A 63,339-nucleotide genomic window follows, 5' to 3' on the forward strand; every position below is an offset into this window, starting at 1 on the left:
ACGCCCAGAGTATCCTCACCGAAAGCCGTCTGAATCTTCCGAATGGTTTCCACCTGGCTGTCTCTCACAGTTTCTGGAAAAATTTGATTCAGCGCTGCTCCAATCACTCAGCCATTTCCCTTACAATGAAAATCCGACGAGGGGGGTGGACCAGTGCTCACTCAAAGCCTGCCCACAGGCGAATGACGCAACCGACAGGCGTGAAAAAACTCACGTATGCGCACAAAGGTTCAAGTTTGGCTGATGCAAGCACACGATTCAAATCCATATAGTTTTTGAAAAAAATAAAAAGGTCGGATACTTTTCTAACAGACCTCGTATATTATATTAAATCTAAAATTTCAAAAGTTATTGCGATTCTGTATAAAGCACATTATCATATACCTATAAATGATACGCCAATATGATTGGATAAAACACTAAAGAATAAATAGCAATACACCCTTTTCGCGGACGGGTAATATTTTTCATACGACCTGAGTAATCAGCCATGTACAATTCTTTCCGCCTCGCTTAGAAAACAGCGCTTGGAACTTGAGGTGGATGGATGATGAAAGAAGCAAAACACCTTCGCAATTTATGTCGATATTTTGATGAATTTCTTCATTTACAGCAAGAATTTACAGAAAGAATTGTACGTGACACCTGTCGGCATCACCGCAATTGCTCTCACTGCCTCCGATGCGCTTACCGAGTCTGCGGTCTCGGTAAGTGCCGCAGCAGGCCACTCACACCGCCCTCCTGTCTGCTGTGCCGAGCTGCATGCAGCAACAGGTCCAGAGACTATGCTTGCTGCATGGTGTCGGTAACCACAGCCGCAGAGCTCTGTGGCCATGACTTGGATTCTTTGCGGGTCCTGCATCCATACCCCCGGAGGCAGTGAGCGAAGGGAGAGCACGTGCATTGTGTTCTGCGTGCATTTATCATTTATAGGTATATGATAAAATTGTTATCAAGTTGTTTTACCAATGAATATGGCTTTATACACCCTGATATAATGCTACCTCTCCCAGCATTTGTTGGTCACGCTGTATCATTCATTACTCGACCCATACATGACTTATTGCATTGAGGTTTGGGGAAACACACACAGTATAAAACAAAAATAAATCCAATATTTCTGTTACAAAAGAAAGCTGTAAGAGTTCTAAGTTTAAAACCATATCATACCATACCAACAAACCCAGTGTTTGCTTGTTTTCACATTTTTAAATTTTGAGATTTGGTTGATTATTTTATGATACAGACCATGTATGAAGTTAATAATAAACTCTTGCCATAACATGTTCAGGCGTTGTTTAAAATGAGGAAGTCCTGTTATCATCTGCGAGGAACACTGATATTCGATAGAAGAAAGATTCGAACTACTGTTAAAAGTCATTGCGTTTCTGTAAAAGGTGTTAAAATCTGGAATAATTGCTCCGATAGTATTTAATTATCTGGCTTTAAAAGACTTCATAAAAACAACAAAATTTATTACTATAGTATGCAAAATTAGGTGAACTGACTTCGTGGCTGTTCTTTTATCTACTGATTGTTCCGTCGTGTTCAGTTATGTTATTTTACTTATTGGTACTTCTTGTTATGAGTGTACATAAATGTGTATATAGTACCTGGTGTGGGGGGGTTATAAGCTTTTGCTACAGCTCACACCCTTTCGGCCTCACCTAACTGGGTAATTGTTTATGAGTTATTGTTGTATTTTCTTTTTTCTTTTGATTTGTTTTGTTAATGAGAAATTATTTTGTTAAGTATGTTTGTTCATTCATTCATTCATTCATTCATTCAATCATTTAAAATGTGCAGCGATACACAAACATAAGCTTCAGCCCAACACACAAACAATGGAGAGGAAAGACGCTTCAGAGAAACTGACATCCAATCAGAACAGCAGAACTTTCTGTACTGGATATGTTGTTTGGAAATTTAAAAATTTGCTGCTGGCCACCAAACACGAACCAGCGATGAGCACCTTCCTGCCTGCGCAGCCAGGGGGATGTAAACTATGTGGAAACAGTCAGATCAGGGAGCGTATGCTTGTGCAACGTGTCCATCAAGCCACAGAACCGCCTTGAACTGATCCATCTCCACCCCTGGAAGGTCACCATCTATCTCCTGCATCTAGGTGGAACCTGAGCATTATCTTGGCCTTCTCAAGCCACTGGGGGCTGGATCAAAGTCACTCTAGTGGACCCCAAGGATCATCTGAAGCTCACTGGTTAGCATCTAAGTCTCACAACCTTCGCTTCCATCATGTTCGGCATTTGGCACATTTCCCTTCCGACAGAATCAGTCATTTGTAAGGTTGTTTCAGGACCTGTAAAAGTGTTTTGCATTTGTAATTATGAGTTGCACTTCCGAGCCACTGCGGAGAGCTGCTGGTTTAATTGAAGATTTAACTCATTCCCAAAGCTACTACCACCTTGTGGTGGTTAATCTGAACTACAAAAGAGAGCAATTTGATTTAGACTCATAGAGACTGAGCTTTTGAAGGTGAATATTTTTGACATGAATGTAACCCTGTGCCGGCTATTTCATACAACAGAGAAAATCACAAGAACAAATCACAAGCTTTCACGCCTCATAATGACAATGATGCCATTGTTGCTGATTAGTGAAACAGTGCGGGGTCAAAGGTGACAGTTACGGAGAGCGCGTGACTCAGTGTCGCTCTACTGTACGTACCAATAACTGTGAGGCGGTCGACAGGCGGCTCAAAGGTTTCCTGTATGACTGCAAAAACATTTGGGATTCAAGTGCGTCACACGGTGCAGATTACACCAACTGTGCTGCTGTCACCTGAACCTCGTCACACGGCTCGTAAAGTCACATCGCTCATTCCTGGGCTTCTTTGAGTGACCTGCAGATACACTCCTGTCAGTGGAGGGTCAGAGGGATTGGAAGGAATGAGCTCCAGTCGCCCACCAGCCTGACAGCTGACAGACACGTACCTTATCTGGTGTTTTGGCAAACTGCTGTGGCAACAATCTCCCTGAAGGTGTAAGAAGGTCAGAGGCACGTGCGTACAGTATGCTCTCTCCAAACGGTGTCACTTCAAGGACAAGTTCACTTTGTATTTACAACTTTAGCCACATTAAAACATTGCTACGGGTCAATCCTCTGAGTGTTACACTCACTGCTGGGAACTGGATCGTATGAGAGAAATCCATTTGTCCCACAAACTGCTGAATGGGAAACACACGAGAACCAATGGGGCACCTGCAGGAACTCAAACAACATTCTCACCAACCTTAAAATTGCTTGCGTGTTGTTGGTGATATTGTTGTGTGGGCCGCTGAAGAGGAGGTACTGCTGGCCCACCACCACCAGAGGGCGCCCTGCCTGGAGTGCGGGCTCCAGGCACCAGAGGGCGCTGCCGCCTTATGGGAGCAGCCTGGGTGACAGCTGTCACCCATCACTGGACCCAGCTGTTTCACTCAGCACAGAGGTATATCAGGAGGACGGCGTCTCCACCTCAGTGCCGAGATATCGCCTTTAGACTAAGGTAACGTTCTCTGCATTTATATTCTGACTAACAAAAGACTTGTTAAACCTTTTTCAGGACAGCTGATTACTATAAGCTAAATTGCTTGGATAAGTACTCACCTGCCTGCCAAATTGTGACTAGAGGTGGAGGCGGCTTCTCCCCTCTCCGTTACTGGGTGCTGTCGCATCCACGCCTGTGTTGTTGCTCTCTTCCGCCAGCAGTACCGGATCCGACGAGCGGAGGCAGTGGCCACCTGGGACTTCGGGACTTGGCGGTTCCAGTATTTCCAGGGTTCGGTGGCAGAGGAGATCTGGGTGGTTCCGGTTCGACTGAGACGGACGTCTCCTACCTTCGAGCCTGCCCACACGACACCAGCGGATTCGACCCCAAATTGTTGATTGTTGTATTCATTGTGCTCGTTTCACAATAGTAAACCTTGTTATTCACCTTCCTCCATTGTCCGTTCATTACGCCCCCTGTTGTGGGTCCGTGTACCTACACTTTCACAACAGATATCATTAAATAAAAAACTAGTTTTCTCAGATCGCCCCAAACCTGGAAAAAACTAAGACCGCCTGTGATCAAAATCAGTTTAAGGTGGTTTCGATGATCTTCAGACTAATGGTTGGGTGGTCTAAAGGTGCTGAGGTCAATATCTGTTTGGTGTCAGGTGGTACAATTGGAACATCACTGATGTCCAGGGGATTAGGTCCTTAATCCCAAAATTGCTCCTTGTGTGCAGTTGAGCACTTTCCGTGGCATCACTGTAACACTGGTGTGTGAATGTGAGGTATCATTTTAAAGCATCTTGGCCAAGATAGCAGACAGGTAGCACCCAATCACATGGTTAACCTTCAACCCTACCTCCCAAATGTAGCAATCCATCTGCCACAGCCAGGTGAAACTTAGGCATCTCTTTGACCTTTTCAAGTGGTCGAGATCTTCAACTTCTCATTGTAGTCTCCCTAGTAATCGTTCATTTGACACAAAGTTGTTCCAGTGGCAGCCAAGGATCCTCCACAGACACCCGGTACCAAAGACATCCAGGTATCACCTTGTCACTTGCATTGAGGGGAAGCATGAGCTACGTCATTTTGGACATGTGGCGGTTTCTCATTATATGATCTAACACAAAGGTGCCTTAGTGGTCAAGAGTTTGAAAAGTCCAAGGACACACCCACCTTTGACCTGGCTTCAACAGACAGATGCTTACTTTCCAAAGGTTGCCATCCAGGACAGAGGGAGGTTCCATGGTGCAGTGGATGCAGCTACCCACGGCACCAGCACATGTTCCGAGATTTGACTTGACTTGAGGTCATCAACACTGAGGCAGCTGCCATAATGTCGGAGTCTCTCAAGTAACAGTTGGTTTGACACAAAGTAATTCAGGTGATACTCGAGGACTCTCCAGACGGACCCATTAGGAAAGACTTGCAGTCGTTACCTTAGGTCACTGGTTAGCATCCAAGTCTCGCAACCATAGAGTAAGAGCTGAAGCACCAGGACCCGAAAAAAAACACAGATTCCTTCAATGGTATGAACGTCGCCAAACGCCTCTGCCCAGCAACCTCACAGCTGAGATACAATCTTCATTTATTATCATGATAAAAATAAATGTGCAAAATATTTTCTTCTGAATCAACAAACACTTTAAATTGTTGGATTTTTTTATTATTAATTTAACACTAAACAGAACCAAAAAGACATTTTTTACTCTTTCTTACACAATGTATTTCTAATGTCCAGGTTTAATAGTATTCCAGCGAGTCTTGATCTCGAGGCAGTTTGTCAAAACTTTCATCTTCTACATGGAACACTTCTTCTTTCCTGCATGTCCTCTATGACATCATTAATCCATAAACCATGATGTCACTCCTTCACAGAGGATGAACGTGCCTGTGATTTCACACAGATTGTCTCGTTAAAAGCCTGTTCGAGGTCATATTTACTGACCATCCTGCAGAGAGCCACACAGAGTCAACATGAACACAGTGTGGACGAGGACGCCGTCCTCCATTAGCAGCTCCTGTGGGTTGAACTCTGCCGAGGTTGGCAGAGTCCTGAGTCTGTGTTCTTTGGCATCCAACTGCTACGTTTAGGGGGGAACTTGGGACTCTCTGCTGAGGAACTGCTCAATGTCTCTCTGCAGCTCCTCATTGCGCCTCAAGGCCTCATCCCTGCTGCGTTCAGCATTCCTCAGGCAGATCTCAAGGGCGGCCACATGGCGGCGCTCCAACTCCAGAGCAGACTTGAGCTCAGCCACTGTGGCCTTTAACTCCTTGTTCTCCTGCTGCAGACTGCAAGGACACAAAGTTCAGACTATGACAGGCGCAATGGTAAAGAAGTCTACATTCCCTCAGAAAAGCATCTTGAGGAACATAATCATGGAGAACACTGTAGCCAGTCTGTGCACATAACATTTTAAATACAGTGATATTTTGGAGATGCACCTTTGACTGACATCAAGCTTTTAAACATGATAAGATGTCACGGTGGTTTGGTCATCTGGGTACACTAACAAATGTCTTCTTCCCAGACGGGGATATTTTTGCACAGAGCGTCATGTGACCACTGAAGGCAGCCGAGCGTTGATACTGAGGTCGGGCTTCACATTTCCTACTACATTATCTCCAACTTTGGTCCTGTGGTTCCGTAGCACAGACGCTACAGTAATGAACTCAGGACCAGGTACTAACTGGATCCCAATGAATCCTTAATTTAGAGTTCTGCAGAGTTTGTGTTCAAACAAAGCAAACATCATTTCAGTGTTGCTTCTGATTTTTCAACTCAGACACAAGAACCAGTTAACCAGGTTAAAATTAGGGTTTAGGTTAAGGCTAGGTTAAAATTAGGGGCTAGATTAAGGCCAGCATTAAATCAAGATTATTGGATAGATTAAGTGTAGGGTTTATGTTAAGGTTAGGGGAGAGTTTAAGGCAGTGTTGTCCAAACTATTCCAGAAAGGGCCGAGAGGGTGCAGGTTTTCTTTTGTTCATCCCATTCAATGTGGAATTGAGCACACATGCATACGCAACAAGTACCTCCCTTTCCACGCCCCTATTTCAATATGCAAATCCATGCAAATAGGCCCTGGAGCTGAGATTCCCCCTCCATCAGATCAGTCAACATGAACACAGAAAAGAAATTATACAGAGTATGCGCTGCAGATGACTGCAAGTGATGTAGACATATGCAGGGATGGTTTATTTAGTACCCCATTAAATGGAATAAATGAGAAATATGTTAGTGGGAGCATGTGTGCGTGAGGTCATGGCCGCAGTGAGCTCACAGCAGCGCGCACACACACGGAGGATAAAAGAAATGTGGTGCACAAGCTGGTTTTCCTTCAGAACAATTATACGAATAAATTAATTATTCATGCAGCCATCTATTGTGCACCATGCCAGCCTGTTCCCAACCCAATGCATTTATGCATCACATATGATTTGAACATTGATGGAATGACAATGTTTCCTTTTAACAAAAACAAATCCATCATGTGATGGTGCCTTTATAGCAAAATGTGTGCAGTCAATAGCTCAGATTTTATTAGGGAAACCGGCTCTCGCTGCAAAATGTGCTTTAAAGTTGGAATGTGATGTGCCTGGCTGATATCTGGATGACTGCGGGGAAGTGATGGTCTAGAGATTAAGTGTTGGGCTTGAGACCAGAGGATCCTCGGTTGAAATCCCAGCCTGATTGGAAAGGGCCCTTGGGCAAGGTCTTTAATTCCCAAGTTGTTCCTGGTGTGTAGTGAGCACCTTGCATAGCAGCAGCCTTGAAAAGCACTTTCAGCGTCTGATGCAGATAGAAAAGCACAATATAAATGCAGTCCATTTACCACTGCGTTCCACACAGCTGACATGGCTCGGCTCAAGGTTGACTGGCACACGCCTGACCACTCGGCCAGCTCATGCTGGAATGCCCCTGATGCCAGTAAGACCAGCATGGCCAGCACCTGTGTGGGCACAGACAACCCCTGGCTCCTCGCCGTATTCCGCTCTGGACCAGCTGCAGTTCTGTGCGCAACTCCAGTAACAGTCACCTTGGTAATGGAATTCGGCTTATGAGCCAGTTCATTTACAGGAAAAACCTTGTCTTCCCTGAATACACACTCACGTCGGATTGCACCATTTGTAAGGTCCCCTAACAACACTAATGCACCTACTGTTACTACCATTTTACACATCACTTTGCACATGTTTTTATGTCCACCCCTATAACTACAAACACATGGATGTATTAATTGCTCATCTGTGTGTCACTGCACATCACTCTGATGACTTCTTGTTTTCACACCTTTAATGGTTCCCAGCATCACCTCTACGTGTCCACAGTGGAACAATAGCTGTAGAAACGTGCGTATGCCAGCCAGGATTTGTGTGTGGTGCACCGCACATTTCCACGGTCATTTCACTTTTGATACAGCTGAACGCTGATGTGGAGACAGATGTACGCCATGTTTTTAGCACTGTTGTCGTGCGTTACCTGTGCTGCTCCACAGCCTGTCCAGTGGATTTTTATTTAGCACTGTTGTCGTGCGTTGCCTGTGCTGCTCCACAGCCTGTCCAGTGGATTTTTATTTTTATTTTATTTTATTTTTTAGCACTGTTGTTGTGCGTTACCTGTGCTGCTCCACAGCCTGTCTAGTGGATTTTTATTTTATTTTAGCACTGTTGTCGTGCGTTACCTGTGCTGCTCCACAGCCTGTCTAGTGTCGGATTCCCTGTTTGGGAATCCGCTAGCTTAGCGTAGCTACTAGCTCTTAGCCGTTTTAGCATGGCGGCTTCTCCTGTCTCTCCCGTACTTTTCTGCTCTGGGTGTTTAGTTATTCCTCGGCCTCTTTTAGCAGTAACGGTACTTGTAATAAGTGCAGCTTATTCGTAGCTTTGGAGGCCAGGCTGGGCGAATTGGAGGCTCGGCTCCGCACCGTGGAAAATTCTACAGCTAGCCAGGCCCCTGTAGTCGGTGCGGACCAAGGTAGCTTAGCCGCCGTTAGTTCCCCCCCTGGCAGACCCCGTGCAGTCGGGAAGGCAGGCTGACTGGGTGACTGTGAGGAGGAAGCGTAGCCCTAAACAGAAGCCCCGTGTACACCGTCAACCCGTTCACATCTCTAACCGTTTTTCCCCACTCGACGATACACTCGCCGAGGATCAAACTCTGGTTATTGGCGACTCTGTTTTGAGAAATGTGAAGTTAGCGACACCAGCATCCATTGTCAATTGTCTTCCGGGGGCCAGAGCAGGCGACATCGAAGGACATTTGAAATTGCTGGCTAAGGCTAAGCGTAAATTTGGTAAGATTGTAATTCACGTCGGCAGTAATGACACTCGGTTACGCCAATCGGAGGTCACTAAAATTAACATTGAATCGGTGTGTAACTTTGCAAAAACAATGTCGGACTCTGTTGTTTTCTCTGGGCCCCTCCCCAATCAGACCGGGAGTGACATGTTTAGCCGCATGTTCTCCTTGAATTGCTGGCTGTCTGAGTGGTGTCCAAAAAATGAGGTGGGCTTCATTGATAATTGGCAAAGCTTCTGGGGAAAACCTGGTCTTGTTAGGAGAGACGGCATCCATCCCACTTTAGAGGGAGCAGCTCTCATTTCTAGAAATCTGGCCAATTTTTTGGGATCCTCCAAACTGTGACTGTCTAGCGTTGGGACCAGGAGGCAGAGCTGTGGTCTTATACACCTCTCTGCAGCTTCTCTCCCCCTGCCATCCCCTTATTACCCCATCCCCGTAGAGACGGTGCCTGCTCCCAGACCACCAATAACTAGCAAAAATCTATTTAAGCATAAAAATTCAAAAAGAAAAAATAATATAGCACCTTCAATTGCACCACAGACTAAAACAGTTAAATGTGGTCTATTAAACATTAGGTCTCTTTCTTCTAAGTCCCTGTTGGTAAATGATATAATAATTGATCAACGTATTGATTTATTCTGCCTAACAGAAACTTGGTTACAGCAGGATGAATATGTTAGTTTAAATGAGTCAACACCCCCGAGTCACACTAACTGTCAGAATGCTCGTAGCACGGGCCGGGGCGGAGGATTAGCAGCAATCTTCCATTCCAGCTTATTAATTAATCAAAAACCTAGACAGAGCTTTAATTCATTTGAAAGCTTGTCTCTTAGTCTTGTCCATCCAAATTGGAAGTCCCAAAAACCAGTTTTATTTGTTATTATCTATCGTCCACCTGGTCGTTACTGTGAGTTTCTCTGTGTATTTTGTGCTTACTTAGTGCTTAGCTCAGATAAGATAATTATAGTGGGCGATTTTAACATCCACACAGATGCTGAGAATGACAGCCTCAACACTGCATTTAATCTATTATTAGACTCTATCGGCTTTGCTCAAAAAGTAAATGAGTCCACCCACCACTTTAATCATATTTTAGATCTTGTTCTGACTTATGGTATGGAAATAGAAGACTTAACAGTATTCCCTGAAAACTCCCTTTTGTCTGATCATTTTTTAATAACATTTACATTTACCCTGATGGACTACCCTGCAGTGGGGAATAAGTTTCATTACACTAGAAGTCTTTCAGAAAGCGCTGTAACTAGGTTTAAGGATATGATTCCTTCTTTATGTTCTCTAATGTCATATACCAACACAGAGCAGAGTAGCTACCTAAACTCTGTAAGGGAGTTAGAGTATCTTGTCAATAGTTTTACATCCTCATTGAAGACAACTTTGGATGCTGTAGCTCCTCTGAAAAAGAGAGCTTTAAATCAGAAGTGTCTGACTCCGTGGTATAACTCACAAACTCGTAGCTTAAAGCAGATAACCCGTAAGTTGGAGAGGAAATGGCGTCTCACTAATTTAGAAGATCTTCACTTAGCCTGGAAAAAGAGTTTGTTGCTCTATAAGAAAGCCCTTCGTGAAGCTAGGACATCTTTCTACTCATCACTAATTGAAGAAAATAAGAACAACCCCAGGTTTCTTTTCAGCACTGTAGCCAGGCTGACAAAGAGTCAGAGCTCTATTGAGCTGAGTATTCCATTAACTTTAACTAGTAATGACTTCATGACTTTCTTTGCTAACAAAATTTTGACTATTAGAGAAAAAATTACTCATAACCATCCCAAAGATGTATCGTTATCTTTGGCTGCTTTCAGTGATGCCGGTATTTGGTTAGACTCTTTCTCTCCGATTGTTCTGTCTGAGTTATTTTCATTAGTTACTTCATCCAAACCATCAACATGTTTATTAGACCCCATTCCTACCAGGCTGCTCAAGGAAGCCCTACCATTAATTAATGCTTCAATCTTAAATATGATCAATCTATCTTTGTTAGTTGGTTATGTACCACAGGCCTTTAAGGTGGCAGTAATTAAACCATTACTTAAAAAGCCATCACTTGACCCAGCTATCTTAGCTAATTATAGGCCAATCTCCAACCTTCCTTTTCTCTCAAAGATTCTTGAGAGGGTAGTTGTAAAACAGCTAACTGATCACCTGCAGAGGAATGGTCTATTTGAAGAGTTTCAGTCAGGTTTTAGAATTCATCATAGTACAGAAACAGCATTAGTGAAGGTTACAAATGATCTTCTTATGGCTTCGGACAGTGGACTTATCTCTGTGCTTGTTCTGTTGGACCTCAGTGCTGCTTTTGATACTGTTGACCATAAAATTTTATTACAGAGATTAGAGCATGTCATAGGTATTAAAGGCATTGCGCTGCGGTGGTTTGAATCATATTTGTCTAATAGATTACAGTTTGTTCATGTAAATGGGGAATCTTCTTCACAGACTAAAGTTAATTATGGAGTTCCACAAGGTTCTGTGCTAGGACCAATTTTATTCACTTTATACATGCTTCCCTTGGGCAGTATTATTAGACGGTATTGCTTAAATTTTCATTGTTACGCAGATGATACCCAGCTTTATCTATCCATGAAGCCAGAGGATACACACCAATTAGCTAAACTGCAGGATTGTCTTACAGACATAAAGACATGGATGACCTCTAATTTCCTGCTTTTAAACTCAGATAAAACTGAAATTATTGTACTTGGCCCCACAAATCTTAGAAGCATGGTGTCTAACCAGATCGTTACTCTGGATGGCATTTCCCTGATCTCTAGTAATACTGTGAGAAATCTTGGAGTTATTTTTGATCAGGATATGTCATTCAAAGCGCATATTAAACAAATATGTAGGACTGCCTTTTTGCATTTACGCAATATCTCTAAAATCAGAAAGGTCTTGTCTCAGAGTGATGCTGAAAAATTAATTCATGCATTTATTTCCTCTAGGCTGGACTATTGTAATTCATTATTATCAGGTTGTCCTAAAAGTTCCCTAAAAAGCCTTCAGTTGGTTCAGAATGCTGCAGCTAGAGTACTGACGGGGACTAGCAGGAGAGAGCATATCTCACCCGTGTTGGCCTCCCTTCATTGGCTTCCTGTTAATGCTAGAATAGAATTTAAAATTCTTCTTCTTACTTATAAGGTTTTGAATAATCAGGTCCCATCTTATCTTAGGGACCTCGTAGTACCATATTACCCCATTAGAGCGCTTCGCTCTCAGACTGCGGGCTTACTTGTAGTTCCTAGGGTTTGTAAGAGTAGAATGGGAGGCAGAGCCTTCAGCTTTCAGGCTCCTCTCCTGTGGAACCAGCTCCCAATTCAGATCAGGGAGACAGATACCCTCTCTACTTTTAAGATTAGGCTTAAAACTTTCCTTTTCGCTAAGGCTTATAGTTAGGGCTGGATCGGGTGACCCTGGACCATCCCTTGGTTATGTTGCTTTAGACGTAGACTGTGGGGGGGTTCCCATGATGCACTGTTTCTTTCTCTTTTTGCTCCGTATGCATCACTCTGCATTTAATCATTAGTGATCGATCTCTTTTTCCTGGTTCATTCCCTCAGCCCCAACCAGTCTCAGCAGAAGACTGCCCCTCCCTGAGCCTGGTTCTGCTGGAGGTTTCTTCCTGTTAAAAGGGAGTTTTTCCTTCCCACTGTGGCCAAGTGCTTGCTCATAGGGGGTCGTTTTGACCGTTGGGGTTTTTCATAATTTTTCATAATTATTGTATGGCCTTGCCTTGCAATGTGGAGCGCCTTGGGGCAACTGTTTGTTGTGATTTGGCGCTATATAAGAAAAAAGTTGATTGATTGATTGATGTTTTTATGTGTATGCGCGCTTTGTACATTAGGCCCCTGGATATCACACAACCTCCAATCCCACAAGTCGATGATGCCTGCTTCTCTGTCAATGTTCCTGGCATCTAGATCACCAGTTTTGTTCCTTTCTATTATGTCTTTCTGCAGATTTTGACTAATTTCAAAGAAAGTTTTAATTTTTTTGTAGTTTGATCACTTTATGGCAATTCACACCCATTTACGTTAGTATTGTATAAGCATATGATTGTTGTAAAATGTTTTTTTATGACATCTAACGCGTGCCTTCAAAACAGACTGATTTATACCTCATGCAAAACACTTTGGCAGAAATTTAAAAATCCGTAAATATGCAAAAATGCGTAATTCTTACATCCCTGTTCCTACTGTGCATCTCACCGCTGTCACACTATCCTTGTACATCTCATGCACTAGCCTCACATATTCCTCTGCCACTCCAGACCTCCTCATGCAATGCCACAATTCTTCTCTTGTCACCCTGTCATAAGGTTTCTCTAAATCCACAAGCACACAATATAATTTCTTCTGGCCTTCTCTATGCTTCTCCATCAGTATTTTCAGAGCAAACATTGAATCTGTAGTGCTCTTTCTCAGCATTGCTACTCAAAGATCTTCACCTGTTTTCTAAGACTAGCTTCTACTACTCTTTCCCATAACTTCATTCTGTGGCTGATCAGCTTCATGCTTCTGTAGTTACTGCAGCTCTGCACATCACCCTTGTTCTTAAAAATAATAACCAGCACACGTCGTCTCCACTCCTCAGGCATCCTGCTCTGTCCCTTTGTCTGACCAAGTCCATTCTCCTTCCTAACTGTTCAACTTCTTGTACAGCTCACAATATGCCTTTTCCTTTGCTTTTGCAACTCTTTTCACCTTATGCCACATTTCCTTGTAGTCCTGTCTACTTTCTTTATCTTTCCGACTATCCCAATTCTTATTTTGCCAACTTCTTTCCTCTTATGCTTTCCTGGACATCTTCATTCCACCACCAAGTCTCCTTGTCTTCCTTACACTGTCCAGATGTCACACCCAGTATCTTCCTAGCTGTCTCTCTCACCACATCTGCAGTACTTCTCCAGTTGTCCAAAACTGCTTCCCCTCCATCCAGTGCCTGTCTCACCAAATTCACCAAATTTCATGCAACAGTCTTCCTCCTTCAGTTTCCACCATCTGATCTTTTGTTGAGCTCTGACTCTTTTGTTTCTTCACCTCTAAAGTCATCCTAGAAAACACCATCCTATGCTGTCTAGCTACACTCTCTCCTGCCACCAACTTACAAGCTCCAATTTCTTTAACTTGCATCTCCTACAAAGAATGTAGTCCACCTGTGTGCATCTTCCTGCACTCTTATATGTCACTCTGTGCTCCTCCCTTTTCTTAAAGTAGGTGTTCACAGCCATTTCCATCCTTTTTACAAAATCAGCTACCATCTGCCCTTCCACATTTCTGTCCTTGATACCACACATAAAGGCATGACTGCCTCATCACCTTGGTTCCCTTCACTAACATGCCCACTGAAGACCGCTCCAATCACCACTCTTTCATGCTTGGGTTCACTCTCCACCACTTAATCTAACTCACTCCAGGAATCTTCTTTCTTCTTCGTCTCGTAACCTACCTGTGGGGCATATGCACATGTGATATTCATCATCAACCCTTCAATTTCCCACTTCATACTCATCACCCTGTTGGACACTCGCTTAACCTCCAACACATTCTTAATATACGCTTCCTGTAAAATGACCCCAACACCATTTCTCTCTCTATCCATATCATGATACAACAACTTGAACCCACCCCCTATGCTCCAGGCCTTACTTCCCTTAGACTTGGTCTCTTGCACACATAATATGTCTGCCTTTCTCCTCTCCATCATGTCAGCCAGCTCTTTCCTTTTACCAATCATACTGCCAGCATTCCATTCTGTGCCAATGTTCAGACTCTAAATTCCACCCTTCTAGTTTTCCTCTTCTCCTGTTGTCTCTGGACATGTTCTACTCCTCTTCTTCTTCCCCCAGCAGTAGCCCAATTTCCACCTGCACCCTGTTGGGCAATGACATCGGTGGTGGTCATTGTTAACCCGGGCGTCGAGCGATCCGGTATGGAAATTCGATTTGTCCCCTGCATGTTTTGTGGGGGTTTTTTGGTGTGTTTATGCTGGATGTCTTTCCTGTTGGAACCCTCCTCATTTATCCGGGCTTGGGACCGGCACTCAGAGTGTACTGGCTGCACACCCCATGTGGCTGAGGTGTGTTTGGTTAATCTGTGGGTTAAATTAATGCTGGGTTGATGTTAATGGTTCAGTTAAGGTTAGGATAATATTACGGCTTAGTTAAGGTTATGTTAGGGTTAATGGTTCAGTTAGTTTTAGGGTTAATATGAGGGTAATATAATTGTTTAAGGCTAATCATCAAGTTAAATTAAGATTAGGTTAAATTTAGTGGTTGACTTAAAGTTAGTGGTTCGGTTAATATTACAGTTTAATTAGAATTATGTTGATGTTATTGGTTCATTTAAGTTTAAGGTCAAGTTAAGATTATTGTTTAGGCTAATTGTTGAGTTAAGGTTAGGTTAAGGTTAGTGGTTCAGTTAAGAATGGGGTTTGGGTCATCTTGGGGTTAAATTAATCTTGGGTTGATGGTAGTGGTTTAGTAAAGGTTAGGTTAATTTCAACGTGAAGTTAAAGTGAACTTCAGGTTAATGGTTCAGTTGCAGTTAGGTTAACATTAGGCTTTAGTTACGATTATGTTAACATTCATGATTTAGTTCATTTTAGTGTTTGGATTAGTTTAACGATTAAGTTCAAGTGAAATTAATATAACTGTTCAAGATAATTGTCAAATTAAGGTTAGGTTAATGTTGGGAGATAGGTTAATCTTAAAATTCAGGTTAGATTCAGTTAAGGTTTGTGGGTTAAGGTTGGGGACTGTATTGTCTCTTCCATTAGTCAGATACCTTTGAGTCTTTATTTTTTATAGCTTTTGGTGATCATGTGACTTTCTGTGCACATTCTGGAGACGTAGACTTTGCGAGTCTCCTGGTTGTGCATATCCAGGTTTAGTCACATTTCTATCCATGAGCTACACGATGTTCCAGGACAAATTACATCTGCTGAAAATATTTTGTTGATCAAAGGTTTTCACAACCCAAAAAATTAATGCTCATGACGTCTAAACCACGTGACTTTATTGCTGATCTTAAAGACTGTGCGATGACTTTATCAGCTTTCTGCAGCTTAAAAACAATAATTTAACGTTAACTCACCTGTGAGCGAGCTGCTGGCTGCCTGGCTGCTGCACAGACCTGCAGTTCTGCTGCTGACCTGAACCAGTCTCTCTCAGGTCCAGTACCTTCGGCTGATCAGACACCACTGCATCCCTCTGGGAGTTACAGACGGGTTTTGGAGCGATAGCACCAGTGGAACCTCTGACATCACTTCCTCTTTGGCCTGTGGACTTGTCATCTCCTTCCTTGGTGCTCATCTGAGAATTTCCAAACAGAGATGAACTTCGGAGGTCCAGGATTTTAAATATATCCTCTGACAATGTCCCGCTCTTCTCCTCCACACTCTCTTGGATGCGACTCCATCGGTTCACAGCCTCAGCCTTTGTTGCCATCCCGATGAGGGGGCAGTTGAAGGTGGGAAGAGTTTGGGTGCGTTTACGGGGACCTCCAAGCCAGTCATCCGTAGACCCCTGAAGGCTACTTTGGGAATCACAGTCTCCTTTGTCTAAGCCGGTACTGTCATTGTCCTCCTCTTCTTCTGGAGACTCAGAGAGTGAAGCATCACCCATCTGGAGCAAACCAAAAACTGAACCTTAAAATTCTGCTTTGAGATGATGTTTGAGTTAGAGAACATCAACCTGATTAGAAATCTTTTGTTGCATAACATTCTTTTCAACTTATTTCAAGATCTATGTGCTTGCTGGTCACCAACGTCCGGCTTTAAACTCAGCCTGCCTTATGATGTCACAAAGATATGGAGACACATTTAAAAACACTTCTGTCTGAGGATAATCTGTGAGATCCATCCTGAGGGCTCTGTAAATAATCCCCACCCTCCCAAAACACTCCATGTTTCCCTCTAGAAGCTCCAGTTCCGATACACTGCAGCTTTAACATCATGAGATGGGGCATTTGTGAACTTTTTCTTGCCAGACTCTCCAAAATTAATGCACTTAATGATTTAAATTTGTAAGAAATTAGAGGTCACTTATGTGTCACTTGACTGATTGTCCACATCTACAGTATCAATCCAGACTGTTTGAGTTTGGTGAAAGTACTATATTTTCCCAAGTATACAAGGTCTGTGAGAAAAGTATCCGACCTTTTTATTTTATGCAATAACTATATGGATTTGATTCATATGTTTTTATGTCAGACAAGCTTGAACCTTTGTGCGCATGCATGAGTTTTTCCATGCCTGTCGGTTGCGTCATTCGCCTGTGGGCTTTGAGTGAGCACTGGTCCACCCCTCTCGTCGTTGTTTCATTGCGAGGAAATGGCGGAATGATTTGGGCTTTTTTTCCATCATAATTTTTTCAGAAACTGCTAGAGACAGGCAGCTGGAAACCATTAGAAAAATGTATCTGGCTTTCGGTGAAAATTTTACGGGCTTCACAGAGAATAAGGAGTGTTACTACAGCTTTAAGGACGCCCCACAATGGCACTCGACACGCCGCGCTCTGAGCCGCCATCGAGAGGCAGAAACCACCACATCATTTCTAAATGGATCGCTGTGTGGAGCCGGGACCGTCGTGTGCAATTTCTCTGGTTATCACAAGAGCTGGACATCAGCCATTTTCCGGCAGATTTCACTTTTAACAAGAGATTTTGTCATGGAAAGCCGCGCGGAGGCTTCGCGCGTCACGACCGATTCGCTGATGAAGCGAGACAAAGAACACCTCCGTTTCAGAGTGTTAGAGGACAAGTTGGGACAAGCCTATCTCGGCTTTCAGTGCTTACCAGTCGAGTGAGTATAAAGCCCCGTTTACACACAGACGGTAAGAGCTCCCGGAAGGTCCCAGAAGAGTTTTTGGCCGTCTTAAGGATCACATGCCGTTGTTAACGCCGGCACTAACGCCGGCTTAGTTCCAGCTTTACCGGGAATCGTCGAAAAAATTATTCAACATGTCGAATAATTCCGGGAGCGCTCCCGGAGACCTCCTGTGACGACAGCGACAACGCGAACAACGGCGTTTGATACTTTTTAATCGCCGTTTCATCCTGTCGCTTCCTGTAGTGCCGCAGTTCTTGTCGCGCTGCGACGACCAATCAGGGACTGCATATGTAGTGACGTGGAGATGTCTGGAGTTTGAAGATGTGAACATGTCCTGTATCTGGTAGCAGCCTGTGAGCAGGACTTATGTCTCTTTTGTCCTTTATTTTATAATCATGACAGTTTTTGGAGCGAGCAGCAGCACCACAGCAGCATGGAGCGGAGTTTCTTTTTATTTTTATTTTATGTGCGTGAGCGCGCAAATCGTCCTGGAGATTATTTTGCTTATTAGCTACACAGCTGTATAATAAAGCAAATGGTGACTGGCTTCTAAACACAATTATGACAGAGTTTTTTGGGGGAAAGAGCGAGGAGGAGCCCCGCTGTGCGCGCTCCGCCCCTTTCCACCGCGAAAACAGCCGGAACTACCGCAAACTTCGGTCTACGTACTACTCGCCGACAAAACCGTCTATGTGTAACCTGGGCTTAAGAGAAATTGTGGAGAACTGGACATGTCCCAACTTGTCCTCTAACACTCCGAAACGGAGGTGTTCCTTTGTCTCGCTTCATCAGCGAATCCGTCATGACGCGCGAAGCCTCCGCGCGGCTTTCCATGACAAAATCTCTTGTTAAAAGTGAAATCTGCCAGAAAATGGCTGATGTCCAGCTCTTGCGATAACCAGAGAAATTGCACACGACGGTCCCGGCTCCACACAGCGATCCGTTTAGAAATGATGTGGTGATTTCTGCCTCTCAATGGTGGCTCGGAGCACGGCGCGGCGCACCGAGCGCCATTGTGGGCCGTCCTTAAAGCTGTAGTAACACTCCTTATTCTCTGTGAAGCCCGTAAGATTTTCACCGAAAGCCAGATAAATTTTTCGAATGGTTTCCAGCTACCTGTCTCTGTTTCTGAAAAAATTCTGATGGAAAAAAAAGCCCAAATCATTCCACCATTTCCTCGCAATGAAACAACAACGAGATGGGTGGAGCAGTGCTCACTCAAAGCCTGCCCACAGGCGAATGACGCAACCGACAGGCGTGGAAAAACTCACGCATGCGCACGAAGGTTCAAGCTTGGCTGACGTAAAAACATATGAATCAAATCCATATATTTTTTGCATAAAATTAAAAGGTCGGATACTTTTCTCACAGACCTCGTAAATTGCATTTTTTTTTTTTCCGTATGTGTAACAGTTTTTATCACAGCATTTCCTTGGGGGCAACTTTTAAGTTCCAAAAAATAATTCAGATCTACAGATAAGCGTAAGTTCTTTAATGTAGTATTCAGTGGTGGGCACAGCTAACCAAAAAAATAGCTTCGATAGATAATCAGCTAACTGAAAAGTTATCTTTTATAAAGCTAAACCGATAAACCACCCAAAGATTTATCGGAAGCTACAGATAACGATAACCAATAACCTCCAGTATTGTCTCTGGTACACTTGCAACTACTAACAAGTTGATTTTGAGTTTTAACACCATGATCGCTTCTGGTAGCATCAAAGGCGACCACAGACCCAAACAATGAATCAGCACTTCTGTCTATGAGCGCCCTGCCCCCTGCTGGAAGCTCCTGTTTACTACACAGCTTCCAGCAGTGAAGCAGTTGAGAGGAGCAGTGAAGCTCAACTCTCTAGTCAATAACAGCATTAGGTCTTGGAAAATAAAGCAGTGCTGACTTATGGTTTGGTTTATAAATAAAATTAATACTGATAGAATAACTCCATTAATGTCAGTTCTGTCATTTGTACAAAGATAAATATAACATATATCTTTTAATGTTGAATAATGCACTAATTCTGAAATTTTGTAACAAACGCAGATAGACGCCAAAGGGATTATGGGTAAAATGTGCCTCCACTAACAATGATCGGTTGACTCATTCATTCTATGTAAACCAACACGTTAATGTGAGGTGTGTCGTGTGGTGGTGTTTACAGATAAATGTGCTTTTGTAAAATATGCCTTTTTTATTTCTTAAAAAAGGCAATTCAAAAAAAAGCCAAGTTGTAATTAGATAACCATCTGATATAACTGGTGTCAAAATAAATAGAACACTGCCATGATCTACTGGTGCCCAGGCATTCAGTACTTAAGCTGGGTTTACACTGTGTGAGTTTTGGCCCTTTTTCAGCCGATTTTTCAGTCGTGCGAGAATTTTTTGGATCGCACTGAGTTTCAGCTTAATCGCGGGTCCTGCATTGTGTAGTATACATGGAGTAATGAGCTGCGTTTAACCTCTCACGACCACCTCCTGATCGGCAATCGTATGGTCGGATGAAAATCAAACCTGTTTGATATTCTAGTTGGCCGTCGTGAGGGTATCCCACTGCTGAAGTGCTACAAGCGTCCAACCTCTCGCACTGTGCATGTGCAAACACCGATGCGGAATTGGAGAGAGCATAAACAGTGATCATCTCTTTGGGAGAGCAGCTTCTGTTTCTTTTTCCCCCCTTTCTTCAACTCATGTAAAGTCTTGTATTGTTTTTTTTTTTTTTACTTTGATGTCTCCCATCGAGAGTTTTTGTAAAAATAAGAAATGTAAATAAAGTTTGGGGGAAAAAAGCTTCTGTTTACATTTTGCTTCTGGAAACACGAGTCTGACGTGTGGTTTTTGAACGTACAATGTGAGCAGTCAGATCGCATCAGAGTATCGGGCCGTATAGTGTGAGAACATAAATCGTGCGCTCTGAACTTTTACACCGTGCGGTTTTGTCGTACAGTTTGAGCTGGAGCCAAGTACAATGATTGAAAATATCATACAGTGTCTGCCCAGCTTTAGGGTGAATACTGCCATGAACACTACTGGCCAGTAGATGGCAGTAGAGACCGTGAAAACTTGCCAAACCAAAATTCCAGATAATCCCTGTCTGCTACGTTTAAGATGTGTGGAATTTAATAAACGCAAACTGAATTTCAGACATCTTTTATATATTACTCTGCAACAAAGATGACAGACAGTGTTTGACATAAGCAGGACTCTAACTAGCAAACAGGAGTCAATTGCAATGATTCCAGTTGAAAATAATGAGAAGCAACCTGAGCTTCTTCTGGCATTTTTACATAAAACAAACACAATAACAACATCTATAAATCCAGAGAATATATTCATGAGAGTTTTAGGCACAATATACAAAGAGTTTAATGCTGTTGTCCGTGTGGAGCCTGATCAGAGCGTCTCAAATGCATTTCTCCTGTCGTGAATGTACTGACATTATCCATGATGCACTACTGGGCACAGCATGTCCACACTAAAACCTTCAAAATTAGTGCATTACTTTAAAATTAAAACATATATCTGATATTTTCACTTTATAAAACTTCAGACGTGATGTTAATTTAAATAACTTGTCAGAAATTAGTTTGGTTAAAATTTTAAGCACAAGTTAAAACTGTATGCCTTTGGATGACTTGGGTGATATTGCCAGCAAATCACTATGGGGTCAAAAGAAATGAGCTTTATTTTTTTCTTTTCTGTGACAAGTTCTCCTTTGCCTCCAGAGGATAGATCAACTTTTTTTTTTAGAACCAGCTCTCCTCTGATTATGGAGGACAGAACCGCACATCTACTACAAAACATTTAACAGGTAGGTATTCAACTGATTTTAGATTTCAGAAATGTTTGTAACTATTCAGCTTTGTTTACCACGTCTGCAAAAAATACTTTAAGCGGTGTAAAAATTATCGGACCAAAACTTAGAAGATAATTAGTCCGATAATGGTTTTCAAAGTTATCTGAAAAGCTAATCCGATAATGAAGACATTATCTTTGATAATTAGCGGTTAGCGGATTAGCGGAACTGTGCCCACCACTGGTAGTATTTTTGTGCATTGTTGTAGTGTACTTCTGTTACTGGAGTTTATTTTGGAAATAGTTATCATCATTATCATCATCATCATTATTATTGAATGCATATTTTTCAGTATACACGTTGTAATGGAGTAAATTTCCTCCCAAATTAGCAAAATAAATAAATAAATAAAAATCCCGCAACTGATATTCCTGAGGATATGGTAAGTGCTCTAATCAGTGTTGTACCAACAAGTACATGCTGTACAAAATGTCAGGGCTTTATTCATTGTCTGTGCTGGCAACTTTACAATTGGGTTTGTTTGTTTTTCTTGGACATTTTGGCTTTTTTTCCTATGAGCGGTTGACTTGGACCCTCAACACATCTTGTTCTGTTGCCTGATGCTTGTACCTCTGCAGACTCCCAGCCCACGAAGCTTCGAGGCGTGGTGTTCTTCTGGCTTTCAGTCTTGTTTGTGGGAGGGGACAGCGGCACGTCTTTAGAGACAGGAAACAAAGCCTCATGCTCTCTGATCATCTCCGTCATCAACTTCTGAATCTGAGGAGTTGCTGTAAAGGAAAATAGATAAACACGTCTCACATCTATGTTTCCCTGAAATTGCATCTGGAGATGCACCATCTACCTACAAAATATAGGCTGTTGAAATGCATCATTTCAATTTGTTTATACAGTGCTAAATCATAAGTTACCATGAAGTGCAACATGTGACCCTACCCATCCCATGAACAAGCACAAGGAAAAACCTCCCTCAGCCTTCACACACACACACACACACACATATATATATATATATATATATTTGAACACCCTGCGATTTTGCAAGTTCTCCCACATAGAAATCATGGAGGGGTCTGAAATTTTCATCTTAGGTGCATGTCCACTGTGAGAGACATAATAAAAAAAAATAAAAAAAATCCAGAAATCATCACAATGTATGATTTTTTAATAATTTATTTGTATGTATTTATTTGTATGTTATTGCTGCAAATAAGTATTTGAACATCTACCAACCCGCAAGAATTCCGGCTCACGCAGACCTGTTAATTTTTCTTTAAGAAGCCCTCTTATTCTGCACTCTTTACCTGTATTAATTGCATCTGTTTGAACTTGTTACCTGTATAAAAGACACCTGTTCACACACTCAATCAATCACACTCCAACCTGTCCACCATAGCCAAGACCAAAGAGCTGTCTAAGGACACCAGGGACAAAACTGTAGACCTGCACAAGGCTGGGATGGACTACAGGACAACAGGCAAGCAGCTTGGTAGAAGACAACAACTGTTATGATTATTTATTAGAAAGTGGAAGAAACACAAGGTGACTGTCAATCTCCCTCGGTCTGGGATTCCATGCAAGATCTCACTTTGTGGGGTAAGGATGATTCTGAGAAAGCTCAGAACTACACAGGAGGACCTGGTCAATGACCTGAAGAGAGCTGGGACCACAGTCACAAAGATTACATTAGTAACACATGATGCTGTCATGGTTTAAAATCCTGCAGGGCAGCAAGGTCCCCCTGCTCAAGCCAGCACATGTCCAGGCTTGTTTGAAGTTCACCAGTGACCATCTAGATGATGCAGAGGAGGCATGGGAGAAGGTCATGTGGTCAGATGAGACCAGAATAGAGCTTTTTGGAATCAACTCCACTTACCATGTTTAGAGGATGAGACCAACCACAAGAAAACCATCCCAACCGTGAAGCATGGGGGTGGAAACATCATACTCTGGGGAGTGCTCTTCTGCAAAGGGGACAGGACGACTGCACCGTATTGAAGGGAGGATGGATGGGGTCACGTATTGCGAGATTTTGGCAAACAACCTCTTTCCCTCAGTAAGAGCATTGAAGATGGGTCATGGCTGGGTCTTCCAGCATGACAATGACCCCAAACACACAGCCAGGGCAACTAAGGAGGGGCTCCATAAGAAGCATTTCAAGGTCCTGGAGTGGCCTGGCCAGTCTCCAGACCTGAACTCAATAGAAAATCTTTGGAGGGAGCTGAAACTCCAAACCTGAAAGATCTAGAGAAGAACTGTATGGAGGAGTGGACCAAAATCCCTGGTGCAGTGTGTGAAAACCAGGTGGAAAAACGTTTGACCTCTGTAATTGCAAACAAAGGCTACTGTACCAAATATTAACACTAATTTTCACAGGTGTTCAAATACTTATTTGCAGCAGTAACATACAAATAAATTATTTAAAAAAAATCATACATTGTGATTTCCGGATTTTTTTTTTTAGATTATGTCTCTCACAGTGGGCATGCACCTAAGTTGAAAATTTCAGACCCCTCCATGATTTCTAAGTGGGAGAACTTGCAAAACCGCAGGGTGTTCAAATACTTATTTTCCTCACTGTATATATACAGTAGGGTTCAGAATAATAGTAGTGCTATGTGACTAAAAAGATTAATCCAGGTTTTGAGTATATTTCTTATTGTTACATGGGAAACAAGGTATCAGTAGATTCTCACAAATCCAACAAGACCAAGCATTCATGATATGCACACTCTTAAGGCTATGAAAATGGGCTATTAGTAAAAAAAAAAAAAAAAAAAGTAGAAAAGGAGGTGTTCACAATAATAGTAGCATTTGCTGTTGACGCTACAAACTTAAAACTATTATGTTCAAACTGCTTTTTTAGCAATCCTGTGAATCACTAAACTAGTATTTAGTTGTATACCACAGTTTTTCATGATTTCTTCACATCTGCGAGGCATTAATTTTGTTGGTTTGGAACCAAGATTTTGCTTGTTTACTAGTGTGCTTGGGGTCATTGTCTTGTTGAAACATCCATTTCAAGGGCATGTCCTCTTCAGCATAAGGCAACATGACCTCTTCAAGTATTTTGAAATATCCAAACTGATCCATGATACTTGGTATGCGATATATAGGCCCAACACCATAGTAGGAGAAACATACCCATATCATGATGCTTGCACCACCATGCTTCACTGTCTTCACTGTGAACTGTAGCTTGAATTCAGAGTTTGGGGGTCGTCTCACAAACTGTCTGCGGCCCTTGGACCCAAAAAGAACAATTTTACTCTCATCAGTCCACAAAATATTCCTCCATTTCTCTTTAGGCCAGTTGATGTGTTCTTTGGCAAATTGTAACCTCTTCTGCACATGTCTTTTATTTAACAGAGGGACTTTGCGGGGGATTCTTGCAAATAAATTAGCTTCACACAGGCATCTTCTAACTGTCACAGCACTTACAGGTAACGCCAGACTGTCTTTGATCATCCTGGAGCTGATCAATGGGTGAGCCTTTGCCATTCTGGTTATTCTTCTATCCATTTTGATTTTTGTTTTCCATTTTCTTCCACGCGTCTCTGGTTTTTTTGTCCATTTTAAAGCATTGGAGATCATTGTAGATGAACAGCCTATAATTTTTTGCACCTGCGTATGTTTTCCCCTCTCCAATCAACATTTTAATCAAACTACGCTGTTCTTCTGAACAATGTCTTGAACATCCCATTTTCCTCAGGCTTTCAAAGAGAAAAGCATGTTCAACAGGTGCTGGCTTCATCCTTAAATAGGGGACACCTGATTCACACCTGTTTGTTCCACAAAATTGACGAACTCACTGACTGAATGACACACTACTATTATTGTGAACACCCCCTTTTCTACTTTTTTTTCCTAATAGCCCAATTTCATAGCCTTAAGAGTGTGAATATCATGAATGCTTGGTCTTGTTGGATTTGTGAGAATCTACTGAATCTACTGGTACCTTGTTTCCCATGTAACAATAAGAAATATACTCAAAACCTGGATTAATCTTTTTAGTCACATAGCACTACTATTATTCTGAACACCAGTATATACGAGGTCTGTTAGAAAAGTATCCGACCTTATTATTTTTTTTAAAAACCATATGGATTTGAATCACATGTGATTGCGTCAGACAAGCTTGAACCCTTGTGTGCATGCGTGAGTTTGCGCGGAACTCCTCCGCACATCTGTCTTAATGTGCCGGAAAAAGTGCTGATGTCCACGTCTTTTCATAATTCCTGTGCTAGTCAGATGACATACCGGATCAAGACAGCGTCCAGTTTAAAAATGAACGGCACATTTCACTGTTACAGGAGTTTTTGTCATGGAAAGAGAAGCTGCTCCACCGCGCGTCGCGGTGCAGCCGCTCAGCGCAAAGCAACGCCGTGATGAAGCCTCACGGGGCATGTTCTGGCATGTCCAGCTCATGCACAATCACAATTGGATATTCACACGACTGGAAAGCCACCGGAATCCATCTGAAATCCACCTGAAAGCTGTCCTGAGAGACCAACACCGAGGTGGTTTTGTCCCGCGTAATGCCGTGGCGCATCCCTCCGCTTTTCTTTCCATGAAAAAAACTCCTGTAACGGTGGAAAGTGCCGGAAAAAGTTCTGCCTTTTTGTGAAAGTCAAACGAGGTCCCGGATCAACAAAGCTTTCACGTTGGAAATGATCTGGTTGTTCCAGCGGGGTGTCAGCCTGTTGATGGGGGCTGAGAGTGCGCCGCGCTCTCAGCAGTTGTGGGCCGTCCTTAAAGGACAGTAACACCCCGTAATCTGTTTAATCCCCATAAAATCGTCCCTGAAAGCCATATTAATTTTCCGAATGGTTACCACCTGGAGGTCTCTCACAGTTTCTGGAAAAAAATTGATGCAGCAAAGATCCAAATCATTCAGACATTTATTCCCAATAAAAAATAGACAAGAGGGGTGGACCACACCTCACTCAAAGCCTGCTCACAGGCGAATGACGCAACCGACAGGCATGAAAAAACTCACGCATGCGCACGAGGGTTCAAGCTTGGCTGACGCAATCACACGTGATTCAAATCCATATGGTTTTTTAAAAAAATAATAAGGTCAGATACTTTTCTAACAGACCTCGTATATATATATATATATTTGCAACATCTGGGTAATTGTACAGCATGGAGATTGAATGACCAGTGCCCTTGCTTCCAAAAGAAAAGGTTCCCGGTTCAAGACCATTTCTGACCATTCTCCATGTAATTTGGAGTTGAAAGGAAGCCGGTGTAAAGCTTGTGCCAAAACGTGCAAATCAGATGAGGCGACTCTGAGCAAAAAAAGGGAGAAAGTGAAGAGAACACTGAGGGACAGATCAGAATCCCTGTGAAACAGGTTGGGTCAGTGAGCCAATGAGTCAAAGTCCATGGTGATGCCAGACCAGCCACCAAGGCAAGAGTACTCGAAATCCCACTCCCAAACAGCAGGGCCCAGGGTGTACTACTATGAGGCTAGTATAGTGGATTGAACTGGGGCTAGAAAAAACATAATCACTCTGGCAGAAAGTATACCCTATTTGAAGAACTCACTTTTTAAGACAGCATTTCTGTGCGGGACAGTTTAACAACAGACAGGAACTCAGTGTAGCACATGCGCACACCACGGCCTGTGCTGTTACTTGCTATAAGGATTGTAAATTCCAAAAACAAGCTAGATGGACAAATAAATGTGCAATAAGTGTAGTCTTTCTGCCACCTGATTTTTTCTCTCTCTCTCTCTCTCTGTTTGAGGTGTGGCTCCATCCAGAAATTGGAGTGGGTGTTTTCTTCTGCAAGCCTCCCATCCTGGACACCAGCATTGATTCCCAAAGTTTTCCCTATATTTGTATTGTCAAGTGTGTCGGTACCACGACCCAAGCACAGGGTAACCCCTTTGAGTCTGGTCTGCTTGAGGTTTCTTCCTCAAATCATGAGGGAATTTTTCCTTACCACTGTCACCTGTGTTCTTGCTCTGGGGTTGCTAAGGTTAGACTTTACTTGTGTCAAGCACCTTGAGGCAACTTTGTTGTGATTTGGTGCTATATAAATAAATGAAATTAATGCAATGGACAACATACTGGATGTTATTTGACACCAACTGGATAAAATGATTAGTCAGATGTACATGGATGGAGAAGGGAATTGTGTTTTTTTTCCAGGAAGCCCTCAGCCTGTGGTGAGTACCAGAAGGACTTTTAAATTCCAAAAATAAGCAAGATGGGCAAAGAAATATGTGATGGAGAACATACTGAGTGTGATTTGATGCAGATGAACATGAATCGCTGGTCCACAGAAAAGGATGGACGCTTTTTCTTTCCCCAGTGTTGTTTTGCCCCAAGTCCTACCATCTGAATGTCACAGCAGAAATCAGGAAACATTTTTGGCTAATCTCCAACTGTTTCTCTCTGGAGTCGAGACACCCCATGTGACCTGCTGAAGTCCATCTGCTGTAAGAAGCATATGATGCTCTTCTGCATCCTTTGGTTGCCACAAATGCTTATCTGAGTTACTGGTGCTTTTCTACTGTCTTGAACCAGTGTAACCATTCTCCTCAGACCTCTACCATCAACAAGATACAGTCACCCAGAGGACTGCCACTCACTGGATGTTTCTTTTTTGGGTCAGAGATTGTTGTGCAAGTAGATCATCAGTCTGTGAAACATCTACACCAGCCTGTCTGACGCCATCAACCACGTCACGCTCACACTTCAGTCCTCTTTATTCCTCATTCTGATGCTTGGTTTGAACTTCAGTAGATCTTCTCCACCATGTCTACATGCTTAAATGAACTGGGTCGCATGTTCTTACCCTTCATCACAGTGATGGGGTCTTCTATTTGAGGTTTGAACAGGTTGATCCCCATCACAGTAGCCAGGTTTTCCACATTCATCTTATTCACTTTAGAGTTCACCTGAACCTCAAACAAAAACCTGCAAACAAACAAACAACAAAAAATATCTGTGAAAACTCAGTCCAGCTCTATAATCCACACAGCAACTGAAGGGAAGAAGAAAGGCAGCGTAAAAATACACTACAAACCACAGTTACAAAACTAGTGTTTTTAAATTACCTGCATGTGTGTTTGTCCTGATATCTTTGTGAGGATCATCATGGGTAGAGGACCTGTTTAGTGAGGACCATTTTGGAAAGGGAGGACATTTAGGCCATTCCACATTTTTTATAAAAAGCCTTCCAGACGCCATACAAATGCTCCTCTCAAAGCAGGGGTGTGCTGGGAACATTTTTCAGCGTTTGAAAATATCGTACAGTGTCTGCCCAGCCAGTGAAGTCTGTAAGTAGCTGGAAGAGGTGGTACTGTACTACAAATGTTGATATGGCTGACATCCTGGCATCAACAGGCACGTAATCTGTTATGCCCGGCTCTATTTACCATTTCCATCTTCGCTCTGTCTTCTTGAACAAATATCTGTGAGCTTTAGACACTTGGCAGCATCTTCCTCCAAAGCTTTTATTTTTCTTAATCTAGCTTTTTCAGCTCCACCTGGCTTTTTTCTGTCCATCTTTTCACTCACGGGCCACTCCTATATTTGCTAGTAGCGCAAGTCCCATCTGAGCGCACAGGGCTCGGTTGGACTGAACTAACTGTAATGAATGCATAGGGGTGTTAAATGTGTAATGGGATGTCCCTACCTTAGGCTTTGGAAAAGATAACAGCGTTGCAAAAGAAGCAGTCTTAAGTTATTTTCTTGTGAATTTTCGTGATTGTAAAACATTTATAACACTTTATGTCTTCTCTTTAAGATACAGCAGCCCAAGTGTCTTGCTGCGTAGCCTAACAGTTAGTGGTGGTCATATAAGTATGCCTATATTAACATCCCCTCACAACGGCCCCAGGTTGGACCAGCCCACTGGGAAAACTCCCGACTCTCCCGATTACCCAGCACGCGGTAGTCTCAAAGTGATTCCTCAAAGTCTGAGGTGGCATCTCAGAGAGACATCTAGTGTTTAAACAACTCAAAGGACGCACTATCTATATTGTATCAGTCTGTGTGCTCAATGCAGGACTCAAATCCGGATGCTGCTAACATAATCGCGGGCGATTTCAATCAAGCCAAATTGAAAACAGTACTTCCTCACTATCACAAACGTGGATTTCGCAACAAGGGGCGAAAACATTCTTGACCGCGTGTATACTAATGTTAATTCTGGTCATTCTTCTATCTATTTTGATGGTCATTTTCCATTTTCTTCCACACGTCTCTGGTTTTTTGTCCATGTTAAAGCATTGGAGATCATCGTAGATGAACAGCCTATAATTTTTTGCACCTGCGTATAAGTTTTCCCCTCTCCAATCAACTTTTTAATCAAACTACGCTGTTCTTCTGAACAATGTCTTGAACGTCCCATTTTCCTCAGGCTTTCAAAGAGAAAAGCATGTTCAACAGGTGCTGGCTTCATCCTTAAATAGGGGACACCTGATTCACACCTGTTTGTTCCACAAAATTGACGAACTCACTGACTGAATGCCACACTACTATTATTGTGAACACCCCCTTTTCTACTGTTTTTTTTACTAATAGCCCAATTTCATAGCCTTAAGAGTGTGCATATCATGAATGCTTGGTCTTGTTGGATTTGTGAGAATCTACTGAATCTACTGGTACCTTGTTTCCCATGTAACAATAAGAAATATACTCAAAACCTGGATTAATCTTTTTAGTCACATATTTCTGTGTAGGCTCTCAGTTGTCCAGGTGGTTTCCATAGTAGAGAAGCTTGAATCTTCGACTGGACTGGGTTGCTTGACGCGAGGACGTTTCGTTTCAAATTGCAGAAGCTTCCTCAGCTAAAATTCTTGCTCTGGTAGTCTGACTTCTGTCTTGACTCTTGTAGAGAAGAATAAACAGACGCCAACAAAAGCTGGAGTTTTTAAAACCTAACCAGACCCCTCCTACCGAGAGGCCGACTGCTATAGGATAGTGACTAAACAATAGCTCTAATTAGCACCTATTGTGCTCTAGTTAGCACCCTCCTAATGACAGGGCAGCTGTCCCTCCTAATGATGGGACGGAAGCCTCTCCTGATGGCTCCCTTGACGACTCTCCTGATGACGTGAATGACTCATTACCATGAACAAAAGACGGAAACTGTTTTGACCTGAGTACCCCATTGTAAACAGGGGACAAAGCATGTCTCAGATCCCCTCCCCGGTTAAGGCTAGGTTTCAACTGTTTCACATAGAATGCTTCCTTGACACCTCTCTCAAACCATTTCTTCTCTCTGGCTAAGATTTTAACTTCCTTGTCCTCAAACGTGTGGTTAGTGTCTTTCAGGTGGAGATGAACTGCAGACTGAGGTCCAGTTGTGCCCTCTCTGCGGTGCTGGTATAGCCTTTTGTGTAAAGGTTGCTTAGTCTCACCTATGTAGTGTTCATTACAGTTTTCCTGACATCTGATAGAATACACTACATTGCTCTGTTTGTGACTGGGGATCCTGTCCTTAGGGTGAACTAATTTCTGTCTCAAGGTGTTAACCGGTTTAAAGTAAACTGGGATTTTGTGCTGTCTGAAGATCCTCTGTAGTTTTCCCCCTACTCCTGCTAAATAAGGGAGAGACACTCCTCTTCTTCTTGTCTTCGTCTCCTGTCAACTCGGTGGATTCCAATATCAAGTTCACACGTGAGGATGCCAGAAACAACCATTTAGCCTTCTTGGACTGTGATGTTACGATTGGAGAGAACAGGCAGCTCCAGACAGGGATTTACAGAAAACCCACTCACACTGACCAATATCTGCTCTTTGGCTCAAACCACCCCCTTGAACACAAGCTTGGTGTGATCAGGACTCTTCAACACAGAGTCCTACAGGTGCCCACAACTGCAGAGGGAAGGGCTAAAGAACAACAACTTGTACGGAAAGCCCTCACAGTATGTGGGTACCCATGATGGTCCCTGGACAAAGTGCAGAAGTCCCAGAAAACAAAGAGACCAGATAGACAGGAGACGTCAGCTGCCCTGTCATTAGGAGGGTGCTAACTAGAGCACAATAGGTGCTAATTAGAGCTATTGTTTAGTCACTAGCCTATAGCAGTTGGCCTCTCGGTAGGAGGGGTCTGGTTAGGTTTTAAAAACTCCAGCTTTTGTTGGCGTCTGTTTATTCTTCTCTACAAGAGTCAAGACAGAAGTCAGACTACCAGAGCAAGAATTTTAGCTGAGGAAGCTTCTGCAGTTTGAAGCGAAACGTCCTCGCGTCAAGCAACCCAGTCCAGTCGAAGATTCAAGCTTCTCTACTTTTAGTCACATAGCACTACTCTTATTCTGAGCACTACTGTAAGAGTTGTCAGTGTGCATTTAAATATCTTCCAGCATTTCATTTCTCTTTCTTTTTTTTTATTTTGGTACATGAGAGTAAAGCCCACTTCCTGTTTGGTTCACTGACCATATGAAATTCTGAGGAAGGTCATAAACTTTTCACAGTCGTGACCTGAGGCTGAGTTTTAATTTCAGCATCAAACTCTCCCTCAGGGGAACTAGCATCATTTCTTCATGTTTCTTGATCTACTTTGATTGGACATTGGATGAATCACTCACGGTCAGGGCAGGAGTCTCACTCACCATCTGGTGGTCTGGCTGTAATACCTGGACAAGTCTTGGCATGCCAACGACCGCCACGGGCTTTATGTTCCAAGATCAACTTCCAGCTACTTTTGTTTTATTTTGTCTGTGTCCTCTTGTGAACATCACATGACATCATACAATTCGAAGTAAAGACTGTACCAAGCACTCTTTGAATCTTCAAAGCACTATTCAAAGGTTTGAATCAAAGCTTTTTGTAGGCTGAATTCAAAACAAGAAGCTGACTGTGGACTAATGAAGCTACATTACAGAATTATCGATTGATAACGCTACATATCAAGGTAACGTCACATAACATCACACAATGTGAAGCAAAGATTGTAGCTGAAGCACTCTGGAATATTTCAGGCATTAAATCAAAGCTTTTTGTAGGCTGAATTCAAAAAAAGAAGCTGACTGTGGACTAATTAAGCTACATTACAGAATTATCGATTGATAACGCTACATATCAAGGTAACGTCGCATAACATCGCACAATGTGAAGCAAAGACTGTAGCTGAAGCACTCTGGAATATTTGAGGCATTAAATCAAAGCTCCAAATCAAAGCTTGTCTCACCAGCTGTATTCAAAACAAGAAGCAGGTATTTAATAGCATGCAGCCGAACAACTTCATCAACTGGTGATTTTTAAAATGAGACATGCTCCTACAGAGACTAACAGAGTAATAATAGCACTCTGTGAACGGCCGCCTGAACATTTTATAGTAGTTCTACGCAGTGATCATTTAATGCATTGACTGATTATGAGTGTCATCCGACAGGTGTGTGTGAGTGTGTGAGAGAGAGAGAGAGAGCAAGGTTGCTGTATTTGCCTACAAATAAATATACACACAGTTGGCAGTTTATCAGATACAACAATTAGATACAACAGGAGAGGTGATGGTCTGGTGGTTAAGCGTTAAGGCTTGAGACCAGAGGATCCTTGGTTCAAATTCCAGCGTGACTGAAAAATCACTAAAGGCTCTTGGGCCTTGTCCTTAATTCCCTAGTTCCTCCCAGTGTGTAGTGGGCGTCTTGCATGACAGCAACCTGACATCGGGGTGAATGTGAGGCATTGATGTGTAAAGAGCTTTGAGCGTCTGATGCAGATGGAAAAGCGCTATATAAATGCAGTACATTTACCATTTAACTAGTAAAATGTACTGCAGCCCTGCAGCAAACCCCACTTCATGAAAATATGAAGGTGCGTCCTCTAAAAATCAGTACCAGCCGCCGTTGGGTGAGAATAACATAAATTCTGGTGTCGTGCTGATTTTATGATAAATGAACACTGAGAATTTTGTTCACCTGCAGATGTAACTCAGGAGGTTGTAGTTGATTCTGGGAAGAAGTGCAATCTGCTTTTCCAGCTGCTCTCGACCCTGAGACATCTGAGGGCAGATTAAAGGGCACAAAGTGTCACAACATGATACACACACACACAAACACACACACACACACGCTGACGTACTGCTGATCTGCTGCAGTCCAGCGTGTTGGTGCAGTCCAAAAAGTCTTGATACTGAGTCCAGGGCACCACAGGCTCCGGTAGCTCCCGCAGGTACAGCTTCAGCAACGATGCCACTGTGTGGACATCTGTGTCACTGTAGGACATCAAACAATATGGAAAATAGACTCTGATGCAGATGCTTAAATTGCTCAACAAGTAATTCCTCACACACACACACACACACACACACACACACACACACACACACACACACACACACACACACACACACACACACACACACACACACACACATCCTGTTCTGCATGGGGAACCACACACAGTCCCTTGTTTTCCCAAGTGGTCTTCTGGCAAAGTTCTAACCAGGACCTAATCTGCCTCACTTCTGAGATCTGACGGAATCTGTTTTATTCATAGTTTCTTTCATTTGTTTCTGCTGTAAATGCAAAGTGGAAGTAAAACACCTGCATGGAAATACATTTTCTTCATTGTGTCATGAGGGGTTTTTTTTGTGTGTGCAAAGGTTTCCTGCAGAGTTCTGCTGCACCTCTGCAGGAAAGTGCATTGAAAAGCAACAAATGTAATCCAAAATATTCACACATTAGCAGCTGACACTATTTTATTATTATTATCATCATTCATTTTATAAAAAAAATTAGACATTTAGTGCTGATATTCTCAGATAAAGTAAGTCCCTTCGGCTGCTCCCTTGTTTGCACTTGGGGTCGCCACAGCAAATCCAAGGTGGATCTGCATGTTGAATTGGCACAAGTTTTATGCCGGATGCCCTTCCTGACGCAACTCCACATTACATGGAGAAATGTGGCAGGGGTGGGATTTGAACCCGGAACCTTCTGAACTGAAACCAAGCGCATTAACCACTTGGCCACCACCCCTGCTGCTGATATTCTCAGATGGCGTCTGGATTTCATAATCACTTATATTAGCAGATGCCAGTGGTGGCGGTGCTCATCCCCAGATACCACAGCGTTAGTGTAGTACTCTCACTGTCGTGTACTACTCTTACTGACACACTGCGATACTGCAAAAAAACAAAAAAAAGTAGAGTTGTAGTTGAGTTTCACTCCATCATTGTGACAGACTGTACATCAGGCCCGAGGGCACTCCAGCAGCCCCTCAAAGATTCAACCCCTGCCTGCCCTGCCTCTTTTTTGCAGAGTTCTGTCTCAAGACGTTGTGATGTTGAGTAATGCTTCATGCTGCAGTTTGCCAGAACAGGATGTGGTTTCACCTTCACCACAAAGCCAGAATCTATGAGCAGCTCCTCACATCGCTCGTGTCTGCTTCACATTTTCAGGAAAATAATAAATAAATAAAAAGCCATTAATGGAATGAGGTTTGGACAGAGTTTTTGTTGCGCTGCACTGACCCTTGTGTAGTACCACAGAGTCTGAAAAGTACTTTTGGAGATGTTTCAGAGTGTCTGCGGGAACTGTGACTCTGCTGATGTCAGAACCAAACAGGATTTCCGGTGTTTCTGAATGACTGGAATAAATATTTTCTAAATATGTCACAGGCTCTAGTTGTCTGTGAAAGCAGGGTCCTTTATATGTCTGAGCCCAGATTATTCCCTCAGGACCACTGACGACCTTTTTCCAAACCTCAGAGTATAAATGAAGATGAAACCTTTTCTTTTTATACATTCCCTAGGATTGGATTGTTCAGTTACATTTGTAAAATTAACTTGCCAATATTTGATTCAGGTAATGATTTTTTATCCTTGGTCATATGATGATTTTAATTAATAGTGTGAAGCAATATTCAACTCATTTTATTGAAAGCTGGGGGGGGGGGGATTAAAAAGCGGGTTAAAAGATCTGGGATTTCAATTTTTTAAGTGAAATGCAAACAAACTTCAGGATACAAGTCCAGGAAGATTAAAGGCAAATACTTTTGATCAAAGGCCAAAATTATGACCAATGGTCAGCAATCAGTATCAAAGATTAGTAAGATCAAACATCAGGAACATGACCAAGATTTGCAAGCAGGTCAAAGTTCATGATCAGTGTTCAATAATTAGCGTCAATGGTCAGCAATTAGGATCAAAGTTTCAATCAATCAAATAACAGGTTTAAACTTCAGGAACAAAAAATATGAAACATAAACAAGGATGAGGATTTGTGGTCAAAGTGGAGAATCAAAGTTCATGGATTGAAAGCATCAAAAATCAATAGTCAATTGGTTCCATCAAAGTCAGGATCAGGAGCGATGGTCAGCAATGAGGATAAAAGAATAGAGATAAAGATCCACATCAAACTGCTGCTGGCTGTGGACCAAAAATGAGCAATCAGGGTCAAAGGGCAATACATACAGTGAAAGGTCAGGGTCAAAATCAAAGGTTCAATGTTGTATTATTTGGATCAAAAATCAGTAATCACAATAACAGACAGATGTATGCACTCTACTGAGTGCCCTTATTATTATTATTATTATTTTTTTTTTTACATTTTTTGCATATATATATATATATATATATATATATATATATATATCAACTAAGAAATCCCACAAATGTTTGGAAGGGTACAGAAACCAGGCACAGGCACCATCCCTACAGTGAAGCATGATGGTGGCAGCATCATGCTGTGGGGATGTTTTTCAGCAGCAGGAACTGGGAGACTAGTCAGGATTGAGGGAAATAAGAATGCAGCAATGTACAGAGACATCCTGGGTGAAAACCTGCTCCAGAGCGCTCTTGACCTCAGACTGGGGCGACGGTTCATCTTTCAGTAGGACAATGACCCTAAGCACACAGCCAAGATATCAAAGGAGTGTCTTCAGGACAACTCTGTGAATGTCCTTGAGTGGCCCAGCCAGAGCCCAGACCTGAATCTGATTGAACATCTCTGGAGAGATCTGAAAATCGTTGTGTACCGATGCTCTCCATCCAACCTGATGGAGCTTGAGAAGTGCTGCAAAGAGGAATGGGCAAAACTGCCCAAAGATAGGTGCACCAAGCTTGTGGCATCATATTCAAGAAGATTTGAGGCTGTAATTGCTGCCAAAGGTGCATCAACAAAGTATTGAGCAAAGAGTGTGAATATTTATGTACAGTGGGGTAAAGAATTATTTAGTCAGCCCCTGATTGTGCACGTTCTCCTACTTAGAAAGATGAGAGAGGTCTGTAATTTTCACCAAAGGTACACTTCAACTGTGAGAGACAAAATGAGAAAAAAATTTCCAGGAAATCACACTGTAGGATTTTTAAAGAATTTATTTGTAAATTATGGTGGAAAATAAGTATTTGGTCAATAACAAAAGTTCATTTCAATACTTTGTAACATAATCTTTGTTGGCAATGACAGAGGTCAAACGTTTCCTGTAAGTCTTCACCTGGTTTGCACACACTGTAGCTGGTATTTTGGTCCATTCCTCCATGCAGATCTCCTCTAGAGCAGTGATGTTTTGTGGCTGTCGCTGGGCAACATGGACTTTCAACTCTCTCAACAAATTTTCTATGTGGTTGAGGTCTGGAGACTGGCTTGGCCACTCCAGGACCTTGAAATGCTTTTTATGGAGCCACTGCTTTGTTGCCTGAGTTGTGTGTTTGGGATCATTGTCATGCTGGAAGACCCAGCCACGTTGCATCTTTAATGCTCTCACTGAAGGAAGGAGGTTTTGGCTTAAAATCTCACGATACATGGCCCCGTTCATTCTTCCCTTAACACAGATAACTTGTCCTGTCCCTTTTGCAGAAAACAGCATGATTTTGCGGAAAAGCATGATGTTTCCACCCCCAGTAGATATGGTGTTCTTGGAATGCACCTCAGCATTCTTCTTCCTCCAAACACAAGGAGTTGAGTTTTTACCAAAATGTTCTATTTTGGTTTCATCTGATCACATGATATTTTCCCAATCCTCTTCTGGATCATCCATATGCTCTCTGGCAAACTTCAGACGGGCCTGGACACGTACTGGCGTAAGCAGGGGGACATGCCTGGCACTGCAGGATTTGAGTCCCTCTCTGCGTAGTGTGTAGCCTTTGTTACTTTGGTCCCAGCTCTCTGCAGGTCACTCATCAGGTCCCTCTGTGTAGTTCTGGGATTTTTGTTCACCGTTCTCATGATCATTTTGACCCCACAGGATGACGTCTTGCGTGGAGCCCCAGATCGAGGGAGATTATCAATGGTCTTGTATGTCTTCCATTTTCTTACAATTGCTCCCAAAGTTGATTTATTCACACCAACCTGCTTGACTATTGTAGATTCACTCTTCCCAGCCTGGTGCAGGTCTACAATTTTCTTCCTGGTGTCCTTCGACAGCTCTTTGGGCTTGGCCATGGTTGAGTTTGGAGTCTAACCGTTTGAGCCTGTGGACAGGTGTCTTTTATACAGATGACTTCCAACAGGTGCCATTAATACAGGTAACAGGTGGAGGACAGAAGAGCTTCTTAAAGAAGAAGTTACAAGTCTGTGAGACAGAAATCTTGCTTGTTTGTGGGTGACCAAATACTTATTTTCCACCACAATTTACAAATTAATTCTTTAAAAATCCTACAATGTGATTTCCTGGAATTTTTTTTCTCATTTGTTTTCTCTCAAAGTTGAAGTGTACCTATAATGAAAATTACACACCTCTCTCATCTTTCTAAGTAAGAGAACTTGCACAATCAGGGACTGACTAAATACTTTTTTACCCACTGTATAACCTCAATTCCAATGAAGTTGGGACATTGTGTAAAATGTAAATAAAAACAGAATACAATGATTTGCAAATCCTCTTCAACCTATATTCAATTGAATACACCACAAAGACAAGATATTTAATGTTCAAACTGATAAACTTTATTGTTTTTGTGCAAATATTTGCTCATTTTGAAATGGATGCCTGCAACACATTTCAAAAAAAGCTGGGACAGTGGTATGTTTACCACTGTGTTACATCACCTTTCCTTCAATAAGCGTTTGGAAACTGAGGACACTAATTGTTGAAGCTTTGTAGGTGGAATTCTTTCCCATTCTTGCTTGATGTACGACTTCAGTTGTTTAACAGTCCGGAGTCTCCATCGTCATATTTTGCACTTCATAATGCGCCACACATTTCAATGGGGGGCAGGTCTGGACTGCAGGCAGGCCAGTCTAGTACCTGCACTCTTTTACTACGAAGCCACTCTGTTGGAACACGTGAAGAATGTGTCTTGGCATTGTCTTGCTGAAATAAGCAGGGACGTCCCTGAAAAAGACGTTGCTTGGATGGCAGCATGTGTTGCTCCAAAACCTGGATGTACCTTTCAGCATTGATGGTGCCATCACAGATGTGTAAGTTGTCCATGTCATGGGCACTAACACACCCCCATACCATCACAGACGGTGGCTTTTGAACTTTGCACTGGTAACAATCTGGATGGTCTTTTTCCTCTTTTGTCCGGAGGACATGATGTCCATGATTTCCAAAATAATTTGAAATGTGGACTCATCAGGCCACAGCACACTTTTCCTTTTTGCGTCTGTCCATTTCAAATGAGCTCGTGTCCAGAGAAGACAACTGTGTTTCTGGATGTTGTTGGTGTATGACTTTCACATTGCAGAGTTTTAACTTGCACTTGTAGATGTAGCAACAAACTGTGTTAACTGACAATGGTTTTCTGAAGTGTTCCTGAGCCCACGCGGTAAGATCCTTAACACAATGATGTCAGTTTTTAATGCAGGGATCAAAGGTCACAGGCATTCAATGTTGGTTTTTGGCCTTTTTGTCACTTATGTGTAGTAAGTTCTCCAGATTCTCTGAATGTTCTGATTATGTTATGGACTGTAGATGATGAAATCCCTAAATTCCTTGCAAATGACAGTTGAGAAACATTGTTCTTAAACTGTTGGACTATTTTTTTCATGCAGTTGTTCACAGAGTGGTGATCCTCCCCCCATCTTTGCTTATGAACAACTGAGTCTTTCGGAGATGCTCCTTTTATACCCAATCGTGACACTCACCTGTTTCCAATTAACCTGTTCACCTGTGGAATGTTCAAAACAGGTGTTCTTTCAACATTCATCAACTTTCCCAGTCTTTTGTTGCCCCTATCCCAGCTTTTTTGAAATGTGTTACAGGCATCCATTTCAAAATTAGTGAATATTTGCACAAAAACAATAAAGTTTATTAGTTTGAACATTAAGTATTTTGTAGAACAAAAAAGGAGTTTTCTGTGCAGCACAAAAAATCCGGTGCAACCACACAGGACTGACTTGTAAAAGAGAAAAGCAGCTGATGCATCACATCGAAACGTTAGTCCCTCTTGTTTGTCCAGCACCTTAATAAATTTTTCAGCACCTATTTCTGTGTTGCACCAGCTGCTTTTCTCTATTAAATATCTTGTCTTTATGGTATATTCAAATGAATATAGGTTGAAGAGGATTTGCAAATCATTGTATTCTGTTTTTAATTTACGTTTCACACAACGTCCCAACTCTATTGGAATTGGGGTTGTACATGTGATTCCTTTTGTTTTTCATTTTTAAGAAATTTGCAAAAAAAAAAAGAAAAGTTTTTTCATGTTGTCATTACAGGTTATTGTGAGTGGAACTTTTTGGGGAAAAAATGAATTTACTCTATTTTGAAGGCTGTAACATAACAAAATGTGGGAAAAGTGAAGAGGTGTGCATACTTTCTGGATGCACTGTATAATAATGAATCTACCCAATATTAAATTCTTAAATTCTGTGTATTTCAGAGCAGGCCAAACGTTTTCCCTCGGTTTAATTTAAAAAATATATTCTTATTTAACTGAATTTTTTTTTTTTTTTTTTTGTACATAAGCCTGCTAACAGGTACATGGATGTGATCCAATAACCTCTGCACTGGAGGTTTTGACATGTAGAAGAACCACAAGGCTTCACGGTCACAAGACGGGTGGACAAACCTGCTTGGATCATTTTTTCAAATGTCTGCAGTCTCCACTCTCACCTGGGGAAGGACGGTCTCTCTCCGGCGTCAAAGGCATCTCGGAACTGTCGGACAGCGTTGTCCTGACCCGGCAGGCGGAAGATGCCCTCCTCGTTCAGGCCGTGCTGCCTGATGTACTCCACACAGGTCTGCACCAGGATCGGCACCATGTGAGGCCCAAAGCGCTGCTCGTACGTGACTGTGTCCACCAAGTTCTTTCCAAACACTGAAAACAGGGAACACACTGAAACACGCTGCAAACTCTGAAATATCTCATTTAGCTAAACCAGGAATAAAATGAGTTTTAATGCTGCTTCAAACCACTGCTTAAGGAATCAAAGGGGAATAAAATCCCTGCTTTGGAACATGTTGTTGGACTAAAGCTTTTTTTAAAAAAATAATAATGAAGTTAGCGTTTAAAGTTCACATTTAAGACCAAAGATTTATTATCACACATTATCCACTAATCTATTGAACTGTTTACAGTAATGTGCAAAAATGTAAAAAAAGCAAATTACATTGGTATTCTCTCTGTATGTATCTATAACTATCTTTAAATCCCCCTTCCAAATATACTCTACAAATATACGGACCTGATTGACAACCTGAAATATGACAGAACATCTGTCCATGATGGGGTGGATGGTAAGATATCATGACATGTTGGATATTCTTCCCCCCCCCCCCTCACCATTATCAAGAATTCTGTACTATATTTTGCCAAATTCAACCCACTATAAACTTGGCAGTATTAAACAATGATGCAGCAACCTTCCATTCAGGATAGAGGAACCTTTAAACTCTATATTTCATGGATGTTTTATGGTCCCAGTTTGATTGATGGTGAACGATATTTGTATTCTTTCTGTATGTACCTATAGCTATCAACAATAGTAATATTTCCTATTCTAAAGTACCTTTAAATCCCCCTTCCACATATACTCTACAAATATATGGACCTGATTGATGACCTGAAATATGATAGAACATCTGTCCATGATGGGGTGGGTGGTAAGAGAGAATTTACACAAAAAAGGGTCACACACTTTAGAATGGAGGATAAAAATGTGTGATAATACCGCAGCAGACTTGCTATGCAGGAATGACCCATTTTGGAATCAATACATTTGTGTGATTCTGAAAAGAACCATTTCAAATATACAAATAAAAAGTGCTAATATCTTTAAAATATGTGCTTTGGCCAAACAAAAATGACTGTATTTATAAAGAAAACTGCTACACATAGTGATGCCCATCAACATGGGCAGCACAGTGGATAAGTGGTTAGCACTGTTGCCTCACAGTGAGAAGGTCATGGGTTCGATTCCTGCCTGAGGCCTCTCGGTGTGGAGTTTGCGTGTTCTTCCCATGTTTGCACGGGTTCCATCTGGGTGCTCCGGCTTCCTCCCACATCCAAAGACATGCAGGTTAGAGGGATTGTAAACTTTAAATTGTCTGAAGGTGTGTGTGCGGGTGTGAATGTGTTCATTTGTCTACATTTGACCCTGCAAAAGACTGGTGTCCTCTCCTGGGTGAACCCCGCCTCACACTCTATGACTGCTGGGGTAGGCTCCAGCTCCCCCCCCCCACATGACTCTTAACTGCAGTAAGTGGTTGAAGATGAGTGAGTGAAGATCCTGTTTCAGTTTAACACTTCATAAGGCAGAGGGATCTTCTGAGGACCACAAAATATGAGTCAAACAAACTGGAGATAATTCCATGACTTCATGTGGACAGCAGTGTGAGGCGTGCACGGACCTGCACTGGTGTGCATGCCGATGACCCTGCGCAGTGTTCGGACCCACTCCTCCATGTCGCTCTGAGAGTTTGCCATGAAAACATAAGGACAGCGCTCTCTGTCTCCACTTTTACCTGGAAAAATAACAGATACGGTTGAAGAAAGTCCATCTCAGTACAAATGATTTATTTATTTATTTATTTGTAAGATGCACAGAATTCCAGCAGGGCCTGTGATTGGTCAGTTCCCTGCAAAAAGAGGCATATCAGCCAGTTGTGGCATCAGACCCATGATTGAAAAAAATTGATATAAAGGAAAATGTTAGAAAAGGTTAGAAAAATGTGACAAAGTGGGCGGGGCAACATCTGTATGACATCAGAAGAAAAATAAAAAAGGACATTGTGGCCAGTTTTATTAAAGATACTGTAACTTTTATACAACTCATCATATTAAAACTGCTGAGATTTGATGGCTAATAATGTTTTAATATGACAAAGGCTGTAAAAACTAAACTTGTCCTTCCACAACTTTTATTCAATTGTCCCATAATTTTAAACTGTTCATGCATCATTTGGATTAATTTTCTGCAGTTTATATGGTTCAGCTCTTCAGGATCATTATCAGGTGATAACACACAAAAGGACGCGACAGAAACCTCAGCAGATACCATTAATAAAAGCCGACGGAAAGAACATTTAGACCCCTCTGTTAATGACTCCTCAGTGATTTATGCAACTCTTATGGATCAGGGTCATATCACTCATTCCCAAGCTTCACTAAAATGTCTTATCCTTTTCCATCGACTGAACTTGACACTTACAAACTACTAATGAAAATGGAGGAATTACATAGTAAAGCTTAAATTTTACTTTTCATAAGAGAAGGACAGGGAGCATCCATCCCCATTGTCTTAGAAGCAAAAACATGAATGGAAACAACATTGTGGCAGTCGACAGCAGAATGCAATCTACAAACTGACCACCAGGTGGCACTAAGTCCTGCACAGTGTAGCTTTAAACCCAAGAATGGAATGATTAAAACATGACCAAGTTTGAGTAAACAAGAAACAATTCGACATTTTAGGTTAAAAATAAATAAATAAATAAAAATCCAAGATTATTAAGAAAATGTGGTCACTAAATGTATTTTTTTCTCCTGATGTGACTATTTGGAGCTCTGCAGAACCCCCTCCCCTCCCAAAGAAAAACAAGGAGAATACAAAGAGAAGGAGGTCCAATCAGTTGTAGCCAGGTCAGTGACACGTCCTTTAAAAGTCACTTAAACATGGTCTTACGTGGTATGATCTCGAACATGTACTTTCCTGGGTCGTCCGAGTTTGGTGGGAGTTCATTGACTTTACTGAACCTCAGCTGGATGACGCCCTGAAGACAGAAACACAAAAGGATCTCACTATTGAACAAAAGCAGCTCTGCTGTTTGAGGGATTTACATTTAAAGTTCTCTCTCTAAATAAATAAATAAATAAATCATCAAGGATCCCAATGAGAGAGCAAATCCCACCACTTAGCTCAAAGGTGTCCGTCTGTCCTGAAAAACAAACATACTGAGGCTGATTTACACAAGAAAGCAGTTTGAGGAGAGTTTGCTGCTAAAGACTTGATACTGGTAGTGAGTATAACAGGCAATAAAGAAGCGCTTTGGGACATGTGGATGAACATGATTGGATGCTGTGAGTCAGTTGCTTTTGGGGAGGAAAATGAAATAAACATTGTTTATGATTTAACTGCACAGGTGAATATGAATTCAGTTTATTACAACCCCGATTCCAATAAAGTTGGGACATTGTGTGAAATGTAAATAAAAACAGAATACAATGATTTGAAAATCCTCTTCAACCTATATTCAATTGAATACACCACCAAAGACAAGATATTTAATGTTTCAAACTGATAAACTTTATGTTTTTGTGCAATATTTGCTCATTTTGAAATGGATGCCTGCAACACGTTTCAAAAAAGTTGGGACAGTGGCAATAAAAGACTGGGAAAGTTTATGAATGCTCAAAGAACACCTGTTTGGAACATTCCACAGGTGAACATGTCACTGGACAACAGGGTGGTGTCATGATTGGGTATAAAAGGAGCATCCCCATTCACAAGCAAAGATGGGGTGAGGATCACCACTTGTGAACAACTGCGTGAAAAAACAGTCCAACAGTTAAGAACAATATTTCTCAATGCTCAATTGCTAGGAATTTAGGGATTCCATCATCTACAGTCCATAATATAATCAGAAGATTCAGAGAATCTGGAGAACTTTCTACACGTAAGCGGCAAGGCTGAAAACCAACATTGAATGCCCGTGACCTTTGATCCCTCAGGTGGCACTGCATTAAAAACTGACATCATTGTGTTAAGGATCTTACTGCTTGGGCTCAGGAACACTTCAGAAAACCATTGTCAGTTTAAAACAGTTCGTCGCTACATCTACAAGTGCAAGTTAAAACTCTACCATGCAAAGTGAAAGCCACACATCAACAACATCCAGAAACGCTGCTGCCAACTGGACAGATGCAAAGTGGAAAAGTGTGCTGTGGTCTGATGAGTCCACATTTCAAATTGTTTTTTGGAAATCATGGATGTCATGTCCTCTGGACAAAAGAGGAAAAAGACCATTCAAGATTGTTACCAGCGCAAAGTTCAAAAGCCAGCACTCTGTGATGGTATGGGGGTGTGTTAGTGCCCATGGCATGGACAAAAACCAACATTGAATGCCTGTGACCTTTGATCACTGCATTAAAAACTGACATCATTGTGTTAAGGATCTTGCCGCATGGGCTCTGGAACACTTCAGAAAACCATTGTCAGTTAACACAGTTTGTTGCTACATCTACAAGTGCAAGTTAAAACTTCTGCAAAGTGAAAGTCATACACCAACAACATCCAGAAACGCAGTTGTCTTCTCTGGACACGAGCTTCATTTGAAATGGACAGACGCAAAAGGAAAGTGTGCTGTGGTCTGATGAGTCCACATTTCAAATTGTTTTGGAAATCATGGACATCATGTCCTCCGGACAAAAGAGGAAAAAGACCATCCATTTTGTTACCAGTGCAAAGTTCAAAAGCCAGCATCTGTGATGGTATGGGGGTGTGTTAGTGCCCATGGCATGAACAACTTGCACATCTGTGATGGCACCATCAATGCTGAAAGATACATCCATGTTTTGGAGCAACACATGCTGCCATCCAAGGAACGTCTTTTTCAGGGACGTCCCTGCTTTATTTCCATCAAGACAATGCCAAGACACATTCTGCACGTGTTACAACAGCATGGCTTTGTAGTAAAAGAGTGCAGGTACTAGACTGGCCTGCCTGCAGTCCAGACCTGCCCCCCATTGAAAATGTGTGGCGCATTATGAAGTGCAAAATATGACGATGGAGACTCCGGACTGTTAAACAACTGAAGTCGTACATCAAGCAAGAATGGGAAAGAATTCCACCTACAAAGCTTCAACAATTAGTGTCCTCAGTTTCCAAATGCTTATTGAAGGAAAGGTGATGTAACACAGTGGTAAATATACCACTGTCCCAGCTTTATTGAAATGTGTTGCAGGCATCCATTTCAAAATGAGCAAATATTTGCACAAAAACAATGAAGTTTATCAGTTTGAACATTAAATATCTTGTCTTTGTGGTGTATTGAATTGAATATAGGTTGAAGAAAATTTGCAAATCATTGTATTCTGTTTATATTTACATTTTACATAATCTCCCAACTTTATTGGAATTGAGGTTGTAGTTGATAAACAAAACCAAAAAAGCCAATAAGCTGTGACTTTAGCGATCTACCTGAAATAACATGAAGCTTGATTTTTGATGACTCATATTTACAGGGGGGTGCCACAAATAGCAAAAGACAGACACACGACCTTTCTGCACACACATATGTGGTCAGACGTTTACATACACCCATGTTATGGTGATATTGGCCTTTCAGCGATTCCTCTGAAATGTTCTGAAATGTGCAAAATTATTTAACAATGTACATCTTTAATAAGGATTTAAAAAACAAGGGCAATATTTACCCTAATCTGCAAAGTCTTAGAGTCATGAGTTTCATCACTGTCCATGAAGTCCTTGTGGGGTGATTATGTACACTGAACTTCAGAGATTCTGCCCCCTGGTGGCTACAGTTATAACTCAAACATCCTCCGTGTTGAACCCGTCTGAGGTCTTAGTGAAGAGACATTTTGTACCAAGCTTCACTTTGATACATGACGTAATTTTCAAAATATTGCGTACACAAGGTTTCAGAGACCACAATTAGAATCACACCCACACAACTTCAAACCTGTCACAGGAGTTTTAGAGGTGCCCCGGTGGAAAGAGTTTCACCTTGGCACAGTCTTGGACGTGTACGCATCTAATTCAGCACCACTGAATTAGAAATCCAAGTGTATGTGTTATTTTGAGACAGTCTTGAATTCAGAAGACCCAAAGAAAATTCTTGCTTATTTTCCTATTTAAGATGTATGTCGTTCAATCTCTCTCCCTGAGAAAAGAACATTTCAAAGAACCACCGAAAGCTTGATATATCGCACTCTGAGTGGCAGGAAAAGCCCCCGCGGTCGCTTGACTGCTTGTTTGATCTCAGGATGCTTGGTCCCAATTCAGTGAAATTTCTAATTGTAGAGAAGTATGTTTTCTTCACACTACTGGATTAAATTACATTGGACCACAATCAAAATTTTAAATTTTGCAACAACTAGCTGTTGGACTGATTGTGTCTAATCGATGCCAGCGTGTTCAGTCACACACTGACAAGAAGAGAATTGTTGGTCCAGTTTTAAAAAGTGCTTCAAATTGCAACATTCAAATTAATTAGGCTGATTGAAATTAACAATAAATCATACTTATACCAATTTGCTGATTTTAATTTGGACAAACAATTCATTTAACAGTTACCATTTACACTCACCGGCCACTTTATTAGGTACACCTTGCTAGTACAGGGTCGGGGTTGGACCATCTTTGCCTTCAGAACTGTCTTAATTCTTCATGGTATAGATTCCTGAGGTGGGATGAAGTCATTATCAAGTCATTCTGAAGTCATCAGTCTGCAAGTCCCAAGTCAAGTCTGAAGTCAGCTTGCAAACAATTGGTGGTCGTTATGACTTCAGACTTGACTTGGGACTTGCAGATTGATGACTTAACAGTGTCTTTGTCCCATCTCTGAGGTGTTGGAAACGTTCCTCAGAGATGTTGGTTCATATTGACATGATGGCATCACGCAGTCGCCCATTCAACCAGTCTGCCCATTCTCCTCTGACCTCTGACATCAACAAAGCATTTTCATCCACACAAATGTCGCTCACTGATGTCTTCTCTTTTTTGGACTACTCTCTGTAAACCCTAGAGATGGTTGTGTGTGAAAATCCCAGTAGATCAGCAGTTTCTGAAATACTCAGACCAGCCTGTCTGGTACCAACAACCATGCCACCTTCAAAGTCACTTAAATTCCCTTTCTTCCCGGTTCTGCTGCTCAGTTTGAACTTCAGCAGTTCGTCTTCACAACGCCTAGATGCCTAAATGCTTTGAGTTGTTGCCATGTGATTGGCTGATTAGCTATTTGTTTTAACAAGCAATTGAACAGGTGCACCTAATAAAGTGGCCAGTGAGTGTACACTCCTGTGCTGTTCATGTGTGAACGGACTGGGTGTTGAGTCGGGTTGTGGAAACCAGAAATTTAGGCAGGTTTGCTGAAGAGGAAAAGTCATTGTTTTTTTCGTCATAGTCTTGACTAAAATGTCATTTAGTTTTAGTCAACTAGGTCAGTAAATCTATTGGATATTTAGTTGACTACAGTCTTATGGTACTTAATCAAGTACATTTGAACTAAAGCTAAAACAGGTCAGATGACTAAGTTATGACTAAAACTAAATGATATTTTAGTCAAGACTATGACTAAAACTGAACCACAATACTTTCTTAAAATTAACACTTTTACTGACCTCGACTTTGCGGTCAATGCTCTTTGTGTGATCTTTGTGGAATTAATCTAAACTCTGCTGACATCAGTTGAGAAGCTGAGTGTCAGAGTTTGACCTGGTCCTGGATCAAGACTAAAATCCAGGCTTTCAGTGTCTTCCTGGACTCGGCCATCAGAAGTGTATCTGTATGTTCTGAGAGTGTTGAACTTGTAGAGATATCCACTTATCTCAGCAGTGACATTCATGTCTCTGGGTCCTCGGCCTTTGAGATCAAGAGACACCTGAAAAGAACTGAAGATATCATAAGGTCGCTGGACATAGGTGTTTGGTGACGTCAATGTCTTTGCAGGAGAATAAATGAAGCTCCGAGTCTTTAGGGTCCTGGTTCTGCCTGTCTTACTGTACGGTCGAGAGACTTGGAGGTAATTTAACCTGTAACCTAAGGTGACGACTGGATGTCTTTGGTGCCAGGTCTCTTCAGAGGTACCGCTGGAATGACTTCGGGTTACTTAGGGAGACTTGGATGAGGGGTATCACTTCGCATTGTGAGGAAACGTCAGCTTTGACACTTTGGTCATGTGGTACATCTCTCTGTGTTGGGGACCCCTGCAGCTGGAGAAGACCAAAGACATGCCCACATGCCACCTGCCTGAGACGGGGACCCGCGGGGCCACTGCATGCTCCCAGACCTGATCTGTCACCAATTTACACCATTTAATTTAATTAATTAGTCTCCATTGTTTTAGAACAGGAAACATTGAATTTGTACATCACAGATGTTTTTTGGCGACATTCAGTCTGCTGGAAAATGAAGCTTTGAAACACAGCTGATCTTTTAAATGCTATTTTCCGTTTGTTACTTCAGAACGTCCGCTGCCCTTCTCCTCTCTCACTCTGTCCTCCTCCCACTCATTTCAATTTTTAAACAAAGGTCAAAAGTGATAATCTGCTTTTGGCTTTGAGCTTTTTGTGCATTTCTCATAAATCTGTGCTGTTCTTCTGAACCAACATCAACCAAAGACAACCAGAGGACTAAAGGATAAAGGCGTGAATTAAAAAAATAATATAAATCAATATTTTTTCATTTCCTGCACACGTATCAGATGTGTTAAAACCATCACATCATCCTGAGAACTGTTGAAGTGAAAAAGCAAAGACTGCACAGTCCTGACTGGGTCCTGATTTAATATTAAAGAGGTGAGGCTTTTCAGCTTTAATATGAGTCATTGGATCTCATAAAAACACACATTAAACTTCTAGCCTCCTTTAAAAAAAGTCTCTTTTTCAGGTTGGTAAGACTACTTATTTTTATGCCTGTCACTTTAAATGGAAAGGAGGCTGCTGTTTGCCACACCCACGCTTTCCTCTGACATGTGGCCTCTCTTTGTGTCACACAGAATGCTAACCAGCTCAGTGGACATGTCCCACCAAGGATGGACTTCTAGCCTAAAACAAACAGATTTAGGTTTATATTTTGCCTATATGAAGTCAGTTTCTAGGTGCAAAGATAAAGAATTACATCTGCCACTCGATGTTGCACTTGCATCATACTTCAGGATGTAAACAAAGCTTCCCTCCTCAGCCACTCCTCCTCAACCCTCCTCCTTCCACCCTGAGCAAAATAGTCTGTATTGGAGTCTTTAAACAGGTTTAACTGCTCTCGGTGTTGGAAAAGGGATTCACCTGGTTTCAAGTGTGACCATATTGTTGTTGAGGTGTATTTTTTATCCTGTAAATGTGATATTTGGACATATTTCTGGAACACTTCTACTGTCTGGCATCTTGGAAAAAATTTAACAGCTATGCAATGAGTTGTGAGCAATGCTGTCTCTTTATAAACAGAGAGGTGTGACAGTTTCACAGGGCAGGACGATTCACATTTGCAAGCAGAAATCTCATGCGCTAAATGTGCATGTGCAGTCAGACCAAGTATGTAAACAGGAGAAAGAAAAGCTCAGAGCACAGAGGGAGTGTTTCATCATTGTCTGCACAAGAAAACATTAAGTGCCTAAATTTTTGGATATAAAACAGTTGCTGAATAATATATAAAAGTGTAAAATATCATTTGCTTGCAGCACATTTACATGTAAAGGCTGGATTAAAAACTATTTTTAAAATCTGACAAATTTGCCAGATTATCAAACAGACACAAAAATGGCTTTCAGTGGATGGAAGACTCTCTTCTTCTTCTTACAGGAAGTGTGCAGGTTTAGCCACACGGCATCAGTGCTTGTGTTGTTGACTGCTAAATAAAACCCCCATCGAGGAAAAGTATGACTGCACAGAATGCGAAATAAAAATTAGACAAACTGTCAGTGGAGTCTGTTATTAGTTCAATTAATACATGGTGGGCCTCAAGGCTCAGTCTTTGGTCCATTCACATGACAATGGAGTTACATCAATCACAAAGTAGGACACAATCTAGACAAGAATCGCCCACGTGTCTTTTGACAAATTCAAGCCAAGACTTCAAAAGTTTTCTTTTTGTAAATTTTGCAACAGCGTTACTAAGAAAACACACAGTTAAATAGCGGGATTAAGAAAATTTTTGACATTTGTAGATCTGCAACTTCATTAACATCACTCCTGATCAAGATCCAGATCTTTATGCAGATCTACATGAACGTTCCTCCCTTGTTACAGGACTGATCATCTCACCGAGTTTCATGGAGATGCTTTGAGAAACTGTGAATATCAAATCTCACTCACTCATCTTCAACTGCTTACTCCAATTAAGGGTTGCGGGGGGCTGGAGTCTATCCCAGCAGTCATAGGGCATGAGACAGGGTTCACCCTGGACAGGACACCAGTCTGTCACAGGGACACATATAGACAAACAAACACATTCACACCTACAGACAATTTAAAGTTTCTAATCCACCTAACCTGTGTGTCTTTGGATGTGGGAGGAAGCCGGAGCACCCGGAGGGAACCCACACAAACACAGCGAGAACATGCAAACTCCACACAGAAAGGCCACAGGTGGGAATTGATCCCATGACTTTCTTACTGTGAGGCAACAGTGCTAACCACTAAGCCATTTTTTTTTTAAATAAAATTAAAAAAATCTGATCAACACCATAATTTAATGAGTTCCTCCTGATCTGACTGATCTTCCCCACAAAGTTTGTGGAGATATGCTGGAGATGTTTTCAGTAATTGTGCAAAGAGTCAAACAGCGATGATCGTACCTGGACAGTGGTCTCCTTGTCGTCTTTGTGGTACGTCAACATGCTTCCTCTCAGCACAAAGTAACGCTGCTGCCAGTTCTTCACTAAGGACCTCTGCTGCTTCTTCAGCCAGCCGCTCTTCAGGGGCCGCTCCATGACCCTGAGGGGGCCTGCCGTTGCGGGGTTGGGGCCTCCTTCTCCGGGTATCACACTCTTGGATCGCGCTGTGTCACAACACAAAAAAAGCAGTCAGTAAAAGTGAGAAGAAGAACAAAGCGTGGCAGCAGAAATAACAAGTCAACAAAACATCAGCAGTTCTCAGCTGCAGCGATGAGCTTCCTGTTTTTGATATGAATAAACATCGATTCTGTGGAAGGTTAGACCTGCAGACTGGAGCCTACTTTTAGTTTCAGAGGCAAAGGAAGCCGCTACTGACCAGCTTCCTGTGGAAAAGTATTTCATTCAAACTACAACGTGACCATCAAACAAAAAGCTGCTGTAACCGAGCGGGAAAGGTCAGCCCAAAACGTGCTTCGTGCTATTTTAAGATTTCTGAACAATGTCACTTTTAACTCAATGAACACAATGAAAAGATAAAGAGACTTAGTTTAAAATAGCGATGAAAAGTGACGTTTCATACAGTCAGCAGACAGAAAATTAGGCACATCTTTTCAGAATAAAACAGTATAAACAATAAATCAATACCAACGTTAACAAAGTTATTATTACGTTGATTAAACGAGGGGAGACAAGGAGGAGGAGCTTATGTGATCAAAGAGTTCTGCCTGTTTTTGTACAAAATATTACAAAATAAAAAGCAAGCAAGAGATTTTGACCAAAGTTTGGAGGAAGGTTTATTGACTTGGGAAGATTTGGATACGGTGCATCCAGAAAGTATTCACAGCACTCCACTTTAGCTAGGCACTTATTCCAAAATTGAGTAAATTCATTTACTCACAACACCCCATAATGACAACATGAAAAAGGTTTTTAATTGATTGCAAATGTATTAAAAATAATAAACTAAAAAATTATAATAAATCACACGTACATAAGTATTCACAGCCTTTGCTCAATACTTTGTTGATGCACCTTTGGCAGCAATTACAGCCTCAAGTCTTCTTGAATATGATGCCACAAGCTTGGTGCACCTATCTTTGGGCAGTTTTGTCCATTCCTCTTTGCAGCACCTCTCAACCTCCATCAGGTTGGATGGAGAGTGTCGGTGCACAGACATTTTCAGATCTCTCCAGAGATGTTCAATCAGATTCAGGTCTGGGCTCTGGCTGGGTCACTCAAGGACATTCACAGAGTTGTCCTGAAGCCACTCCTTTGATATCTTGACTGTGTGCTTAGGGTCATTGTCCTGCTGAGAGATGAACCGTCATCCCAGTCTGAGGTCAAGAGCACTCTGGAGCAGGTTTTCATCCAGGATGTCTCTGTACATTGCTGCATTCATCTTTCCGCAATCCTGACTAGTCTCCCAGTTCCTGCTGCTGAAAAACATATCCCAAAGCATGATGCTGCCACCACCATGCTTCACTGTAGGGTCAGCGCCTGGTTTTCTCCAGACATGACGCCTGGCATTCACCCCAAAGAGTTCAATCTTCGATTTTGTTTCTCATGGTCTGAGAGTCCTTCAGGTGCCTTTTGTCAAACTCCAGGTGGGCTGCCATGTGCCTTTTACGAATGAGTGGCTTCCGTCTGGCCACTCTACGATACAGGCCTGATTAGTGGATTGCTGCAGAGATGGTTGTCCTTCTGGAAGGTTCTCCTCTCTCCACAGAGGAATGCTGGAGCTCTGACAGAGTGACCATCGGGTTCTTGGTCACCTCCCTGACTAAGGTCCTTCTCCCGGATCGCTCAGTTTAGATGGGCAGTCAGCTCGAGGAAGAGTCCTGGAGAATCCAATCTTCTTCCATTTAAAGATTATGGAGATTACTGTGCTCATTGGGACCTTCAAAGCAGCAAAAATGTTTCTGTACCCTTCCTCAGATTTGTGCCTCGAGACAATCCTGTCTCTGAGGTCTACAGACAATTCCTTTGACTTCATGCTTGGTTTGTGCTCTGACTATCAGGTGTGGGACCTTATATGTAGACAGGTGTGTGTCTTTCCAAATCATGTCCAATCAACTGAATTTACCCCAGGTGGACTCCATTTAAACTGTAAAAACATCTCAAGGATGATCAGTGGAAACAGGATATACCTAAGCTTAATTTTGAGCTTCATGGCAAAGACTGTGAATACTTATGTACATGTAATTTCTTAGTTTTTTTGTTTGTTTTTAATAAATTTGTAAAAATCCCCCCAAAACTTTTTTTTCACATTGTCATTATGGGGTATTGTGTGTAGAATTTTGAGGGAAAAAATGAATTTCATCCATTTTGTCTGGTCAATTTCATTTAATTTGTTAATATACACTCAACAAAAATATAAACGCAACACTTTTGGTTTTGCTCCCATTTTGTATGAGATGAACTCAAAGATCTAAAACTTTTTCCACATACACAATATCACCATTTCCCTCAAATATTGTTCACAAACCAGTCGAAATCTGTGATAGTGATCACTTCTCCTTTGCTGAGATAATCCATCCCACCTCACAGTGTGCCATACCAAGATGCTGATTAGACACCATGATTAGTGCACAGGTGTGCCTTAGACTGTCCACAATAAAAGGCCACTCTGAAAGGTGCAGTTTTATCACACAGCACAATGCCACAGATGTCGCAAAATTTGAGGGCGCGTGCAATTGGAATGCTGACTGCAGGAGTGTCAACCAGAGCTGTTGCTCGTGTATTGAATGTTCATTTCTCTACCATAAGCCGTCTCCAAAGGCGTTTCAGAGAATTTGGCAGTACATCCAACCAGCCTCACAACCGCAGACCACGTGTAACCACACCAGCCCAGGACCTCCACATCCAGCATGTTCACCTCCAAGATCGTCTGAGACCAGCCACTCGGACAGCTGCTGAAACAATCGGTTTGCATAACCAAAGAATTTCTGCACAAACTGTCAGAAACCGTCTCAGGGAAGCTCATCTGCATGCTCGTCGTCCTCATCGGGGTCTCGACCTGACTCCAGTTCGTCGTCGTAACCGACTTGAGTGGGCAAATGCTCACATTCGCTGGCGTTTGGCACGTTGGAGAGGTGTTCTCTTCACGGATGAATCCCGGTTCACACTGTCCAGGGCAGATGGCAGACAGCGTGTGTAGCGTCGTGTGGGTGAGCGGTTTTCTGATGTCAATGTTGTGGATCGAGTGGCCCATGGTGGCGGTGGGGTTATGGTATGGGCAGGCGTCTGTTATGGACGAAGAACACAGGTGCATATTATTGATGGCATTTTGAATGCACAGAGATACCGTGACGAGATCCTGAGGCCCACTGTTGTGCCATACATCCAAGAACATCAGCTCATGTTGCAGCAGGATAATGCACGGCCCCATGTTGCAAGGATCTGTACACAATGTTTGGAAGCTGAAAATGTCCCAGTTCTTGCATGCCCGTCATACTCACCGGACATGTCACCCCTTGAGCATGTTTGGGATGCTCTGGACCGGCGTATACGACAGCGTGTACCAGTTCCTGCCAATATCCAGCAACTTCGCACAGCCATTGAAGAGGAGTGTACATCCATTACTGCATTTAAACACATTCCAACATATTCTGGGATGAGCCAATTTAGGGCAGTTAATGAGGTAAAGAAATTAAATAATGATATAATTTCAAACATGAAATCGAACATGAGGTCTACAGGTGATTTGATACAAAAGCAGTATATATTGTGAATTTTTCCTTTGTGAGATCAATAAAGTTTATTTTTATCTTTATCCATAAAAGGAAGGCTGACTTTTTCAGTAGCAAAGATGGGCAGAGGATCTCAAATTTGTCAACAGGGGTGGGGTGCTGGACTGGCCTGCCTGCAGTCCTGACCTGTCCCTGACAGAGAATGTGTGGATTTATAATGAAAAACGCAACAATGATTCTATACTGTTTTGTCCCATTTGTCCTGCAAATACATCTTAAAGTGTTTAGGACGTGTTTGCAGGACAAATGTGGAAGAAATATCTCCAGAAACACGTCATCGCTTGGCATCCTCAATGCCAAAACATCTTTGAAGTGGTGTGATAATAGATGTAGATTAACAAGGGAAATATATTAAAAACAAATCTTAATACCCATATTTAAAATATTTTTAAAAATAATTATAATAATAATAAAAAATGCCCACCAAACTTTTTGCGGAGGACACAAACAATGTCCTGTTTTGAAAGTATTCCCAAACACTGAGCTATTTGTCAAAACATTTTTATATATAAAACAAACTGAACTGTAAATGCATTTTAACCTGTGACTCACCAACGCTGCCGGGATAAAGGACGTTATTTGTCAGACATCACAGGATGAAACACTTCATCATCACTCGTATCGGTTTCCTGCAGATCACCATATCTATACTTCCTGTACTGATCACGGTAAAGATGTGTCTTACAGCAGCTTGGTTCCGTGATGAAAGGGCAGATCCAGCAGTAAAGCGGCGAGGCCCGGTGAGACGTTCAACGTAACACGCTGGTGGGATAGCCGCCGGTGATCGCAAAGGGATTTGAGCACAGCTGCTCAGTTGTTCTTAAATTCACCGTGTCTTGTTAGGCAAGATGAAGAGAACAAGAAGGGGAAGGGTGTGTAAACAGGAAGCGGCCGCATCACCCAGAGGGCTGGCGACACTTTGAAGGCCGTTTGAAAACGTTTTGCTCTAATTTTAAGCCTATCAGAACTCCTCGTTTAGTGGAAAATTAAAACATGGTTGAGGACCACACACACAGACCCACACACTCCCTCAGCTGACAAACCCACTGAGACGGGTTCAATACCCACCTGCCCAGAAAGGCAGAATATCTGAAAATAAACTGGATCCTTTCTGGGTACTGCGCCTTGATCACTCAGTCCAAACACATGCAGGCTGGGCGTACATTAACGTTAGCTGTTAGCATGTATCGGCCTTCACGCGGACACATCGGCCTCGCTGACAGACCGTCCATGTACCTGCACAACCACACAGAACTCTGCACTTCTATGTCAGAACATTGTAGTAGTAGTCTACAGTCAGAGTTGATGTTGCTGGACAGAGGTATTTTGCGGCGCCAACACCAACGTAAGAGAATGAAGATCCAAGTCTTTAGGGTACTGGTGCTTCTTGGCAGTGACTCTGGGACCAGAGACTGAAGGCAAAAACTGGGCGTCTTTGGTACCAAGTCTCATCGGAGGATACGTGGGTATCCTACGTGGGTATACATACATGGGAATGATTTTCTGTCAACTGAATAGTTACATAGGGCAGCAATTCCAAAACCTGCTGTTAAGAGCAAATACCTGATTCAAGAGGGGGTTTTTTTGTTGTTGTTTTTACGTTTACCAAGGATGTAATAAAATCATCAGCATTTATTTATTGATTGATTTATTCGTCTGTCTGTCTGTTAGCAGGATTACGGCAAAACTACTACACGGACTCTCATCAGATTTGCACCACAGATAGATATTCAGCCATGGAAGATGCCAATAAATTTTGGACGTGATCCAGCTCAGGTGGGACGGTTTGGAGACAAAGTCAGAGAGGTGAGATTGAGATGGTTTGGACATATGCAGAGGAGGGACCCAGGGTATATAGGGAGAAGGATGCTGAGGATGGAGCCACCAGCAGGAGGAGAAGAGGGAGACCAAAGAGGAGGTTCATGGATGTGCTGAGGACATGCAGGTGGTTGGTGTGACAGAGGAAGATACAGAGGACAGGGTGAGATGGAAACGATTGATCTGCTGTGGCGACCCCTAACGGGAACAGCCGAAAGACAAAGAAGAAGAAGAAGAAGAATCCAGATTCAGATTCTTGATCATGTTTCACTTTATATAGGCACTGAAGGATTATATCAAAACTACTTCAAAGATTCTCACCAAATTTTCACCACAGATAGATATTAGGACATGGAAGACTCCACTGAATTTTGGAGGTGATCTGGATCCGGATTGGCGGATGTCAGAAATCTCTGATTGCTCTTTATTGTTCTGATTCTATTGTTTATCTCATGCCTGACTTAATAGCATGCATGTCGCAGGCACTTGACCTTTACTTTAAAATGCAAATTTCCTATAAATTCTCTCACCCCATCCCTGAGGGAAAACAAAAACCTGGAGCCACCACTGGCAGGAGGCTGTACTGAGTGTTATAGCTGCCGGCTGCACACAGTGAAAATGTCATCAAACACAACATCCGTCAATCTGACTGCTGTGCACTAAATTTAAAATACACATAACTGCATGAACCGCTGTTCACACATGAACACGTGTCATTGGTCAACTTTTTCTCCCACCCGCTGGGAAGAATGTGTGAACAGGCCATTTTTAGGAATAAACCACTTAAAGGTTTCAGTTGATTGTCTGAAATGTTACATAGGAACCGCTGCCTTCAGTGATTTAATATCCAGTTTACTATGTTGATAATCAGCAGAACAATCACACAGTAAGAACAGTGGAAAAGTCTGCCTTATTTTGAGCTTTCACGTTTATTTTTTAAAAATGTTACCAAAGTGTTGGTACTAAAAAATATTTGTATTATTGTTTAATCTGCTGATTAGATTTGGGATTATTTATTAATTGCCAAATAGTTATTGGGTTTTTTATCTGTCCATTTAATCGATTCCTGAGTGGAGGTGTGCAACTGGTGCCATCAAGGCCACACACGACCCTTTATTTTACGAAGGTCCTTCTCCCCCGATCGCTCAGTTTAGACAGGCGGCCAGCTCGAGGAAGAGTCCTGGTGGATCTGAACTTCTTCCATTTATATTGTAGATGACTGAGGCCAATGTGCTCATTGGGACCTTCAAAGCAGCAGAAAGGTTTCTGTACCTTCCCCAGATTTGTGCCTCCAGACAATCCTGTCTCTGAGGTCTACAGACGATTCCTTTTTCATGCTTGGTTTGTGCTCTGACTGTCAACTGTGGGACTTTATATGTAGACCGGTGTGTGTCTTCCCAAATCATGTCCAATCAACTGAATTTACCCCAGATGGGCTACAATTAAGCTGTAGAAACATCTCAAGGAGGATCAGTGGAAACAGGATGCACCTGAGCTGTTTTAAGCTTCACAGCAAAGGCTGTGAATACTTACGTATGTGATTCCTTAGATTTATTTTATTTTTAATAAATTTGCACAAAAAAAAAACTTTTTCACATTGTCATTATGGGGTATTGTGTGCATTGTCAGTAGAATTTTGAGGAGAAAAAATTAATTTCATCCATTTTGGAGTAAGGCTGTAACATTGTAAATTGTGGAAAAAGTGAAACGCTGTATATACTTTCTGGATGCGCTGTGGGCTTGTATGTTAGCAAGAAAGATCAGCAACACCTAATCTGATTTTGATGAAACTTGGCAGAAGAAGTGATGTGACTGTATTTATGATTGGTCAAGGTCAGAGGTCAAATCCATGCTAATATATCGGGGAAAAATTAGAAATAGTTACATAGGCCTCAGGGCCTATGGAGGACTTACTTATTGCAGGTTAACTCTCTGTGGTTGGTTCACGGACACCAGGGGTGGATGATGTAACAGTGGATGGAAGTGATTGGCCGAACTGGAACGTAAGTAGCTTTAACATGTTTGTTACCCAGGATGCTGCACCAGGAAACAGATAACTGAACGTGAAAGCAGCAGATCCTGGACTCAAACCGTCATCAATCATCCAAACAGTTGATCACTGATTCGTTAAAAGACTCTTTGGTCAATCAACAAGTTGCTCCAGCATTACTGCATGACGGTAAACTCGTGTTCAAAACTACAGAAACAATTTTTTCGGTTTTATAAATTGCATTCAGCCGTCTTCTTGTTGGTTCCAGCCATAAATATCCAACGTACAACCCACAGGGTCAAGAGGAATTCATCTGATGTCATTCAGCACTTGGTAACATCAGACCAACATTCAGAGTGTAATTAATGTGAGAACGCTGCGGACAGTGAACGCATAACGCCCTTTGGCTTACCGATTCGAGTCGTCTCAGCCTTGAAGGTGCTGAAGTCCCAGTTCCGAGGTAGTTTCAGAGACATCGTCCTTAAAGCATGACACGGGTCAGGGTTTCATTTGACGCACAAACACAGCAGACATGTTGTACATCACACTTCCTACTTCCCGAGTGTAACCTTCTCCTTTTCTCTCTCTCTCTCTCTCACTCAGCCTGTCTGCACGCGTGGGGCCTCATGCTGCCTTTACTTCCATGTTCATACTTGTTCTGATGCAGATCTGCATTAAAGTCTTCAGCTCTGATTCACTAAAGCTGCAGCTTCAGGGCTTCATCCAGTCACTCGTTTTCAAATGACTAATGCACGTCTGCAAAAAAAAAAAAAAAAACAACTCGTCTGAGAGGAAATTATTTTCATGTTTGACGTCTTCATGAAGCAGAAGTGTTATTTTCATGTTTGACGTCTTCATGAAGCAGAAGTGTGTTTGGTTCACAGCAAAAAGCAGCAACAAGCCATGTTAGGTAATGAAGTCAACATTCAGAGCAACAACAGCCGAACTTCAGGAAATGTGACAGTGTTTATATCAGTTTAAAACAAACAAACAAAAACAATAAAGATTTTTATCCTTGAATCAGTTTGAAAGTTTGTCAGATGTTGGTGTGAAACTGTGGCTACGTCAGCTCTGGGTCCAGATCTCAGAGTGTCACAGCTGTTGCTGGGACGTGACCAATCCACACTGTTCGGACCAAAGACTAAAACCATCAATGGACTTTTGATCCAAAGCAAGACGGACATCTGTAGATATGGCAGCATCGTGAGACATCAGTTAGTATGACACTGTCACAGCAACAACATGCTGGATCCTTCCACTGGGCAGGCAACACAATGCACAAAGCAGAGCTTATTACAATGCAACGCGCAACACAACACGGGTCACAGCGCACAACACAAGACGCGATGCAGCATGCAACACAGCATGTAATACAATGTAGTGCACAAAGCAATACAGGGTGCAACACAAGGTGCAACACAGCATGTAATGCAATGTAGTGCACAAAGCAACGCAGGGTGCAACACAAGGTGCAACACAGCATGTAATGCAATGTAGTGCACAAAGCAATGCAGGGTGCAACACAGCATGTAATACAATGTAGTGCACAAAGCAACGCAGGGTGCAACGCAGGGTGCAACACAGCATGTAATGCAATGTAGTGCACAAAGCAACACAGGGTGCAACACAGCATGTAATGCAATGTAGTGCACAAAGCAACACAGGGTGCAACACAAGGTGCAACACAGCATGTAATGCAATGTAGTGCACAAAGCAATGCAGGATGCAACGCAAGGTGCACAAAGCAGAGCTTATTACAATGCAACGCGCAACACAACACAGGTCACAGCGCACAACACAAGACGCGATGCAGCATGCAACACAGCATGTAATACAATGTAGTGCACAAAGTAATACAGGGTGTAACACAAGGTGCAACACAGCATGTAATGCAATGTAGTGCACAAAGCAACACAGGGGGCAACACAGCATGTAATGCAATGTAGTGCACAAAGCAATGCAGGGTGCAACACAGCATGTAATACAATGTAGTGCACAAAGCAACGCAGGGTGCAACACAAGGTGCAACACAGCATGTAATGCAATGTAATGCACAAAGCAATACAGGGTGCAACACAGCATGTAATGCAATGTAGTGCACAAAGCAATGCAGGATGCAACACAAGGTGCAACACAGCATGTAATGCAATGTAGTGCACAAAGCAACGCAGGGGGCAACACAGCATGTAATGCAATGTAGTGCACAAAGCAATGCAGGGTGCAACACAGCATGTAATACAATGTAGTGCACAAAGCAACGCAGGGTGCAACACAAGGTGCAACCCAGCATGTAATGCAATGTAGTGCACAAAGCAATGCAGGATGCAACGCAAGGTGCAACACAGCATGTAATGCAATGTAGTGCACAAAGCAATTCAGGGAGCAACACAGCATGTAATACAATGTAGTGCACAAAGCAACACAGGGTGCAACACAGCATGTAATGCAATGTAGTGTACAAAGCAATGCAGGGTGCAACACAGCATGTAATACAATGTAGTCCACAAAGCAACGCAGGGTGCAACACAAGGTGCAACACAGCATGTAATGCAATGTAGCGCACAAAGCAATGCAGGGTGCAACGCAAGGTGCAACACAGCATGCAATGCAATGTAGTGCACAAAGCAACACAGGGTGCAATGCAAGGTGCAACACAGCATGTAATGCAATGTAGTGCACAAAGCAACGCAGGGTGCAACACAGCATATAATGCAATGTAGTGCACAAAGCAACGCAGGGTGCAACACAGCATGTAATGCAATGTAGTGCACAAAGCAACACAGGGTGCAACACAGCATGTAATGCAATGTAGTGGGGCAATTCTACGGTAATTACAATCTGAGCTAATCTGTCATAGTTAGATGCCATATGTCCAGATGTTGCTGCTGATGTAATTCCGTTACCATAGAATTGCCCAGTGCACAAAGCAATGCAGGGTGCAACACAGCATGTAATACAGTGTAGTGCACAAAGCAATGCAGGGTGCAACACAGCATGTAATACAGTGTAGTGCACAAAGCAATGCAGGGTGCAACACAGCATGTAATACAATGTAGTGCACAAAGCAACGCAAGGTGCAACACAGCATGTAATGCAATGTAGTGCACAAAACAATGCAGGGTGCAACACAGCACGTAATGCAATGTAGTGCAGAAAGCAACGCAGGGTGCAACACAGCATGTAATACAATGTACTGCACAAAGTAACGCAGGGTGCAACGCAAGGTGCAACACAGCATGTAATACAATGTAGTGCACAAAGCAATGCAGGGTGCAACACAGCATGTAATACACTGTAGTGCACAAAGCAGCGCAAGGTGCAACATAGCATGTAATATAATGTAGTGCACAAAGCAATGCAGGGTGCGACAGTGCACAACACAGGACAGCACGCAACGCATTGTACAATTAAAGATACAACCGCATGCAATGCAGTGCAGTGCACAATAGAAAGCACAAAGCAATGCAGAGTGCAACGCAGCATGTGACAATGCACAACACAGTATAGCACAAAATGTGCAATGCAGCATGCAATGGAGCACAACACAGAGCACAATACAATGCAGTACACAAAGAATGCAGCGCAGGGTACATTGCAGCAAAGGCGGCACAGGTTTCAGTGGCTGTGATTGGAGAGATTGTGCATAGAATTTGTCAATTGCTTCTCTAGTCACAACAGCCTAAACTTTAATAAGGAAATGGGCTTAAATCTCTGCTGTAAATTTAACGCAGTGCACAATGCAGTGAGCAACACAGCACACAATGCAGCATGCAATGCATCACAAGGCAGCGCGGTGCCCAATACACCAAGCAACGCGGCCCAAATCACATGCTGCCCGAGTGATCAACACGGCATACAAAGTAGTGAGCAACATGCAAAACTGTGCACAATGCAACAATCATTGAAAAGCAGTGTGCAACGCACTAAGCAGCGTGCTGCGCAATCCAGCATGTAAAGCAACAGAGTGCACAATGCAACATAGGAGGTGTAAGCTTCAGTGGCTGTGATTGGAGAGAATGAACACAGAACTTGTCCATTGTTTTTTTTTCTAGTCACAATATCAGAGAAAAAAAATACCTTAAACTTCTGCTACTACAAATATTATAATTTACATATGATAATTAACATCAAATAGTACAACCTTTATGATTTCACTTGGGACGAGTCCCGTGTGTCCTCACGTCAAAGACAGAAATAATCACTGCTGTTTAAGAAATCACGTGAGTGTGAAGTACATAAATGAGGAAGAAAACAGCAACCAGAAATAAAACATGGTTGGTTTTTTTTTGTCTCACTTTTTATTTCCACAAAACCAAAGAAATGCACATTTCAGTGTTAGACAAAATGTACAACTCAACACAAACTATTACACAGTTAAAGAAGAACATGAAGATTGTAGGTTACATCAGAGGACCTGGAAAATATCCACAGATCAAATCTGCTGGGGACAGCTTAGTGGCACGATGCATTCTGGAAT

General features: G+C 42.2%; 1 protein-coding gene across 1 annotated transcript; it reads right to left on the minus strand.

Moving 5' to 3' along the window:
• Positions 1 to 5,139: 5,139 nt before the first annotated feature.
• arhgap25 (Rho GTPase activating protein 25) lies at positions 5,140 to 59,338 on the minus strand. The gene is made up of 11 exons (XM_034171231.1): positions 59,275 to 59,338; positions 51,267 to 51,469; positions 43,421 to 43,508; positions 42,147 to 42,260; positions 40,410 to 40,614; positions 33,492 to 33,624; positions 33,329 to 33,411; positions 28,255 to 28,376; positions 22,057 to 22,214; positions 15,901 to 16,430; positions 5,140 to 5,784 (listed from the first exon to the last, which is right to left on the minus strand). Exons 1-11 carry the CDS (start codon positions 59,336 to 59,338, stop codon positions 5,583 to 5,585), a joined length of 1,902 nt encoding a protein of 633 aa, XP_034027122.1. The 3' UTR covers positions 5,140 to 5,582.
• Between the last annotated feature and the right edge of the window lie 4,001 nt (positions 59,339 to 63,339).

Source organism: Thalassophryne amazonica, chromosome 5 (genome assembly GCF_902500255.1).
Source record: "Thalassophryne amazonica chromosome 5, fThaAma1.1, whole genome shotgun sequence".
Lineage (NCBI taxonomy): Eukaryota > Metazoa > Chordata > Actinopteri > Batrachoidiformes > Batrachoididae > Thalassophryne > Thalassophryne amazonica.

Excerpts from the sequence above, each read along its gene's own strand:
- arhgap25 (XM_034171231.1), bottom strand. The coding sequence starts at position 59,338 with ATGTCTCTGAAACTACCTCGGAACTGGGACTTCAGCACCTTCAAGGCT. Across the intron at positions 28,377-33,328 it reads CTCCTGAGTTACATCTGCAG|GTTTTTGTTTGAGGTTCAGG; the intron begins GTGAACAAAATT and ends GTTTGTTTGCAG. Across the intron at positions 5,785-15,900 it reads AGCCAGCAGCTCGCTCACAG|TCTGCAGCAGGAGAACAAGG; the intron begins GTGAGTTAACGT and ends GTGTCCTTGCAG.